We start from the raw sequence: 72089 nt of genomic DNA, 5'->3' as shown, positions 1-72089 counted from the left end.
GTTAACACACAAAGAGGAACAAGCACAGGATCTGAGGACAAAGCTCGAAGAAAAAGTCCTATGCATTTTGTTTGTTTGTTAAAGAGAGAGGCGCTGCTTCAAATTTAGTGTAAAACGTAAGGATGGGCTGGTTCCATGTGCCTTGCAGCACTCCGAAAAAAAAGGAAAACATCATCACAACGATGTGTATCTTGTGGGGCGACTGCGGTGGGTTTAGACAGAGAGCTCACTTTTTAAGAGTTTCATCTGTTTTGGAGATTCTACTGATTTGCGAGCTGGTTCTAAAAGGGAAAAGGGGAGGAGAAGTGGGGAAATTACTACTGTAACCACCTGCAAATATTTATGGCCAAAATACAATAACTGCAGAGTGAGCCAGGTTTTGTTCTTTTCTTTGTTCTTTCTTTTGTTCTTCCCTCAGTCCTTTCTCCTCCTCCCCCCCCTTCCTCCTTCCCTACAACTTTTGTCTTCATAGCCCCTTTAGGTATTTTCCTTCCAAATTAATTTTTCACTCCCATTTGTAAATACTAAATCTCCCTCCATCTGTTCCATTTTTTGCAATCTTTAAATACATTCCCTCCTTTCTAATTCCAATCCTTTTCCTTTTTTTTTTAAGCTCTCCTCAGCCTTCCTTCTGACCTTTTTCTTTCCCCATTCTTTCATGATTGCCTCCATTTCATGTGCCTGAGACAGACTTTCACTGGTTTTCTTTCCTTTCAGGAAAATTAAATGCATGTACAGTAGCTCTCTGATCTGGAGCTGGATCTTCTTAGCTTGTTAACAGGAGCACTTAATTGCAATGCAGATATGTTAGTCATGATGGTACGGTGTGGGAGGGGGCAGGAGATGGATGCCAGCAGCAGCTCATGCCTGAGAACAGAGGGTTACCTTATTTAGGAGAAGGGAGAGATGACTCATCCTAATGGATGCCATTTGGGTAAACGTACAACCATCAAGCCAGCTGTGGGCAAAACTCCTTATTGACCCCCTCAAGGTGTGTTCAAAGTCATAATGCATCAGTTTGCATTAGAAACATCCACACTTATTTGCACAAAAAACCCACAATACTTGTAATCTACTACCAAACTTGTCCTGGACAAGTTTCCAGCAGAGAGATGTTTACCAGAGGCCCCTATGCCAGGACAAGTACACATTAGACTATTAAGACGGTAGCTGAACTTTATCTCTTTTCAACTATTTTATTCTCCTTATGCCAGGCAGACCTCAGGGGACTAAGAAGAGGCGATCTTGCCATGCAATAACCAGTTGAATTTATAACACTTTTTCTATACTTCTCATTACTTCTAAGAACCAATTTTGCATGTGATTGTCCAACAGGCTTAACTGTGCACTTCCAGGAACGTGCCTCAGAAAGCATAAGCCATCAAAAAGAACCCTATGAAGGTGTGTCAGATAAATGCACCAATCAGAATGACACGACCCCTTCCAAACAGTCTAGCAATGACTGTGTCATCTCTTACAAAACATGATGGAAGATCCAAAAACTACTATCAACAAAGTTGCACGTGGTCTCACATTTGTGTCTTCCCCTCTCCTGCACAAGGCAACCACAGCCAAGCTTTGGAGAAGCGCTGTAGGCATGAAAGTCCAAGAGTGGCCTCAAAGAACTGTTCAGAGGTTTCTTTTTTCATTCCAGCTGCTCATGGGTTCCTGAAAGAGTATTTCCATCTTACATTATTTGCATAATGTTTTAGATTTCTTTAGGTGCAGTTCACCTGCCTTGGGGCATGACTTCACAAGCTCCTTCCCAATCCCGCTGTGGCTGGAGGATGTATCAATTAGCTGTTTAAGGATAAAAACCCCAGACCTTTGTTCAAACAGCTTCCACAGCCTAACTACACGTAGATCCTCAAGTAGCTGGACCATCATAGTCATATCATTCAACAGGACAAGGGGTAATGGTTTTAAACTGAAAGACGGGAGATTTAGATGAGATATTAGCAAGAAATTCTTTCCTATGAGGGTAGTGAGACACTCATTGCACAGAGAAGCTGTGGCTAGAGAAGCTGTGGCTGCCCCATCCCTGGAGGGGTTCAAGGCCAGGATGGATGGGGCTTTGAGCAATCTGGTGTGGTGGGAGGTGTCCTTGCCTGTGGCAGGGAGGTTGGAACTGGATGGTCTTTAAGGTGCCTTCCAACCCAAAGCATTCTATGAATCTATTATCATCAAATAGTATAGACAATCTATCACAAAAATGTTTGTATATGTAGATCTGATAACAATGAATATTTAATGATTGCAAGAATAACAAATATGCACATAGAGAAATAGACAATCTATCACAAAAATGTTTGTATACGTAGATCTGATAACAATGAGTATTTGATGATTGCAAGAATAACCAATATGCACATAGAGAAACACACACACACTTAAATGTATATTTATATGTATACCTAAAAATCTGAATTATACTAAGCAAAAAATTGTTGTAATAAAGCTAGGAATCCCCAAACTTTTTCGAAGTGCAACATATAATCCCTGGTAACAATCTGAAGGGGCCTCTGGCACAGAAAACTCAGGTATGTTTCTCCACGGACACAAAAGAAAAGGGAAAACAGAGAAAGGCTCAGGCACTTCAGCAGCAATATCCAGCAGTGATACCTGTTTTCTTTGAAACTTTCAGTAAGTCTTAAATTCTTAGTTCTCTCTCTCTGTTAAATGAGGAAGATAATACTCCCTCTCCATTCCTCACAGCTATGTTGTCAGCCAAGATTCATTCACACTTGCGTAATGTGGTGATGGAAGAAATATAAATGTTTAGATAAATACATACAGAAGAGACTGCCAGACACACATGTAAAATGTCATCCCCCCAAACAATCTGCATGGCTTGCTTTTGGAATTAATGAGTGGGGACAAGTGGGGTTGAATGGCTGTTTGAACCCAACCCGAATCACAGAGGTTGCTATTGGCAACCACTGTAACATATGTCTGCTATTAACCTTCCAAATGCCTACAAATCTGAAGAAAGTGTAACATTCGAAGTCCACGCTTGTCCATCAATTACCCAAAGTCCTAACATGAAAAGCAAGTTTTGATCTGATACTTTTCCATTTTTCACCAGATATTTTTTTCCTATTGATTCCAACTGTGAAAGATTCTGTAAAATTATGTATGCAGAATCAAAAAATAAGAAAAAGAAAAACCCATTTAAGAAAAAACTGAGCAAGAATATTTAAGTTCCTTGCCATATTTTGGGTTTTTCTATCACTCCATTAAAGGCAAATTTTCCACATCAACAAATGGCTTCTTCTTCAAAACATTCTCATGAAATGGGGAAGGTAAAAAATCAAATATCGGTGGCTTTCCTCAGATTACACAGTCTTTCTTCTAGCCTGATGGCAAATCAATTCATTGGGAAAAAAAATAAATCCGTTTAATAACATTCCTTTTAATCAGAGTTTCAGATTATCATACAGTCTTCAGGCAAATAATGAGACGTTCATTTTGTCTAGTTTATTGGAAGAATCACCGCCACAATCTTGTCTGTCTTTTACAACTTCCATTTTCAGTGCTGATACCGTAGTTTGCTTCCAATTATTTTAAGCCTGACAAGATTTCTAGCAAACACTATCAAAAGGCAAAAATGCAAGAAATGAAGAACTGTGGATGCTCTCGATGCAATTCCCAGGCAGCTCCATTGGATATACTTCAACTGAAAGGACCAGTGTGTGCTAAGTCACACCCACAGCAAATTCCAACATATAGTTCTAAGTACAAAATGATCCATTTCCCTAAGTACACATTTTTTAGCCTCTTTCCCATATAGGAAGTTTCATTCCTTTACATGTATTTTTTGGTCCACAATCCAAATGCCTTTTTGTCAAAGGCAGACTTCTTTCATAAATACAGAATAAATAGAGAGTTGAATTACAGAGTAAATGTATACAAGCATGCATGGCCACATGGATCCTCATGACGCATAACTTCATTAAAACATGAGGAAAAAAATCACCTATACACCCACAACGCGAACCCAATTTTTATGATGTCCCACTGCTTTCAAACGCTTCCTGTCTAAGGACCCTTGAAGAGCAATATATGTACATCCTTTTAAAAAATTAATTAAACAAATAGTTTCCTTCAAATTACTTGTATTTCTTTTAAAATGGCATCTGAATTGCAAATTCACATAATTATTTAATTTAAATTTAGCTTTCCATAAGTGACACCCTTACGTGTTCGGAAAGCCCTTACAAACCCCAAACATCACTCAGGGGAAGGGAGACAGAGAGGAGGAAGCAAGAGGTATAAACACATCTTAGGAACCGAACATTTCGTTGCACAGCAGAAAACTTGCTGAAGCCCCTGCTAAACCCAAGGTGTTTAATCCTTGTGTGGCTTGTTTTATATGGTGGTTCTTCAAACTACGTCCAACAAATCCACACAGAAAATTCTGCTACAAACTGCGCTAATACGCAATATCCCACGATCTTACCACCTGTTTTCTCCTTCTGTGCCATTTCTCTGACATCTGGAAAAGCAACATAAGGCTGATAATATTAGCGGAATCAGTCGCATAATTACGCAGTTATCACCCACGTTCAGGAAAACACATTTTGTTCCCATTCTAGGTCAAGTCATTATGAAAATTCATACCTATGACTACCAGAATAATTTGTGGAGTGTTGTTGGCCCTGACGTTCTGCTGTCGTGGTGCCTCAAAAAGGCAGGGAGTTTAAGCCTGTTAAACTTCACAATTCCATTCCAGCTCCTGGGTGCCACCGGCTGGGTCGGGAGAAGCAGAGAGGTGAGTGGTGAGTTTGTGTTTCAAGGCTGGTGAAGGAAGGGTTCCCGAAGCCGTTGTGTCTCCTTGGTGGGTCTTCAAATGACCTTTCAACAGTGGCTTGGCACAAAGTAAATGGTCAATAACAGCAGTTTGCTGTAGGGAAGGCTCCCACTTTGTCACCATGGTTTCCAGAGCTGAGAGCCCCTTAAAAGTAATTTTTCAGCAAATGGGACAAAATCGGGAATTGGATGTAAATATTCATTGTCCGGTATGTTAAATCTGCACGAGACATTCCACAGCTCTGCCTTACAGCCGAGACCAACGTGGATATCCTGCCTTGTACTTTAAGTTTAAATAAGCACCATGAAAATGCACATGTTTTTACACTATTAAATGGTATCTAGAATGTTATTGTACATTATTATAAACAAAATACAGGAATGTCACAGTTGACTAAATTTCTATCAATTATGAACTTAATTTTTACACACATTTAATACTTATCTCATTTCAGACTTTTCTATACTGAGAAATTTTCTTTTAAAGAAAAATGGTTTATACAGTTCACTTCCTGCCATAATCAAGGTCTTTCTAACCTGATATCTGAAGGTTATGCTTCAGTGAATAATTCAGTAGGTTAGTGAAACTGTGGCAGCAAAGAAAGTGCTAATCTTAGATGGAAGCTGTGAGGGATATTAAGAAACAATTGCAAAAAGTGACATATTTAATAGAGAAAGATTACTCTGTGCTACATCTATTTAATTTGAATTGAATAAATTTTGCCAGTATTTTATGAGATGCAGTCTGCAAATTATGTGAAACTTCATAGTGTCACTGAAGTCTAGAGGAAAGAATAAAGGGTTTTTTTCCCCCTCAAACATTTTATGAGTATTGTGATTTTTGAGGACTTCTCACTCTTTCAAAAGAAATTTCAAAGGAACTGAAGAATCATTCACTGCGGGACTTTATTAATTTGAATTAAGAAAGAAGAAAGGGTAGTAAAAGGTGATAGTACTGAAAGATAAATAACAAGAGGCAATAGAAGGATCTTGTGTAATGAGACTTCTTGAAATAACTGAATTCCTTCTGGACTGTGACTGAGTGAGGCCGGATATGTTCTCAATCTTTCAGGGAAAATTTAGTTGATCTGGCTGAGACAAGCCTGAAAGTATGAGTAAATGCAAGTGTGAAAAATGATAGGGGGCAGTTTTTGCCCTTAATCACCAAACAGATCCTTAATGCAAACCCAGTCCTGACAAAAATAATTTAAGTCTAGCTTCATATGATACCTTATAAGAGTAAGTGGAAGAGGAATATGATGCTACTACTAAAAATATTAACTTAATCCTATGTTATTGTAGAGATTGAGATTTTCTTTTTAAAAGAACACAGCAAAACTCAAACGTATATTTTTTTCATTTTATATTACTGATTTTGTTCTATAATCTACTGAAGTATTAAAAAATTATACAACTGGGGTATCCTCTTCTCATAAAAAAATAGAATAATTTGCAATATCTGGCAAAAGATAACCAAAGACTTAATTACATAGCAAACCTTTTAAGAAAAGCAGAAAATATAATAATTTCTATACTTCTGTACACCAAGAAACACATTAAGAAGATAAAAAGATTCAAAGCACTGTGGGAAAAAAAAAAAAAGAAGCTATGTATTTCTGCAGCTTATAAATGCAATTATATATTGGGCCTATATTTTACTAATTATGGTATAAAAATATCTAAGTGGAGACATTGACAAAAACTTTGGTTAAAATACTCCCTTTCCAGGGATTTTGAATTTTGTCCCTACACCACCACCATTACCCCACCCCAAGTTATTCTGGTGCTCAATGCAAATAACCTGAAAGCTTTAGATTTACTATGTTTGTTTGGGTTTGTTTTTAATTTGAGGATGGTAACTGGGGTATTTTTTTTAAGTTCTTAAGCTATTTTATTTTTCAATAAGTCATAGACAAACATTGAATAACTCTTGAATACTTTGGGAGAGTGCCAAACACAGAAACCAGCTATGCATTTTGAAGTTAAATTTTGCAAGCTGTTGGTCCTGGATGTGGATTGTTCCCTATTTTCTTCTTCTTCTCTAAGTGATCACATTATTCAAAACTGAAAGGAGACAATAACTCCATCCCCCGCACCCCGCTGCCCTTCAAGTGCAAGAATGGTAAAACCATTAGAAGTCCGTACTACGGGCAGAATTGTTCTCTCTGATCTGCATGGTGGATCCAATATTCCCAATGGGAATTCTGTGTTATGCGAATAAAGAGACAAATTTCACTAATATTATGAAACATAATAATTTTACTATGCATTCCCTGGTACCGTTAACGCTGTAATTTCTACTTCACCCATTCGTAATCCCCTTTGTCTGCTCCAAACAGACAGAAATGACAAAAACACAGATGTGCTGTGCACTTCAGAGAAAAAAACAATTCTCATGTATGCATGATTAACCTTATACTGCACAAATTCATACACGAGGAGGAATGGAAATAGGATATGGAGCATTTCACCTCTGCTATAGGTTACCGGATCAAGTCTGGTTCAGGTCAGCGGTAACCTAAAGATATTACAGCCTAATGGCTGGTTTGTGACCCACATGAAATGAGCTGGAATTATTTAAATTCATGGAAATACGCTTCTGTATCACCCAAAAAAAAAAAAAAAGCCCACAAAACCCACAGAGGACAAGCAGCCTCCCCGGTACCATTAGCAGCGAACTAACTACTAGACTGTAGTAGAGATCATACCATCTCCTCACTTCAAATGGTGGTCGTATGAGAGAGGCACGGCAAGAGAGCAGCTGAAGTGCAGGAAAGAGAGAGAGAAAGAGGCAGAGAGGGGATGCCGTGTTTGTCTACGCGCCGTCTGATATGTGTACAAAGAGAAGGCTTCAGTCTCCGGGCCTGTCAGTTCAGCACCTCTCACAAGTACAAAATGTCATGTACTACATACTGATGAAATAAAAGACAAAGGTGTCAAAGGAACGATTACACTATATTCCAGAGATGATCACAGGATCAACAGCTTCCCTTCTAGAGTGACACTATGTTAAGCTACGCCAGAGGATTTGGCCTGAACCTCTTCTTGCCTGCCCCAGTTTTATAGCACGGGTGGATACCACGATGGCCTCGCACGCTGTCAAGCGGAAGAGAAATTAAATACATATATATTTCCCTTCTAAGTTATCTTTTGGCTATTTTTCAGTAGACAATATGGCTGTATACATTCACATATATCAGGAAGTTTACTGTTTCTTCTGCTACCCAAAATAGAGGGTGTGTATTTACTCGCTGTATGGATGCAGTGGGTAGTCACAGTAGGCAGAAGAACACCTCACACCGAGAGGGCTGCTCACAGCTGAGAAAGCAAGGTGTGAAAATACCACTCTTTCAGCTTCGCCTTGCCCTGCATGTTGGGCTCACAATGCATTTCTTGCATCAACAGACTCTTCTGGAAGCACAGTTAATTATGGAGGAGCTCCACATCTCAGCTCCCAGGAATTGTGATGGCCTCAGAGATACCAGAAGGTATTATCCTCTGGTATGTTCTACCCACATGCATCAATACATTCTGAGAATTCTCTGAAAGACCCAACATTTGAAAGATGCTCTTAGAAGTGCTTCTGACTTGAAAAGTCAGAAATTACTTGAAATGACTTTCCAAAATGATATTTCAACTAAAAACCTCTGGTCTGATCACTGAACTTCAATAATCAGTACGGAAGAAAAAAAATCTGTTTACAACCATAACTGCTGCAGCCATAGTGTCCATTTGTTGAGTTAGGTTATCGCATACAGTCAAAATTAGATTAAATGGCTCTAAAAAATTTAGATACTTACTTTCCTCACAAATGTTTTCACTAGTTCACAAACCTGCAACAGCTTTGATTATTCAACGAACGTAGGCTAATTGCCTACAGGTCTCCCTGTATTACACCACTTACATAAATACAGTTACTAGTCTTCAAAGAGTAGCCAGTTAGCTTTTACAGGACCTAAAGTGAAATAATATGCAGCTTACTCTTTCCCAGACGCACCTTTTTCCTGGCAGGAGATTTCCCCAATCCATTCCAGAAGCACGGCTATAATGCACAGCTATAATGATGGTCGACCGCTGCGTGGAGCCTCCTGCTGCTGACCAGCACACGGTCCCAGGGGAACAGTGGCTTCCCACCCTCACAAGGGGCTCCTACTCTTAGGCTTCTGACTTAAGAAAGGTTCCCTAAAAGATTGTTCAATTTTAATGACATCATGTAATGTAAACCTTCTAACAACCGTTGTTTGGACAGATGCGATTACAAGGGCTTTGTAGCACAAATGGCAGCCTAAAAGAAAAAGGAAGAGGAAAAAAGATGAAGAAAAAGAAAAAGATGAAGAAAAAGAAAGAGAAAGAGAAAGAGAGAAAAGGAAAAAAAGAGAAAAATAAAGGAAGGAATGAAGGAAAGAAGACAGAGAAAAAAAGAAAGAGAGAGAACAAAAGAGAAAGTAAGTGAGCAGGAAAGCAAGAAAGCAAGCAAGAAAGAAAAAGTTATGTTACAGCTAATATTTTCCTACTGTGTCCGTCACTGTTACACACAGTAGGAACATCTTGTGCATCCTACTGTATTGCCTCACCATGAGATACACATCACTGATAACTTTTCACCCTTTATTATGATTGCATGAAGAACATCCCTACTGCTTTATCTAAAATTAATATTCCAATTGGACATGCACTGAGTGCACAGTACACAGTCACACCTGACACCTCTCACCTGCTCTACTCTAGTCCTTTCTGTAATTTACTTAGTCACACCATGAGAGCCTCAGTTTCACAGGCCTCTTCGTGACTGGTCATTTTTGTGGAGGCTCAGGTAGCTTTTCCGAAATTTTTTCCCATTTTCTGCAGTTCTTTCTGCCATTATCCTGCAGGCAAAAGGCTCTAAAACCCTCTTTCCTTTTCTTAAGCTTACAGGACTGCTCAAAGTAAAAGAAGAAAAGGACAGAGACAGGCACTCTCCTGTTGATAAAATGTCATTTCAGAAGTCCTTCTGTGCTTCCTACTTTAGTCTGACCTACAGCAGTTCAGCAACTTTGCCTGAAGTTTAAAAAAAAAAAAAAGTCTAGAAAGAAACATGGGAGTTGAACAGCATCACTCTGCATCCTTAGAGCTGATCAGCACAAAAAACTGCTGTTAAATTCCATCCCTTGTGGTTGTCATACGCAGAGAGATTCCATTACAGCTACAGCTCAGAAGAGAAATGCCTAAGTAGAAACACAACCCTTTGTTTCTAGACCAATGGTGCTCAGGTATATTGATATTCTGACCTATTAATTAAGAAATAAATGTTCAAGTTTTGCTGCTTGGACACGAATTTATGAGGAATCCCTTGCATGCACTAGCCATGCTGAGCAATGCTGGTGGGTGTGGGGAGGGGACACACTATTTGGCACTTCATCAGCCCAAAATCATTTTCTCCCAGTCTCCCTCCACACCCCTCTGTGTTCACAAGATGTAACAATGTCTGAGATAACTAAAATTTTGGCTTTTACAATGAAACTTAGACTTCAGCTACTTCAGAGTGAGACCATACTGTATTGCAGACTGGAGCTACCCACTGACACCCCCTCACCACACATGCCCACTCTCATTATTGTCACCTAAAAGGTGCTGCTGGGTCAACAACACTTCAGTTCTTGATGCTCAAGTGCAAAGAAGAGGCAATCCCTGGTACAGAAGAACTTCTAGTACCTGACCAGGATTCTTAAAACAGGTTACAGGATTTAAATACTTTTTCCAATTACTTGTCAAAAATCACCCAGACTCTTCTGCCAATGTCAGATTACCAGTCTGGTGCTGGATCCAGCATTCTGCTCTGGTGAGACCCCACCTGGAGCACTGTGTCCAGCTCTGGAGTCCTCATCACAGGAAAGACATGGACTTTTTGGAATGGGTCCAGAGGAAGCCACCAAGATGCTCCGAGCACTGGGCCCCTCTGCTGTGAGGACAGGCTGAGAGAGTTGGGGGGGTTCATTCTGGAGAAGAGACGGCTCCGGGGGGACCTTAGAGCCCCTTCCAGTCCCTCAGGGGGCTCCAGGAGAGATGGGGAGGGACTCTGGATCAGGGAGGGGAGCGATAGGATGAGGGGGACCAGTTTTCCACTTATAGAAGGAAGATTTATATGAGATATTAGGAAGAAATTCTTTGCTGTGAGGGTGGTGAGACACTGGCCCAGGTTGCCCAGAGAAGCTGTGGGTGCCCCATCCCTGGAGGGGTTTAAGGCCAGGCTGGATGGGGCTTTGAGCAACCAACTCTGGTGGGGGCGTCCCTGCCCAGGGCAGGGGGGGTGGGACAAGGTGGTCTTTAAGGTCCTTTCCAACCTAAACCATTCCACGATTCTATGATTCTATGAAAAGGGGAATAATCAGACTTACACAGAAGACTTTATTAGTCAGAAGCACAGTGCAATGTCTGGGGAACAGATTTCAGCGCTGCTTCCACTAACCAGGTACATCACTGCTTGCTGAACCCTGAGACACTTTTAGGGGCACATTGCAGCCAAGAAAACCAGAGGCAGCAAAGGTCTAGATGGTGCCAAGAGCTCTTGCATCTGAAGTAAGGTTTCGCCACAGCTGTGTCTAACAGGGAAGGGAAAGGACACGCTTGGCCAGTTCAGGTATCCCACCCTCCATAAACAGCTGAGGTCTAAAGGTGCATCTCTGGTGGTGATTTTGAGTGACAAAACACAGGCATTTCCCTTCAAATAATGGTAGCCCTGAATCTACAGCCAGTCAACCCTAAGGTCAAGCACACTGCCCTTAGGTGTGGCAGATGTCTTATCTTTTTTGGGTGTTTTTTTTTTTCCACCTTTCATTGTTTAGAGGTATCTGCCATTGGGGGTCTTGATCCTTTAAAAAGAGGACGCGATAACTAGATGCTAAAGACTGGTCCAAGCTTGTTGAGCTCCCACTTCAATCATCTGCCCAGGAGGAACACAAAGAGAAAAGGAGCTTTCTGAAAGCTCAGCACTGTCCTGTCTCAGTTTTGGGTACTGAGCCCTGGACCCATGGAGCTTCACACAGAAAACAAACCCTCAATCTCTGCTCGTCTCCAAATAACGTATCGGCACTGTGCACATACTGTGTGCTTTACCTTTTCATTCACCAAAACAACCACTGCGAAGACGTAGTTTTTTCTTCCTGCCTTTTATACACACACACACCCCCACAAAGGCAGGAATACACACACACGCACACATGTAAACAAATAGGCGCAGGTATACGGCCCCATAAAAATGCACAGTAAGGCTCACCATCAAACAGAAAATTTGCAAATGCACTAAATGTAACGCGCAGGCTAACGAGACATACAACAAAAGACTCCTGAACCTTTATCAAATACAAATTAACAGGAATACATTTGAATTGTTAAGGCGAACATTGCCTTTCAAATGGATTCATAACTATTTCCTCCTTAGCATAAAGGCGGGAAAAATATTGTTGCAGCTCCACCTAGTGGAAAAAGGAGGGAAAAAGGAAAATACAGGCACCTGGAACCCGTCCCTGGGGACCGCGACCCCCGGGGACCGCGTCGCCGGCAGCCGAAAACAGCTCCCTTTATTTAATACCGGCAGGGTCGGCCATCCGAAGCAAAGATAAAGCTGCCAGAATTATATGTGTTTCTAATCAAAAAGGAGCCTGAATTTTCCTACACCTTCAGGATTTTTTCCTACGACGTCTGCCAAATTAAAGGTAAGGGGATTTGCTGTGTACACACTTTACCGACGTATTAATTTGCGCTCCTGTAATGCATTTAATTGCTTCACAGTTCTTTCCAAATATTCATGTGTCAGCACTCTACAGGTAGTGAGACTTGAGGGAACCCAGGAGGTTGTTACTGAATCTCTCTGTGCCTCAGTTTCTTTACCTTTCCCTGACATTTCCCAAGTTGACAAAATGCGAGACTCATGATGTCACACACACCCATCACCTCTTCATGGCAGAGAACAGCAGAACTCTAGACAGGGGAAAACCAGCACAGAACAACCCCCCAGAACACTTTCAATGTGGATAGGTGTTATGCTCTATAGCTGTTTTCCTTCCTGAATGGCGGTGAATACAAAAGAATGTTCTCAGCTGAAACCCTTGATAATTTTAGTTTTCTTATTCACTTTTCAAATATTTTCATACTGTTTCTTCCACGAGCAGCCCGTGTTTTGGTGTGGCCCATTAAAAGCATCCATCTGTTTAAAACTCAAGGGCTCTGTTCAGGCCTGCTGTGGAAGCAACATCTTCTGCTTCTGTGTTTTCACCGAATCGCTCCGGTTTTCCTCCAACCTCACATTTTACAGGGCTCCAGAGCTGGCACTAAAGACCAGGGTTTGAGTAGCCCAGGCTCCAGCCCCCCCTGCCAATAACCCATAATCTGCCCCTGAGCCCTTTCCTCCTGCGAGAGGAGGCGATACAAGAGACCTGCAAACAGACGAGATATTAATGGACAACAGACCGCCGATGAGTAGGGCTACACGGCTTCTGCTGGAGTATAGCATATCCCTAGATTGGCTTTAATTTAAAGCAGCAGTATAAATAATCTCATCACACAAATAATTTCATTCATTCCAAAATACGTAGTATAAGCTCTGCGCAGCGAAGAGAATAATTGCAATTTTGTGCACATTCTTACAAAAAATGCTTGGTGCTGTATGGGGGAAAAATGAAAAGGAAAAAAAAAAAAACAAACCCTTACTGCATGTGGTTTAAATAGTGAAAATATTTAGTCAGATGTTGAAACTGAAGCTTGCAAGTATTCCTGTTGAAGCCAATGGGACAGTTCACAGAGCTTAATTCAGCACATGAATATATATTTGTGGAACTGTGGCTCCACATAAGCAACAGAGGGAAGGGATCCATCCACCAGAATGATTTACTTCAATATTTGTATCTGTTCTAGTTTGTTTCTCCTGAGAATGTAAATATTTTTTTCCCAAAGAAGAAACCTGAAAGGTGCATAATGATTTCACTAAATTCACGTTAACTATACAGGGTAAATTAAGCAGAAAACATAAAGGCCAAACACTGTACACAGTAATTAAGCTCAATATTACAGGGCTGTACTGTAATAATTACAGCCAGCATTGCATGCACACTCTGATAATTCACTTAAATTGCCTTCAGAACATGCCAAGAAAAACTCCTTTACCCAGACAGCAAAAAGATTAGACAAAAAAAAAAGACAGAAAGAAAAAAAAAGCAAATTTGTACTTTTCATTTTGAAAACTATCATTTTTCCTTTCCCTATCTTGTCTCTTCTGGAAAAAAAAGCCCTAAATATAAATAGAGCATTTGCTGTTGTCTTTCTACTAAAGCTTTTAAATTTAAGGAATAATAGATGCCTGTCTAGACAACCCTAAAATTGTTTTAGTTACTGATGTATGGATGACTGATAAATGTCATCTTTTCTGCCTGCAGTGCATTTTGCATCCAGTCTGGTGACATTTGTCTATAGCTGACCTGAGTCTGCATTTTTCATTTGCATTAAAGCATTTAAATTTTACAACTCTGGAGCTTCAGGATTCACTGTTTACCGGAAAATACAATACCATTCCCTCCTCCCCCTCCACCCCAAAGGAGAGATGCTTTCTTTGCTTGTCACATGGCCATTTTTAATTAAACCAGCAGGGAAGATTCTAATCAGACAAAGGCAATGGAATTTGCTTCATACCTTTCCAAGTGAAATAATTATTAATTCCCTAGTTTCACATTTCTCATACAGATAAAATGAAATATGTAGCATGGGCAGTGAAAGGAGGCTTCTATTTAAATATGGACAGGTTTTTTTGAAACAATGTAAAAAAAACCTTTAAGTATTTCATGGTAAATTACAAATACATAGAGATGTAGGAAATTAATAGTTTTACCACTTGCTTTTAAAATACGCTTTCTGCTATTCACATCTTCGGGCGTGTGATTGCAAGATGGGAGGGTTACCTCATACAGGGGCTTCCACCACAAAGCAGACTGCTGTATTTTTACACACTTCTACCAAGAAATGTTTGTTGCTGCCCTATTTGGTACTACAGATGGTTCCAATATTTTGCTGTGTGTGAACCACTTTCTCCCCGCCACCGTTGCTCAGACAAGGCAGGATTTTTGCAACACGTCACCTCAGAGGGCTAAATTCACTCTTTAGGTCTTCGGGACCCATAAGCAACCCAGCTTGTTTTGTAAAGACCACGCAAATCAGGGACTGCAGCAAGCGTTCGTTGTTCAGAGTTAGTGCAGGCTTTTAAGCTTTGAGCTTCTTAAAAAGTCAGCAAAAAAAAAAAAAAAAAATTCAGCAGAAATTACTGTTTTCTATTAACATTTTTTTGGTGACAAAACTAGAATCCTTTTCAATATAAGCATTCAAAAATCGTTTTTTCATTGCAGGTTTTTCCTAACAGTGTTAGGAAACAGCGTTGTTTTCCTAACAAATGTTACCAAGGTAAAAACCGGAGGGACTGCTCTGCTTTTTGTGTTGAACTCACAGAAGGGCCTGGGTGGAAGTAACGGAGACCTGCAGCACGCGTCCAACTTTACATACATGAATAGTGCCATTGAGGCCAGCGGGATTTGCATAGGGCACACACAAGTAGTCCACAATAGACTTTTTGTTCTACTAATAAAGCTACATCAGGGTATCTGCCCTGGGGCAAAACCCTTGGGCAAACATTTTGCCCCACTGCTGGGCACCAGCACAGCTCCTCACAGCTCTGGGGCAGTCTCACTCCTACATACCCCTCTCTTTGACAGAATTATGAAAAGGTTTCTCTTTCCTAACTATTTATTCTGTGCCTTCCCTACCTTTGGCAAAAGCCCATCAACATAAGACAGAAGAGGGGGGCTACTACAAGCCCCTGTGGTAGCCAAATCTCACCCTGCCTCATAGGAGACTTCCAGCAGCTCCCTTAGCTACCAAATTTTCTCTTGGCAGATTATTTTTTTTTTTTTGCTATACCTCATTTGCTCTCCGCTCTACAGAGCTGGCTTTAATATTTCCACCTCTGCAGCACAGAAAGACATCAACCATCAGGCACCCCCAGCAGTCACAGCTACAGCAGGGAGAAAGATTTTGGGCCATGGATTTCCCTACTGACCACTGCTGCTGAAGACACAGCTAGATCTCAGCAAACAGAGCGAGGTGGAAATGATTGCTGTACATTTTTAACAAGCATAGAAGGCACAATTTTAAAACGGGAGGTTTCCCCAGGTCTAATCAAATAGCACATGCACACACACCCTCCAAAAATGGGTTCTTTTGAAATAGCATCAAGAAAGCACGTGCTCTGAGCTCAGAGGCAGCTGCAGCCAAAGGAAAACAGAAAACTGTTAACCTCCACCTTGTATATAAATCAGAGCAACAGATGTAAAAGCAAGTGTACATTTGGAACCTACTGACCCAGAACACCAGCCCTGAACCGTCGTTTCCTCTCCGATACAATTCCATCCTGTGATTGTTGCTCCGAAGGCACGGAAGACAGAGTGGTTTTGTTCTTTGGCAAGATTCACCGGGAGAAACATTTCTGCCCTGTCTTCTAATGCACCTCCTTTCCTCGGGAGAGGTGAGGAAAGGTGTCGTCGTAGGACAACACATTCAGTGTTCAGGCCATCTAAGCCACGTGGTGTTCTTAAATGCAGGGATGGGGTATTGCCAGACCCTAAGGGAAAAAAATAAATCAGCCAATAACACAAAATCACTCCAGGATTGGCCTAAGCAGCCTCTCATCAACATTCAGCAGTAGTGTGATAGAAAAGAGGAGAAAAAAAACCACCCCACAGACACATAAGAAGGAGAGAAGATAAAAGGAGTCCTGAATGAAGAAAAAAATGTGTTCTTTCTTAAGTGATCTGTGGATTAGGAGGAGGAAAGGGGCTCTGACATGGCCTGCAGCTCTTTGTTTATAAGAACGTCCTTCCAGTGATCTGAACCAACATCAGATGGGAGCACGGAGCTGCTCTTCCTCTGTTTTCAGCGCTCTGCCTCCTACGCAAACTTAGGGAGACACTAAGTGCAAATCTGTGTGAAAAGGCTCGTTATCAAAGGCTAGGAACAGATTTTATGTCAGTGCTTCATGCGGAATCTTTAAATTCAATGCTAGGAAACGTGCCAGAGGGTTGCAGAGAGTGAAGCTCTTTTACAAGAGTCCACGTCCTAAACGTCAAGGTCCCAACCTTGTGGTTGAGCCTCTGTGAGCAGCCCTCTGCAGCCCATCCCAGCTTCAGGAATGCAGAAACCCATGAAAAGATGAACAGCACAGGAATAAAGGTTCAGATTTGGTTTCTAAAGCAGCAAGTTTACATTAATAAATTTTTGAAAAAATATTAAATATTTATAAATACATATATTATTTATTTTTATATACAAGTCCTTTACAAATACATACACATTCTAGTCAATTAAAAATTGGAAAAGCTCTTAAAAAACTTCCTGTATTTCCATTCATTAGGAAGGTCCTCTGAAAATCTTATTTCTTTTGTAAAGGACTAAGTAGGCAGTTTTTCTTTTGAGAGTCTGATCCTCTCTAGATTGCAAACTAAAGCTCTTTAATTTGCAAAAAAATTGAAAATTGTCTTCCTGCGACATAAAAATTCTGTGTCCATAGGAGCAGACACTTATCAGAAGGCTTAAATTTTAGGATCCAGCTTGTACATGATAGAGAAAATACTTTAAAAAACAGTCGCGTTAAAATGAAAGTGAAAGCACCTCTGCTGCTTTAAGGATCTGGATTTATACCACGGACACAGGCTGAAAATCACCCTTCTGAAACTGCTTGTGTTACGTCAGTACAAAACTGATCCGAATTTGACCATTCAAGCTTTTTCAAAAGAAATGAAAGAAAGGCGTGTCCTCCTACAGCGAGGGAGGTTATTCGCTTTCCTTGGGCTTGTTTGTTGTTGTTCTGGCTGCTGGTGGAGAAAATTATTAGGACTGTCCTCTATAAATCTCTCTCTTTATCATTTTTATTTGTTTATTCATCTATTTTTAAGCCATCCTTCCATCTCACTTGCCTTCGTAATAATGATAGGGTTTGCTTGACACCTACAGGGAGATTCTTCATGATTTTCTGCATACCATGCATCCATTTATGCATATAATGTGGCATTTAAATACAGAAGTAATGCCATGCTGTATTGGAGAAGATTGCATCCACCAAATATTTGCCTGGGAGAGACAGGAGGCTAGATAGATGGAATTTTGGAAATGACATTAAAGGAAGGACAGGTTGCAAATTGCTTGATCAATACAGGGAAGCAATGGAGAGAAGATCTGAAAAAGTCTGTATCCTATAGGGATAAGGAAGAATATGGGTCAGTGATGAGAATTCAATTGCCATAATAAAAGAGATGGAAATGAAAAAGCACAACTTTCATGCAGGGGCAATAATTGCCTTTGCATCCAATGGCTAGTGCTCAAAACAAAAAACAGAGCCATAAAAGCAGAAAAATAACATGAAAAATAATAATGAAGTGTTGGGTCCCGCTGTGTGTGACTGCTCTCTCTGTGCCCGTTCTGCCTCTGCAAATCTCTGCCTTGCCCAAACACATTGCTGGAGCTGGTCCACACACTTTTTATAACCCACTTCTAACAGCGCTAATATTTAGTAGATTTCTGCACTCAACTGTTGCTTATATTCAGGGATCTCCAAGGACTGTGGAAATGGAATGGATTAAATGTTCTCAGTTTGTGAAGGTGGAAACTGTGAGTCCTACAGAAGGCAGGATTTGCATCTGGTCCCATGGAGGCTTGGTGGCAGAGATGAGAAGCTGCTGTAGAAACCTCCTTAGCAGTGGACTATCTTCAAGCCCTCTCTCTGATGACCAGCCAAGTCCCTGTCACCAACTGTGAAGCCTGAAGGAGAGTTTTCTGCCCTAAGGGCCCTTCCCAGTGCTCCTTGGCTCTCATGCGTGAAGGGCTGCCCCTGCGAGAGTTTTCTGCCCTAAGGGCCCTTCCCAGGCGAGGAGGCACAGTGCTCCTTGGCTCTCATGGGTGTAGGGCTGCCCCTGTGAGCTGTGAGGTTTCACACAATCCCTGTCTACAACTAAGTGTCCTAACCCTTCACTGCCATTTGACCCCACTGTTGGCCATGTCCTGTAACACAGGATCTCACAAACATACAGCCAAAGCAGTGAAAACTTGGGAGTTCTGTCTAGAAACATGACTTTAGCACTAGATCTTTTTAAGTCTTAGCTTCAGACACTATTCTCCTTCACTGCCATTTGACCCCACTGTTGGCCGTGTCCTGTAACACAGCATCTCACAATCATACAGCCAAAGCAGTGAAAACGTGGAAGTTCTGGCTAGAAACATGACTTAGCACTAGATCTTTTTAAGTCCTAGCTTCAGACACTGTTCTGAAGGCAAATGGTCTCCCAGGGTGCATTAAAAAGAGTGTGGCCACTCTTTTTAATGAAGTGAAAACTTGGGAGTTCTGTCTAGAAACATGACTTTAGCACTAGATCTTTTTAAGTCTTAGCTTCAGACACTATTCTGAAGGCAAATGGTCTCCCGGGGTGCATTAAAAAGAGTGTGACCAGTAAGTCGAGGCAGGTAATCCTCCCCTTCTGCTCTGCCCTGGTGAGGCCACATCTAGTGTCTGGGTCCAGTTCTGGGCTACCCAGTTCAAGAGGACAGGGAACTGCTGAAAGTAGTCCAGTGGAGGTTACAAAGATGATCGAGGGACTGGAGCACCTCTCTGATGAGGAAAGTCTGATTCAGCCTGGGGCAGTTCAACCTGGAGAAGAGAAGACTGCAAGGGGACTTCATCAATGCTGGAGCATGTCCAGAAGAGGTGCCCTGGTGAGGCCACATCTGGAGTCCTGGGTCCAGTTCTGGGCTACCCAGTTCAAGAGGACAGGGAACTGCTGAAAGTAGTCCAGTGGAGGTTACAAAGATGATCGAGGGACTGGAGCACCTCTCTGATGAGGAAAGTCTGATTCAGCCTGGGGCAGTTCAACCTGGAGAAGAGAAGACTGCAAGGGGACTTCTGCTGGAGCATGTCCAGAAGAGAGCTACCAAGCTGGTGAGGGGTCTAGAGAACAAGTCATATGAGGAGAGGCCGAGGGGAGACCTCATTGCCCTCTATAACTACCTGAAAGGAGGGTGTGGAGAGGTGAGGGTTGGCCTCTTCTCCCAAGTGAATAATGGCAGGACCAGAGGAAATGGTCTGAGGTTGCGGCAGAGGCCCCTTCCAACCCCCACCACCATGTGATTCTGTAATTCTCTAATTCTGTGTGATTCTTTTCTCCCTGAGAAATCCCTGTGCATCCCCCATGCTCAGCTGCACGACTGTAACACATCTCTGTCTTCAACAGGGAATCTTTCCTGCCATCGTAGGAATCTGATGTATAAAACATGAGTCTTCCTTCTCAGCATGGGAGACTGTTGATACATACTCCATTACAATGCAGCGTGTTACAACCTTTTTCATGTTAATCATATCAAGTTCAGGTCTTCATAACTTCTTGACATATCTGTTTTGTGGGCTGAAATTACCTGAGTGGAGGTTCTTCCTAAAATTAAATTATTTAAGCTGTAAAAGTTTTCCAGCTATTTCCAAGCATTAGCAGAAAGATAAGTAAACAGGAAAAAAGTCCGGTAAATCTAAATGTTGAAGAAATTCAGAAACAAAATAGTTCTCAGTGAAAATTTAATTTTTAAGTAAGGAAAATTTTTAATTTTTAAGTAAGGGAGAGTATATGGATTTGTCCCCAAATTGCACATTTAAAAAAAAAATATTTTTGTTAGCCTTTTAAAATTGTATATTGGTCATATCGAGGAGGGGGAGAAATTAATTTTAAAAAAGCCTATAATGCCTAAAATGGTCTCACTAATGAATCTTTCATATTACCTTGTAACATATGACAGAGGATTCTTTACCATATAAAAGATGATAAAGGATGTTATACTCAATGAGATTCACCACTGCCGTGTGAGGCCATTACACACTTTTCCGTTAATATAAATCTCCTCCATTCTAAAGAATGCAGTTAAGGTCTTCCACGAGGTTTTAAGATGTAATTTTTACATGAAAGTAGTGACTTGGGAGTTCCCAATTTCAAAAATCTTGAAGAGATGAAAGAGGTTAAAGAAATTAAAGGTTTTAAAATTTGTTTGGAACTTTTGTGTAGGTCGATCACGGAAAAGGGATCGAAAAGTTGCTGTTTTGGGCTAATTCCTATGGCTTTGTTCTCAGTGGCTTTTTACCTCTTATTGTCAAATGCGCTTAATAATGAAAAGCAAAAGGCTTATAAAGTGCTGTCGAGATGAGTTGGAAAATATTTACAATTATATTGCACTGGTATAAGCAGCTAAATGAAGCTCAGTACTACAGGGGACCAGTCCCCTGTCTCTGTCTGCCGTAGCCCCTGGCAAGGTGTGCATTGCATAGAACTTCTGTTTATTTTGGATACACTGTAAAAAAAGACACAGGTGAAGTGGCTCCAGTCAGCCAGAAAATGTGACTGCCTGTTAAAACTATGCTTTCTTGCATTACTGCCACCACGCTCCTTTGTTTCCTATTTGAAACAAGTCAGTAGCATCTGCCTACGGTTTGCATTTGTACTTGGACTGGGTCTGCCTGCTAGTAGCACGTTCTGGTTTGTAGCAGTCCAGAAGACCTAAAAGCCTAATTACAGGTGCCTCCATAATCCCTCATGGACTCTTTTCATCACCACTACATGCTTAGGCCAGGCTGGATGGGGCTTGGAGCAACCTGGTCTGGTGGAAGGTGTCCCTGCCCATGGCAGAGGGGTTGAAACTGGATGATCTTGAAGGTCCCTTCCAACCCAAACCATTCTATGATTCTATGCTTAGTTCTGTTGTGTTGGGAAGCTTTATTTCTGATGGGTTTTCTGGGCTTGTTTCTCTCCCCTCAGTTCGACAGGATGGTCAAGGAGCTCTACTTTTGGCTCCCCAGGATATGGGAAAATCAAGTTCCTTGCTCCCAGCAAAGGAGGATATATTAGTGCTACGGCAGAAAAGTCAATGGGAAGCTTTACTCCAGCTCCACTAGGGTCTGGATCCCACATCTTAAGCATTTTGCATTTTACCTCTGTCTAGGTTCTTAAATACCCTTGACAGCATTGCATGGTAACTAGCAAAGCCCTCAAACAGCATTTAAAAGCAGTAAGATTTGATTATATTTTGTTCAGTGAGAACTATGCAGCCTTCTTACAACTCAAATACGAGTTAATGTCACTTCACGGAAAAAGAAGGAAACCAGACCATTCGAATTACAAGATTGTTGATGGATTAATTTGTGACAGAAGAAAGTGAAAGTGAGGTGGTGACAAGGGGATTAGTTAACAAGATGCAGTAAGAATGCTAGGAGAGCTGCTCTTGCTTTACAAATACACTCGACTTTTTGAAGATATTGCTAACATGACAGATAAAGGGAATGTTGCTGCATTATATATTTAAATTTTCCAAAGGCATTTGAAAAGATACTGCACAAATGGCTTATTTTGAAAATAAAAGCCCATGTGATGAAGAGGAAGCTGCAAAATGAATTAAAATGTAAGAAGAAAGGAGGGGGAGGAAAGGAATAATGAATATAATATTCTTAAAATGGAAGGTATTCTCATGAGAAGTATCACAGAGCTCTGCAGGCTTAAATCAGGGCACCTGCACCTTGTTATTTAATCTATGTAATGCTTTGCTTATTGACTCTTATTTGACTGAACTGATGAAAATACTTTATGGAAATACCGATGTAAAATATTTTACCTTATTTATACTGTATTTAAAGTATGAAGTTTATTCCTTGATATTCACAGAGATAGAAGAAGAGATTAGCAATAGCCTTATCATTACAAAACTCACATGTTATGGGCTTAATTGTTAGAGAAATCCTTTCCCCCTTCAGACAGGGAAACAACTTTTCTGCAGTACTTCTGTTATGGCTCATCTTATGTTGAACCACTGGAACCTCTAGAAAAGAAATGCCTAGTGGAGTATCTAACTCAGAGGTGTTTCTTCTTAATTAGTTTCTCATTTCAGCCTTTGTGAGTCAATGGCTCACTGTCTTCATGCACTATTATGTTATTATGTTATTAGATATCCATGCACAGAACTTACATGGTCCCATTAACCTTGTTCCTGCAAGTTTATAATTACACTCATAGGATGTGGCAAGCACCAATATCCCATCTTTGTGGACAAGAAAAAAGAGGGAAAAACTGAAAGGATTGGCTTCTTAAAATCAGCAAGATGCAGAATTCAAAATTTAAGCCACCACCTAATGGAATCCTCAGTTATTAACCCTCTGTGAGACACATGACCTAAACCTGCTTTGCCCTTTTGCAAAGGAAATGACAGAAAGACCATGGAGTAAAGTGAAGTCTCAGGCACTCACTCAGAGATCTGCAGTCAAGTTGTGCCTCTGCTGGAGATGGACCAAGAATTTTCAGCAGAGCTCTGCCTGTTTCCATGTGAGTAGCTTAATTTTAAATTACTTGGCTTTGCAGTGAAGTGTAAATTATCTTATTGGAGTTACTCTGTCCTTTATAAATGATTTAGTAAGGAAAAAGGGAGTGTCTCTCTAATCCAGCAATTTTCATCTTAGCGCGTGGAAGGTCTTATATTAGCTCACTGTCATGAAAAAAGCAGAACAGAGATCTGAATCCAGTTTTCCCCACACACAAGGGAAATGATCTTATCACCGATTCGCTCTTGTGTTGGATGGAGAAGTAAAAAATATTGTTTGAGAAACACCTATTTCAGATGCACGCTTCATTTACTCTCATTCTAAGCAATGCATCTGTTCACAGAATCACAGAATGGTAGGGGTTGGAAGGGACCTCTGGAGATCATCCACCCCAGAGCAGGGTCACCCAGAGCAGGTGGCACAGGAACATGTCCATGTGGGTGTGGAATGTCTCCAGAGATGGAAACTCCACTATCTCTCTGGGCAGCCTCTTCCAGGGCTTTGCCACCCTCACAGGAAATAAGTTTTTCTGCATGTTCAGACAGAACTTCCTATGTTCCAGTTCACGTCCGTTGCCCCTTGTCCTGTCCCCGGGCACCACTGAGAAGAGCCTGACCCCATCTTCTTCACACCAGCCCTTCAGATATTGCTCAGCATTGATGAGGTCCCCTCTCAGTCTTCTCTTCTCCAAGCTGAACAGCCCTAGGTCTCTCCACCTTTTCTCATCAGAGAGATGTTCTAGTCCCCTCATCATCTTCGTAGCCTTTTGCTGTACCTTCTCCAGCAGTTCCCTGTTCTTCTTGAACTGGGGAGCCCAGAACTGGACAAAGAACTCCAAATGCAGCCTCCCCAGGGCAGAGAAGAGGGGGAGGATGACCTCCCTCCACCTGCTGGCCACGCTCTTTTTAATGCACCCCAAATACAACACAAGTTGTAGTTTGATTCTTTCCTTGCCTCTCTCACCTTTCCAACTCAAGAAAGACTCAACGTGGCATGATTTCCATGAACCTGTTCTTCTGTGCACTGTGGATAAGTTCAGAGTAATGTAGCGTGGAATTTGTGTAGGTCTTCAGAAATCCACCAGGAGAAGACTGAAGCTTGTGGAAAGTCATAGCAAACCCTCAGTGGAAGAACTGGCAGGAAACTGTCCACACATAGGCTTTTCCATTAAAGCCTCATTAATGAAAGAATAAAACCAAAATTCAGGTGTTGATTGTGGGATTTTTTTCCCCATTCTGCTCTCCATTTGATGCTCTTGGCCATGGCATGCATTTTTAATTGCTTGTTATAGTCCACTGGTGTCTTAGGAAAGAGAACCCAAACATCAGGGCTGTCAAAACTCTTCTGTAACCAACTGCAAATGAGCACTGCAAGGCAGAAGGTGTATCAGTTTCGTCAGCTTTTATTTTGGAACGTGGGGAGTATTCTAGGTACAGAATGGCTTTGTTGTTAGTGAGAGTGTTAATTACTGAATACCAATAGAAATAGGATTGGCTAATTTTCACATCAGTGTAGATGCAAAATTGTTTATGCTGCTTATCGCTACAGGGAGGTGGTAGCTGTCAGATCCTATTGATTTCAGCTTAGATGTCTTAATTAGTCAATCCTATTGATTTCAATGAGGATGTCATGAAAAGTAATTACTCTACATTCAGCATAGTCATTTTTCGATTTTAACATCTCTTCTCTTTCAAAAAACAGACTTTTTAAGTTGCCGACGGCACTAATACCAAGGCAGCAGCCAGATTATTTGGTTTAAGAGTCAAACTAGACTCCTAAGACCACTTATCATCGTTTTGACAGTTTTTGAAACAGACCACCAGAGCTACACTCAAAACTGTCAAAAAAAGTTGTGTTTCAATACTGCTTCTTCCCCAAGGCCTGATTATGGTTTGGTATTCTTAACTTACTTATTGAATTTTCCCTCAAGTAGTCTTTGTGCCTGAAAATTGTTGAGCTGTTCCATCATATTAGCAAGAAGTGCTTGTTTTAGTATAGTACAGCAAGGACAACAAAGCTCAACCAGTGTTATGTCACTTCATTCATTTTTCACCTCTTTTCACTTATGTATTTCATCTCTGACAAGATCTTGTCTATGTCTTTGCATGATCAAAGTCAGGAAAGTTAGTTTTTGGTGTACTGAGTATGGATCAAAGAGTCTTTTTATCTAAAAAGCTTGCATTTGGTTAAAATCAATATACATATTTTATAAAATATTTCAGTTTAGTCTCAAGTGCTGTTTGGGTCATTCTTTAATTTAAAATTAATCACATTTTACAGACAGAAGAGCCCAAGTAAAAGTATTAATTCATTGAAAAATAGTAACCACACTCAAATGTGAGTTTATTATTCCAGTCTGTAAGAAAAGTTCTCCAGAAGTATACAGCAGAAAACATTCCTATTTAAATATTAGGTAAAGGAAGAAGTAATAGAACCACACTCAAATGTGAGTTTATTATTCCAATCTGTAAGATAAGTTCTCCAGAACTATGCAGCAGAAAACATTCCTATTTAATTAATAGGTAAAGGAAGAAGTAATAGAAACAAAAAAATCAAGCCAGCAACTCTTCATGAAAGATACCAAAGATTGCTAGGAAGCCTTTTTGATGTACAGAAGTATACACTTCTTGGTCACAAGGACACAGTGCTGCACATTGTGATCTTGAGTGCATGCCCTGCTTTCACAGAAAAATAATACCATTTTTCAAATAATTTATACAGAAGAATCATAGAATCATAGAATCATAGAATGGTTTGGGTTGGAAGGGAAAAAAAAAAAAAAATCAAGCCAGCAACTCTTCATGAAAGATACCAAAGATTGCTAGGAAGCCTTTTTATGTACAGAAGTATACACTTCTTGGTCACAAGGACACAGTGCTGCACATTGTGATCTTGAGTGCATGCCCTGCTTTCACAGAAAAATAATACCATTTTTCAAATAATTTACTGCTAAGAATCATAGAATCATAGAATCATAGAATGGTTTGGGTTGGAAGGGACCTCAAAGACCATCCAGTTCCAACCCCCTGCCCTGGGCAGGGACACCTCCCACCAGACCAGGTTGCTCCAAGCCCCATCCAGCCTGGCCTGGAACCCCTCCAGGGATGGGGCAGCCACAGCTTCTCTGGGCAACCTCTTCCAGGGTCTCACCACCCTCACAGCAAAGAATTTCTTCCTCATATCTCATCTAAATCTATACATAAGATGTAAAATAATACTGGCCCATGCAGGGACCAGTTTCTTCCTAGTCAGCAGGAAGCTGAAACAGTTGGAATAATTCTGTGTTCATTGTGTAATTGACAGAGAACCAAGAAGCTGAATCTGCTAAGAATTCCTAAAACAATGTACCGGTCTCTAAGTGCATATGAGAGTTGATCAATATAATATAAAAATACATACAAATATAATTCATATGTGTATGCACCATAATACGCATACTTTATTTAAATAAACTCACAAATATACACATTTAAAATAAATAAATGTCTAAAAATCTTGCAACAGAACCTTGTCTATCAAAAAATATAATTCTGAAGGCTCTGAACATCAATATACATCACAGTTCAATTCTTTCTAGTAATATGAAGTTGTTTTTATTTCTCTTTTAGATTGCTTTTGTCCCACTAATATGAATTGGAGCTGTGGGTTATTTTGTGTGCTGATGTGTATGAGGGTTATGTGTTAGAAATATGGCATCTCGATTTCTTATTCATCTCCTACACAAATCTTTGGCCTGTGGAGTTCTTATGAAACATTTGGGTTGTAACCTAAAAAATTAGGTTATTAATATCCATCTGACATCTTTTCATGAATAAGTCAAAATCAAAAGCAGCAAATTTAAAAATCTCACAATTTATCCTTGGTCAGAAAGATCCTGTGAAAAATGGGGACTGTCAAAAGTGAGCCTGAGCTAATGAGCAGAATCAGAGACAAAACACTGCAGGACTGGAGGCAGGGGCTGTATGCACCCAGCAGGCTCTGGGCTTCCCTAATTATTGCAATTGCCTGCAATTTTTAGGAATATATTAAAGTTTCAAGTAGGTAAGACAGTACCTTATGCTAGGATCAGTGGTACAGAGTCCAGTTGGAGGCCTGTAGATAGTGATTTTTAGGAATATATTAAAGTTTCAAGTAGGGAAGACTGTACCTTATTCTAGGATCAGTGGAGGCCTGTAGATAGTGATGTTCCTCAGGGGTCAGTACTGGGTCCAGTCCTTTTCAATACATTCATCAATGACCTGGATGAAGGGATGGAATGTACCCTCAGCACGTTTGCTGATGAGACAAAACTGGGAGGGGTGGCTGACACAGCAGATGGCTGTGCCACCATCCAGAGAGACCTGGACAGGCTGGAGAGCTGGGCAGAGAGGAACCTGAGGAAATTCAACACGGGCAAATGTAGGGTCTTGTACCTGGGGAGGAATAACCCCCTGCACCAGGACAGGTTGGGGGTGACCTGCTGAAGAGCAGCTCTGAGGAGAAAGACCTGGGAGTCCTGGTGGACAACAGGATGTCCATGATCCAGCAATGTGCCCTTGTGGCCAAGCAGGCCAATGGTCTCCTGGGGTGACTAGGAGGCGGAGGGAGGTCATCCTCCCCCTCTGCTCTGCCCTGGTGAGACCACATCTGGAGGACTGGGTCCAGTTCTGTGCTCCTCAGTCCAGAAGGACAGGAAACTGCCGCAGAGAGCCCAACGGAGGCTACAAAGATGATCAATGAGATGGAGCACCTCTCTGGTAAGGAAAGACTGAGACACCTGGGGCTGTTTAGCCTGGAGAAGACTTTCCTGCTCTGGGTGACCCTGCTGTAGCAGGGGGTTGGACTAAAAGATCTCCAGAGGTCCCTTTGAACCCCTCAATTCTGTGATTCTGTTAGGGTTTATGTAGGTGCTGGGCTCCAGCCCGGTCTGACAGCCTTTGGCCACCACGCTGCTGCAGCACCCCCAGACCTGGCTGTGGGACCCATAGCCACTGGCCAGGAATGCTGGTGACTAAGGAGCATGCCAAGACCTAGAGAGGAAATCACATGGAGATGAGGTGGGAGGTAAATAAGTTTAAAGAAAAAATATTCTGCTCTCATTTTCCTCTTTTTCCTCAGGGAAAACTTTTTTTCAGCTTTACTACCATAGGTTCCAAAGATAATAGTTACAGTTTTCTTTCTCTCCTCTGCTCCCATTTTCACATCACCAAGAAACACAAGCAGTGTTTTCTCGTCCTTTTAACTGTGCTGAAATTCACTTGTTCGTTCCTATTTATATCTTTTGTCTCCTACTGAGAGAAAGACTGTTTATTACCCCCACCCTTATAACTTTTAAGTTTCTTAATAGACTAAACAGGTTTTTTGGAAGACCAAATATATTTCTACTTTCCTTTTTTAGTATTTTGTTAGTGTGAACTCCAGTATATAAAGCTCTGATTCATCAGATCACTTAATCCCAGGTTTCCATCTTTTTGACACACACAATTAGGTGGGTGTTCTACTGAGTCAGTTCTTCAAGATGCGATTTTCTTTTATGAAAGTGATGTGGGTTATAATAAAACGAAGGGACCGTCGAAGTGGTTCAAAGTCGTGCATTTAATTTCTGTGATTTTTTTTTTCTTCACTGTGCCTGATAAGATTAATATACCTCTAAGTCTCAATATCATTTTATACAGTTTATTCAGGAGAAAGACATATATTGTCTCTTTGGTGGTTGTATAAGACCTAATAAAATAACAGATCTCTTAGTTATAGTTCAAGTATCTGCATGTCAGTAAGTTAAGCTGATTGACCTCAGTGTATCTATCTTTCAGCTTGTGTAATCCATATTTTTCCTTGATCACCTCTCTAAGGAGCACATATAGACAAGTGTTGTGCAGTCTTTTAGCATTTATGGCCAGGTGATCTCCTGAGTGTTAACCTCTGAAGAAGTCATGAGCAATCTGTGGCCTCTCCTGCTTCCCAAGGCATGTCTAGCTCCCATGAGCCCTGGAGCATCAGATGGACTTTTACATTAGGAGGGAAAAGGACAAGGATCTGGGGCACAGTCTCATGTTGGAACCCAGAGGCTCCCACTGAAGCTTGCATTGAAGGTGGCAGAAGGGATGAGGCCAAATGCAGTATCACACACATCTGGCCCTATTGAGCCGGTACTTGAAGATCTGGCTGGAAACAAAAATGTTTCCCAGGCATAGAGAAGTTGTCCAAGCCTGTAAGGAAAAATTTCTTCACGGAAGGGGTTATTGCACATGGGAACAGGCTGCCCAGGGAAGCAGTGGAGGCACCATCCCTGGAGGCATTTAAAAGATGGGTAGACATAGTGCTTAGAGACATGGTTTAGTGATGGGTTTTGTCAGTGTTGGGTTGATGGTTGGACTCGATGATCCCTTCCAACCTGGAAAATCCTATAATTCTCTGAAGATTTTGGAGATTGAAGTAAGTTAGTTATCGATACTGAGGTGGTATCAGTCAGTGTACCAGCTCTGGGGACAAACTGGCTCCAGATAACTCCCTCTCCTGATGCATTTGTATGGATGCAAGCAACAGAATCACAATGATGCTCTGCTTCTGCTGGGCAGTTCCTCTTCAGTTTTTTCATGGACAATTTTGCCTCATATTAACTACCCCGACTGCTCTTTGTATAGTAAATGAAGGAATTAAAAAAACAAACCAAACCAAATCAAAACCCTCATCCAACTCAAAGCTCAGCCCAAAATTTCTCAGTGTTCATGAAGTCTGGCCTTGAACAGGGTTTCACATCCAATCAGTCCTTTCTTCAGGGCTAAAAAATTGCTTTCCTTCCTGAAGAAAGAGTAAGAGAAGACGCCCAGCCATTATGGAAGTGCATTTCTAGTTTGTCCCTTGCAGTCTTCTGCCTTGTTCTTTCAATAAGTGTCCCCTTAGTTCCTCTGGACACTCGCTGGATGACACTGCGGCTGTCTCCCTGCAACCTGAGGTTCTACAGAAAGCTACTTTAGTTTAGTTGTACCCCACTTTATCACCAATGCAAACCTGTCCTCTGGGAAAAGATAAATAAGTACTGGAAAGAAAAGGATCTGTGCAAGACATCTTGTGGCACAGATGAATTCTTGTAAAGGTGCAGTGAGCAAATGTAAAGAAGTGTTTCAAGATGCATTAACTACTACAGACAAAAACAAATGGAAGGAAAGAAGGGATTCATTCAGTCAATATATACTTCTGAGAAACACAGGCCCACCAGTCAACTGAATATTTTTCAGAGTGATTCTGGCAGTAACCCTTTAAATCCATTCCTTTTCCTTTGTTGCTTCATCTTTAAAATACTCTCGGATTTGGTAAATAACTATGAAGAAGACCATATACTATAGCCTGCAATTTTTTTCCTATTACTAGCATGAGCTAGGGCTTTTGAACAAGTAATTCCCTGGAGACTGTTGTTCCCAGTTTGTCCTAAGTTGTTCTGGTTTCTGCCTGTTTCATTGGTGCCCTGAGGCATTTCATAGTTTTGTGGCTTGAAAAAAAAATCAGCTGCAATGCTAAATATACCTGATCACTCTCACATAGCAAATTCAATCAGCAGAATTCATTCTGCAACTGCTCCTTTATTTTTTTGGTGGTGGTGGTGGTGGGGGGTGAATTACACAACGAAAATTGTCAGGACATTGAAACAAGACTGTGTTTGTGATCAAATGATATTTCAGGTCGTAAGTAGTAGAAGCTCAATTAGTACATGAATCATTTAAAACCAAATTGAACACAGCAGTCGATAACATTCTTTTGGCAGTAATCTTGCACTTACAGAGGGATCTGTCTACTTAGCAAAGTAGCCTCAGGGCTACTCTAACCCGTGGCTGGGGGCTGGCCCTGCACACTACAGCCCCAGGACGAGGGGGGGGTTAAGGTAAGAGTTCCTCTTCCTGTGCATTCCCTCCCCACACTGGACCATTCACTTAGAATCATACAATGGTTTGTGTTGGAAGGGACCTTAAAGATCATGGAGTTCCAACCCCCTTCCCTGGGCAGGGACACCTCCCACCAGACCAGGTTGCTCCAAGCCCCATCCAGCCTGGCCTTGAACCCCTCCAGGGATGGGGCCGCCACAGCTTCTTTGGGCAACCTGTTCCAGGCTCTCACCACCCGCACAGCAAAGAATTTCTTCCTAAAATCTAATCTGCATCTCCCCTCTTTCAGTCTAAAACTGTTACCCCTCATCCTATCATACCTGTAGATCTGGCCCAGGTGTCAGCACTTTGTTCCTCAGCCCTTTTTTCACTATCCAGCTGCTTAAATCGAATGCCATGGGATCATGAAACTGAAACTGTTCATTTTAATATCATTGCAAAGGCTGCCATTTCTTTTTTCTCTTTCATTCCCCCCACAACTTTTGAACTGGCAGAACAAGTGCAACTGGGATGCTAAGAGCAAGCTGGGACCAATTGCAGCCACCAGACTTAGGCATCTACTTCCTACTTCTAAGCATTTAGGATGAAGCCCCCTCCCCACCTTAAGTCTCACAGATTTCACCACACCATTTCCAGATAAAATTATTGCTGCCTCCATGTATTGCATTCTATATCAGCTTGAATATAAATTCGTATAACAGTTACCATATTCAATTACATATAATCTTCAATTAAATTTAATTCTGGAGAAGGGAAGGCTCCAGGGAGACCTCATAGCAGCCTACCAAACCACGACAGAAGGGAGCCTACAGGAGAGCTGGAGAGGGACTCTTTGCCAGGAATTGTAGTGACGGGACAAGGGGTAATGGTTTTAAATTGGAAGAGGGGAGATTTAGATTAGATATATGTATACACAGCCAGAAACATCTTAGACTCAGTAGCTCTGAACTTGATTAAAAGTTCCCTCATGAAGATCCACAGCCTGGTCAAGAAAAGGGATGAAGGAGGAGGCAAGGACCTGTTCTGCCTTTGAGCTGCTCAGCAGTTAGCACACATGCAAATCTAGAGCACGGTGTCCAGTTCTGGGCTCCCCAGTTCAAGAAGGACAGGGAACTGCTGGAGAGGGGACAGCAAAGGGCTAGCAAGTTGATGAGGGGACTAGAACATCTGTCTGATGAGGAAAGGCTGAGGGACATGGCTCTGGTCTGGAGAAGACTGAGGGGGTTGGACTAGATGATCTCCAGAGTTCCCTTCCAACCCCATATCATTCTGTGATTCTGTGTTTCTGTGTGAATTCCCATGTAGAGATGGAGACTGTGAATGTTTCACTTTCCATCTCACTGCCCACTGGTCAAATTTTCAGTCTTGATTTAGGGGGGTCTGTCCTTACCCTGCCTGGGGACACACTTTAAATGCTAACCATGGCAGGCAGCAAGCTAAATGATGAGTTCCCTGTGTTACCCAGTAGTAAATGAAGACAAGAGGTTTCAGCTTGTTCCTCAGTGGGTATGTGCTCAGAGACTGAGTGTCTCCACTCAGGATGCATCCCTCCCCAGTGCTGGGTGCTAGAGACAGGTCAGCCCCTCGAGCTGGAGAGAGATTCTGTAGATACAAAATTGGGCCAGGGCTTCCACAAGGGAAGATATATCACTGCTACTATAAAGATCTCAGCTTACTCTTTTCAGTGATTTATATACTGCTAGTGTATAAACCTTTTTGTCCCTATATGAACTGTAAATGGTAGCCACATTTTTTTCAGATATGACAGTCTCATGCAGTAGGTTATTTTTTTCCATTAGAACACATGCCATTAAATCCATTATCCTTTCTAGTTTCTCTGTCAGCTCAATCTATCTCTTTGCTTTGCTACAGTTAATGCCACTATTAATTAATCTTATCCTTAATTCATACCTCGTATATTTTTTAAAGTAAATGTAGAGCTTGTAATGAGCTGGACTGACAGATTTTGAGATCAAAGGCACAGATCCTCAGAGATACACAGGCACTTAATTACTGTTTAGGTACCTAACTTCCACTGATTTCAGTAGCAGTCAGGTGACAAATTGTCTTTGAAGATTGGTGCCAAAGTTTAGATTCATGTATTAGCCATAGCACAAAGTTTCCCTCACTGGGTTCATTGTGGGGGGACTGTGTCCAAAGGTGATAGAACATAGTGCAGACTCTCACAGGCCATTTGGTCACAGACAATGCTGCATGGAGGTGAGTGCAATTCTACTGGCAAGCGTCCCTCTGTGACAGGACAAAAGTTTTTACCCAAATGATGGCTGAGGAGTCAGTTCTGCCAACACTTTCTATGCAGTTGGAAAGAACTACTTGCTCCCTTCAGTGTCCGGTGATGAAAACCAGAATTTTCTATCCATGACTAACGTTTTATTCAGAATGATGAGGAGATAGAGGAGCATTTGCAATATTTAAAGGACGCAGCTCGGCCTGCATCTTCTCTTCTGGCATCTTGTCTTGGATTGAGAGCAGCCCTGAGGAGAGGAACTTGGGGGTTCTGGTGGATGAGAAGCTCAACATGCCCCAGCAATGTGCACTGGCAGCCCAGAAAGCCAACGCCATCCCGGGCAGCATCAAAAGCAGCGTGGCCAAGAGGGTGAGGGGGGGGATTCTCCTCTCTGCTCCGCTCTGGGGATGCAATGTGTCCTGGACCACTATGTCCACCTCTGGAGTCCTCAGCACAGGAAGGACATGGGCCTGTTGAAATGAGGCCAGAGGAGGCCACGAAGATGCTCCAAGGGCTGGAGCCCCTCTGCTGTGAGGACAGGCTGAGAGAGTTGGGGGGGTTCAGCTTGGAGAAGAGAAGGCTCCGGGGAGACCTTAGAGCCCCTTCCAGTCCCTGAAGGGGCTCCAGGAGAGATGGGGATGGACTCCTGATCGGGGAGGGGAGCCACAGGACAAGGGTTAATGGTTTTAAACTGAAAGAGGGGAGATTTAGTTTAGATACTAGAAAGAAATTCTTTGTTGTGAGGGTGGTGAGACACTGGAACAGGTTGTGAACACAGGTAATAGGATCCCTGCTGCCTTTCCTCAAATTTGTGTACTTACACAACAAAGTTTGGTCAAACCCTGAGAAGGTAGGCTTGTTATGCTCTTTAGACAATATTTTTCTTCCAATAATACTGTGATGTTTGTGTTGTGTCATAATATTGCACTGTAATCACAGAATCAAAGAATTTTAGGGCTGGAAGGGACCTCTGGAGATCATCTAGTCCAACCCCCTGCCAGAGCAGGGTCACCCAGAGCAGGTTCCACAGGAACGTGTCCAGGTCACCTGGACCACTTGGCCTCATTAGCACCAAGGACAGGAGTCAGGTGGGACCGACTGAGCACTCTCAGTTCTATTCCTCATCATCCAAAATGAAAGAATATTAAAGGAGCTTGACACCCTACTTCAAAGGTCAACGAATAACTCTCAGTGTCTCCATATATAAAGCAAATGACAGTGGACAATGGGCCCCGCTTTGTCTCTGGTGCTGCTTGTGGTTTAAAGCAAAGTGACAGGAAATAATGAGGTTTAAATTCGTGAATTGGTTTGTGTGTACTGGGGATTAACCTGTAATACACACTGCACCCAAATTACAGAACTTCAGAGAAGAGCAGCTTTCAAGTGTTGCAGCACGCGCTCTGACTGCACCGGCGCCTCGTTTACAGAAATACTGGTATTCCTCATTAACTCTGCATTACCCTCCCACCGTCACGTCATAAATTTAGATTAAAATTTTAAACTAGCTTGCAATAAAATGGAGCAGTATTTAAAAATGAGCACTGCTGAAAAGTGATTTTAGTAAGGTGAGCGAGTGGTGGAGAAAGTGAAATGCATCAGCTAAGATCTGGTCCAAATGTTACGTTTTTCCCTCGTATTTCAGCATCAGTATTTATGAATGAAATAAAGTGCAAGGAGGCAAAGGATGACTCGTGTATTTATGCTTTTTAAACAAAAGAACGGGCTGAAATAACCGTGCTGCTTATATCCTTCCAAACACACTCCCCATAATGACCCAGATATAGATTGCAGAGAGAAGATGAGTGGCAGCCCGTAGACCTTTGTGTCACTGTGTGTCTCCCTGTGACATGAGGAACTACCATGCGGTTGCCAACACGTTCAGAGGTCATGAGCAGTAGGTAGTGAGTTCAGCAGTGGCGAGTAGCAGAAATGACAGGATCCTTCTAAATCTGCTGCTGGTTTTTTCTTGCCCTTTCCCGCTATTCTAGTGGGTGCTTTTTTCTTTTCGTTTTGCCCCCAGGAAACTCCGCCTGAGCTCGATGGGTTCAAGGACTCTCAGGCACAGGATTCAATATAAATTAAACTGTAAATAAATAAGGACTCTTACTCTGGGGAAGACGAGATTCAGGTGAGAGGGGACACAGACCAATGCAATTAATAGTTATTACACTAAAGGACCTTTATAAACAATATTATTAGGGCTGAAGACAGTAATTTGAGCAAATAGTTCCATTCACATGCTTTAGTTGAAGTAGATCCCATGAGTCTATTTAGTGTGGTGACGGAGGTGTATTCTCTGGGTCTGAGGGTTCCCACTTCTTTGGCCTTTTTTTTTGGCCTTTTAATGTCTTCATTCACCACCCCCACTCCTCCCCACCAGCCAGAACATGAAGATGACATCTGACATAGCATGGTCAATTCCAACCATTTAAAATCTGAAAATAGCACTCAAAATACCAGAAAGATTGACTTGTATAAAAAATCAATAAGCTGAATTATTTCCAAATCAAAATAATATTCCCTCTGATTTTACTGGCTGTAAGTTTCATTTTTTGAGGAGGATCTCTGTTAACCATGATGCCTTGAAGCTTGCTTTGACCATGACAAAAGAAAGATTCCCTTTCACATACTCACATACCTCCAGAAGCTGAGGCATTGCAAAAGGCAATAGTGCTGGAAAAAAGGCAATACTTCTGTGTTAGTTCTTTGGCTGATTGCCCTTCTGTGCTCATCAACCCTTCTTGAATTTATCCTCTCTAACTGGGTACCCTTGAGACTAACAACACTTTATTTTTTTAAGGGATTTTTTTCCCACTGTTACCCCTGTCTTCAAAGTGCAAATTTCTCCTTAAGCAGGTGTTTCCTTCTGTAAGTCAAAAGCCAAAAGCTCCCACCGTGCCTTCCAACCGACCGGGGAGAAGTAGATTCCTCTTCTGCCCTCCAGAAGAGCTCCATCCCTATTTTCATTTTCAAATTATTTGTTGGTTAATGAGCAGCACCTCGGGCTGTCAATCTCTGAACAGGCACAGTGTCACAGGGATGGAATATCTGCCTCTATGTATTTAATCACACGATACAATTTTAATCAACCTGGAAAAAGCCCTGCATTAAAATAGAGGACAGATCATGCTACAGTTAGATTGTGATTCTGCTGTTGAGATAAAAAATGGATATTAACGTTCAGGTTGCAAATAAAAGTGTACTTCACAGTACATAAATTAAATATATAAAGTTTCTTATTTTATAATACATCTGTCTGCATATTTTCGAGTATTGTTCCCTTTTATTACATTTCTGATCAAGACTAATGCTCATTAAAAAATCTAGTATGATAATGAAAAATTTTATATGGAAAATTCTTTTCCTCTCTTACAATTGCTATCTGCTCCAGTTTTTGGAAACCACAGCAAATTAGTCTTGGGCCATGGTAATCTTAATTATATCTTGGAATAGATGATGCTGGAAATATATTGAATAAACTCTTTTGGTGAGATTGCCTTTGCCTCTTAAAGCAAAATCTCTATGTTCATATGCTTGCATTATTTAAATTACAAAAGGCAGGCATCTGAAAAATGGGATGCTTTGTTGGGCAGTCATATTCATGAAAATTCATTCAGTTGTGAGGGGGGTCAAAAAAACAGGGGGGGGGAACTGCTTGCTGATCAAAATGTAACATAAGCTGCACCATTTCATTTAAACAGTAAAATGCATAGACACAAAAAAAAGTTTATATGACCTGAAAACTATGATTCTATGAATTTGGCATACTTTTAGCTAGATAGCAGTTGTAACCCAATCTATTCAGTTTTATTTCTAAGTGACAAGAAATAGGGGCTATTTTAATAGGTGACGCAAACAGTCTGTGGGTGATGTGAAGGTGGCAGGCGAGAATATCGGCAGCTCCAACGTGTTGGTTTTTTTCTTTCCAAAGTCTTATCAATTTGAAATGTTGCCTTTGTACACAACTGAGAATTTGGCCAGGTTTTTATCTCATGTAAGCTGGCCCGTGAGAAGTATGAAATAAAGCCTGATTTAGCAAATTGGATCAGCTGCCACCATAATCACTTTGCAAGGAGACGCTGACTGCTGGCATCGTCGCTTCAGCTGGGTGGTGATTCTGCCCCTCTGCTCCACTCTGGTGAGACCCCACCTGGAGCTCTGTGTCCAGTTCTGGAGTCCTCAGCACAGGAAGGACATGGACCTGTTGGAACGGGGCCAGAGGAGGCCACGAAGATGCTCTGAGGGTTGGAGCCCCTCTGCTGTGAGGACAGGCTGAGTTGGGTTGTTCAGCCTGGAGAAGAGAAGGCTCCAGGGAGACCTTAGAGCCCCTTCCAGTCCCTAAAGGGGCTCCAGGAGAGATGGGGAGGGACTCTGGATCAGGGAGGGGAGCCACAGGATGAGGGGCAATGGTTTTAAACTGAAAAAGGGGAGATTAGAATTTAGGAAGAAATTTTATCTTATATTCTAAGAATGTTAAATTTTCTGTCACAGAATGTTCCTGGAGCTCTGTAAATACCTTCACTCACATTCAGAATTCCATAGTTGGAAGGAATTTTGTACAGTGACTAGAACTGAAAGTTAATGCATCCATCTCTCTCTGTAAAATATACACTTCTGATTCACCTCTTGGAGCTGTTTGCAAAGTTGATTTATGGAAATTCTTAAAGAGTGTGCTAGCACGTCACGGCATCGAAGACGTAGGGGCTTTTACATGTTTTCTCCATTGTAGGCTGAAAAGAAAAAAATCTCTTCCCTTCTCTAAAATCATAAACTTCCATCTCCCAAGTGAGCGTTTAGAAGTAAATGGCAGAGAAATCCTTCATCTGGAGTAATCAGCCACAGACACGAGATCTTCAGAGGAACCTGAAGTTCTCCAGCATTCGTAAGTGGACTATTTTCCTCCTCCCACAGCAGCTTTGCCCTGCAGCTCTGCACTCCAGGGTAGAGCACGTGTCAGCAAAAGCAAACAGCCCCATTCATTGCCTTATTAGCACCGCCCCACCTCTCTTCAAAATCTACTCAATGGAGACATGCAACCTGGAGACATACAACTGGACACGCTTTCCAAGGCCAAGGAGAGACTGGTCATTTAAAAAAACATATATATCTTAAAGAGTCTTTCTAAAGTTTTTAAAATCTTTATCTACAAAATAAATAACAGCTCAGTTGCAGCTGAATTAGACTAAATAACAATGCACGAGACCAATGAAAGGGAATGATTTGTTAAGTTATCCTTGTCCAGAAAAAAAATAAAGAGGCTGTTGAACATATGCTTCATTTTAAACACAGATGGAATTAAGCATGTGCTTCAGCTCTTTTCTGAGTCAGACCTAAAAATTTAAACCCGTAGCTCTGTAATACTTTGCCCTGTTACAGTAGAATCAACTAAAATGTTGCCATCATATTCTTCCATATGATTTCAATATCCTGCTTAAATAGGGGGGTTGGATAAGGGTGACCTCCAGAGGTCCCTTCCACCCTCAGCCACTCCCTGATGCTGTGAATACTGTAGAGATGAAAGCATGTTTCAGGTTTATATTAATTCATAACATAAGCAATATCAAGCATTGTCATTGTTTATGTAAATAGTAAAAAAAAATTACCAAAAGGCAAATGTGTCATTTGGATCATTCATTTTTCTTTATTGAGCTTTGATGAAAAACAGTCCATTTGAAATATTTCCAGCAACTTATTTCAATTCCAAATGCTCAACACAAGAACTTGGTATCAGAGTTCAAACATATAAAGTTACATCTCATTATAATTTAATATTTAACAAAGCTAATCATTTCTGATTTTTCATAATTAAGTTTACAAAAATAATGTTACATTTATAAAATAAATCAGCTTTTCCCAATAAATTACAGTGGTGTTCTTATTCAAAAATGTAATATATCGTACAAAATAGATAACAACTTTCTTTTTTGTCAGATAAAATACTAAAGTATATTTTTCATCCAGTACATTTTGGCAGTGTGTGAGAACATTTTATTGTACACTTAGTATCTAAAGTACAGTGTAAAAACTAAGCCCATGAAGCTATTACACACATTGCTTTTATAAGGAAAGGGTGGCCAACATGGGGACAGCTTTTTATTTCCAGTTAAATGTTTTTAGTCAGGCCAGTACTGCTGTGTTTATGTAACTGAATTAATATGATCCAGTAAAGTCATGATCCAACTTGAGCCCAACATTCTTTGTATGACAACGACACAAAAGCGACCCACATCAGTCATTTTTTGGGCTCTTCAGTATCCCTTACACGTGTTTTAATTTTGTGTCTCCCCACAAAGCCTTGGTGGCCAACTGGTAAAAATAGCACCCTCCGGATTCCCCTAAAGTTAATGGCACAACTTCGGTACTTTATTCTGTCATAAAAACTCATACTAAAAGGGACTTGTAAAAAGAGCAATGCATTGATAAAAAATGAACAGTAACCAGCAAAAAAGGAAAACACTCTAAAAAGCCAAAGGTAAACATTAAGAGCTACTGTACGCAGACTTTACAAAAGCGACTACTTTAAAATAGCATAAAGAAACACAGCATCTACCCGGTGGTTTAGTGTATTCTCATCAAAGCCTTTTAAATGTTCAGGTCAGCTCAGCGTTGACTGTGTTGCATTTCCTGCCTGCAAAAACGTGTCTGAAGGATCGTATCGGTTTGTTTGAGCATCTTTTAAAAGACAGAGATTTAACCACACCATCCTGGGGTGCTGTGATTGATGCAGGTGTCAGCTTCAGGACAATCAACATCTCACCTTGCAGAATTTGACTCCAGTATATTTCCTCTTTGTAATAGTTCAGCAAACTGTAATATTTTATACTGCCTTTTTTTTTTCTCCTTTTTTGTCTTACATAACTTCCTGGAAGAAAGTCTACTTTAAAGTACTGATGGAAAATAACTGCTGTCTGGAATAAATAAAATGTGCAAAGTGGTGATTTTCTTATGATGTCAGTATTGTATGAACAACAACCACTTTATACATCATAATAGATTATTTTCACAAATTGTAACTGAGTGAGTATATGCCCAAGTGAGTATGTGTCACAAGGTCCCCTTTGTGCAAATCCACAGAGGGCCCGAATCCAGATGGGTTATTACAGACTCCAGACACTTATCTTTGTCAATGTTGGATCCCCCCAGACTGGAAGGGGAGGAAGAGGAGGAGAAAGGGGTTCGTCACAGTAAATCAATTCATCCCAAACTTCTGAAAAACCCTTAAAAATCCAGAGGATTAGTATTTGGTGTGCAGGCTTTCTTCTGGCTTGAAATACCACGGCTCAAACCAGGAACATCTGGAGCTGAACTCAGGCGTGTTTGCAGCAAGCCATACCTCTCCAGACACGGAGCTATTCCATAATTACAACTTCTCTGTAGGTGGAGTTTAGAGCGATTGCTGAAACGTGCATCCACCAGCCAGTTTGGCAAACAAACACAACAGCTACATTTACAGTAGGAAATCAAACAGTGCAAAGTCTACACTTCAGCCCTGAGGTCAAGTGCCATGGTCTGGCCATATCCCTGCTTAGAATCATGGAATGGTTTGTGTTGGAAGGGACCTTAAAGACCATCCAGTTCCAACCCCCTGCCCTGGGCAGGGACACCTCCCACCAGACCAGGTTGCTCCAAGCCCCATCCAGCCTGGCCTTGAACCCCTCCAGGGATGGGGCAGCCACAGCTTCTCTGGGCAACCTCTTCCAGTGTCCCACCACCCACACTCACCCTCTTCCAGTGTCTCACCACCCACACTGCAGGGAATTTCTTTCTAGTATCTAATCTAAATCTCCCCTCTTTCAGTTTAAAACTGTTACCCCTTGTCCGATGGCTCCCCTCCCTGATCCAGAGTCCCTCCCCATCTCTCCTGAAGCCCCTTTAGGGACTGGAAGGGGTTATAATGGCCTCCCAGAGGCTGTTATAGTCCCTCTGACCCTAAAGAGCAGTGGCTGTATCCAAAACACCTGGGACAAATGTTCCTAGACTGACCTCATTCCCAAAGAATGCCCAGAAACTGTTGGGGAAGAGTATTAGTCCTGACCAAAATGTATATCCTTGCTCTAACTATCTGCAATATCAACAGTAGCATCCATGCCTTGGAACTGCAATTGACTGATAAAGATGCTACTGTGTATTTTAAAAAATTTAAAGATTTATAATTTAAGATTTTAAAAAGTCCTCAGACATATTTGCCCATGGCAGGTCCCCTGATTCACACGAAGAGGTAAGCAGGGAGGATTAAACTCCTTGTGGAAATTTTACTTGAAAGGGATGGTTCTTTCAAATAAAGTTGTTTTTTGTTTTTGTTTAAAATGTTCCTAGACTGACCTCATTCCCAAAGCATGCCCAGAAATTGTTGGGGAAGAGTATTAGTTAGTCCTGACCAAAAAGTATATCCTTGCTCTAACTATTAGCAATATCAACAGTAGCATCCATGCCTTGGAACTGCAATTGACTGATAAAGATGCTACTGTGTATTTTAAAAAATTTAAAGATTTATAATTTAAGATTTTAAAAAGTCCTCAGACATATTTGCCCATGGCAGGTCCCCTGATTCACACGAAGAGGTAAGCAGGGAGGATTAAACTCCTTGTGGAAATTTTACTTGAAAGGGATGGTTCTTTCAAATAAAGTTGTTTTTTGTTTTTGTTTATTTTAAATGGGTTGGGTCCATTAAGTTTTTTCTTCTTTTTATTTAATGCTTGTGCTTTATTTGGGAGCCTGCTGCCTTACTATTAATGGAATCTTGGCTTTTGCCTGATTAACCCGCCTTTTGTCTACAATTCACAGCTAAACAAGCACTAACCCGTACCGTCACAATGAAAAAAAATTATATACACATCTAAAACAATAATATTAAGACAAAATAAATGGGTTGGGTCCATTAAGTTTTTTCTTCTTTTTATTTAATGCTTGTGCTTTATTTGGGAGCCTGCTGCCTTACTATTAATGGAATCTTGGCTTTTGCCTGATTAACCCGCCTTTTGTCTACAATTCACAGCTAAACAAGCACTAACCCGTACCGTCACAATGAAAAAAAATTATATACACATCTAAAACAATAATATTAAGACAAAAACTAAACCAGGAAAAAAAAAAAAAAAAAAGAATCTGTGCAGTTAAAAGATCTAAAAATAATATCAACCTATATACAAATTTGTCCGGCTGCGGTGTCCACAGCTACAGCTGTACACGGCAGTCAGAGCAGTGAGCATCACTTCCCAAATCATAAGGTGTTTTAAGAAACACCCCCAGTAGTGGCTGCTGAGGAAATATTTTCCTTTATCATCCTGAGATTTTAAATGTGCAAGTGTCCTACCAATTTGTCTAGTGCATATAAAGGAAGATGGGAAGGAAGGGGGGAAGAAGGGAGGGAAGGAAGGAAGGAAGGGAAGGAAGGGAAGAAGGGTAAGACAGAGACAGAAACATTATCACAATGGTTTTTGTTTCAAAATAGTTTGCTGTGCGATGACTGAAGCCTGATTTGTAGGCATTTTGTATTCTTGCCCAGAGCCTTGAGGAGGTGAAGGTAATGGAGTTTCTGGAGTTGCTGAAAAAAAGAATATAGAAAGAATTACGTATTTTTACATTCTGGCCTACTCTGCATACACATCTACATACTACTGCATTGAAAGGAAGGCCTGTTATATTTGTCATGCTAAGGAAAGAGGATATTTTAATTATTGGAATTTTTAGTTCATTAAAAATTGTGCATGTGAAAACAATGCTATATCAGAATGGTGCTGAATTTTTAAAAATAGATTAAATTCAGGTCAAAGTCTCTTACTTAACACTGTTTATATGCATACGTTTTTAATGCACAATTATTTTAATTTGAGAATGCTGATGAAATAGCTCTATGAGCACTGACAGGCCACCATTCTAATTAATATTCTTAAATGTAACAGTGAAATGTTATGACAGAAGGCTAACTCGCAATTACTTACAAATCTGTTCTGTATGTACAGGAGCCGACATTGAACTTATGAGGATAGTTTGGCCAGTTAATGGATCCTGGGCTAAGTGAGGGTGCACGGGGTGATGCAGATGACTGGCGTCATTAGAAGTACCTGCAGAAATAACAGGAGCGTACATCAATTCAAAAAAAGCATGTTGTTGCCAGCGACTTATACTTCAATAATTACATTTCCACTGAGCAAATATTTTGATTGGCAATTTGAATAATTTCCTCTGGGTATTCATTAAACAATTTAACCAGACTTAAACCATATTAAGCACTGTGTTTATTTTAAGTGTTTTGACTGCATTAACAGTGGATTTCATGAAATATTTGTAAGGATTCTTCCATCTGTAGTATGATAAATTCAACATAATACCACATGGTAAATTTAACAAGTTGTTAGCTTACCTCCCAGTAACATTTCCTGAAGCAAACTGTCAATTTTGACAATTCCAAATAGTTTAACCAATTGTATTTGCTCAATCATTTGCCAAGTGATGCTCTGGAGTGTAGGCAGTAGAAGCAGAAGTTCTCCAAATCTTCCTCGGGAGTCGTACTGACGGTCATTAATATAATCCTCTAAACTGATTTGGACTTGGAACCGCATGTTCTTAATCTTCATTGGATTACTCAGGCCTTTTGCATCTTAGAAAAGGATGAAAACTTAAAGTCAAGGCAGATTATGATTTGGGAGGAGCACCTTACTATTTTTCATTTTATTCCTTTCCACCCAGCTAGACAACAAGGGCAGGTGCTACAACAACAAAAATCACTTTCGATAGAATCACATGTAAAACGATTCTGAGAGATATTTTTTAAAAGTTACCTGGATCGAAAAACACAATCGCTTTCAAGCAGGCGTACTCATTGTCGTCTATTTGAATTTCCTGGAAGGGTCGAACTAATTCATCTAGAATCCGATTTGCTACTCGACTGATCTCTACTTCAGTGCTGTTGCGATGAATAATGTAGTTGTTGCCTTAGAGAGAAAGAACACCAACATGTGGGTGGATATAAAGACTTGGACGTAACATCCTTGTCCTTTCAAAAGGACATCTCATTTTGCTTAATAAAATTCATATTTTTTAAAGTAATAACTCTCCTTTGTATCATATAAAACTGTTCTTTGCAAACAGAGTATATGTGCAAAATATAGCTGTCACCCAGTAAATAATCTGTGACATCTTTCAACACGTCCAGTTACTGAGGTCTATATTTGAATGCACAGGTATGGAGCAAGTAGGCCTTTATCTTTTTCTTCTTCTTCCCCCATTGAAATAGTATATCCCAATCTGAATGACCAGGATTTGTCAATGGACAAAGATGCCTTCCTCCAGAGGAGACACCAGGAATGCTTCTTTTTCTAACAGGGGCCCCTGTTACTCCTAATAAAATTTAGAAGCATCATAAAATTTTCAGTAAAGAACTAATTTTCCCTCCTCTTTTAATTTTACATTTCCATTTTGGAGCTGTTTCCATCATGCCATCATAATTCACATTCTGTCCAGAAATCACCACAGAGTTTCCAAAAGCCACCGAGCAGTTTTTGAAAGAAAAACTGATGATTTTATCACAAGAGATCCATGACAAAATGACTCATCAGCTTTATAGATATCTACCTCCAAGTATCAGAAATAAGCCTTGGAGCCTCAAATTGTTTCTTCTTTTGGTATATATGCTGATGTTGGTGGTACTGACTATAATTTTTGTTCTTATAATTTTATCTTTATTTTCATTATTACCTACTAATCCCAATAAAACTGCCAATATTTCCTTTTTATTTCTGTTAATTTTGTCAGTAAAACTGTATCTAGAGAAAGAATTAAGTTAAGAAAGTAATTTGTGTAGTTTTTAACTTGAATGGAATCCTGGTGAGAGTCGTATCTCCAGAACAAGCCTTTCTTGTCCTTTTAATATAAGTAAAAATATATTAAGGCTGATTTAGAGCCATTAAAAAGGCAGGACTAAGGAGGAAGAAAACTAGAGGAAAACCTCCTTGTACAACGCCACCAGTGAAGAAACTAGTTTGAGTCCATATTCCACTATTTTTTTTCACATCAAAAGTCCTGGACAAGAAGACCTACAAGACCTACAAGATCTTCCACACGGCCATCCAGTTTTGTAGCCTGTAGGATCTTCTCTGACTATGTCTGAAGGGCTCTTGAGAAAGCTCCAGATACATGATTTTCATGAAGACTGAAATTAGTAAATGGGCCACAGGTCGGCTGCTCCTCTCTTACACAAAGTTTTTTTTGGTGTTTTTGTTGTTGTTGTTGCTTTTTATGGGACAAAGGTGCAGAAAGGATTCTAATGCAAAGAGACAATTGGCCAGGGACTCTTTTAAGTTGTGTCTTTTTGCTATCCAATAAACCTTGAGCTGTAGAAACTCACAGGAAATGGTCCACCAGCTTTTGCTGGAACAGGGCACATGACAATATGTCATTAATAGCAATTTAGCATCCACAGAAGGCATTGCTTCGATTGTGCCAGAAGAGTTGTCCCACTCAAGTGATTACATGGTTGCTAATGTACTAGAACATCATCATTATTAATTAAAGCAAAACCAATATTTACCTAAAAGTAAAATGTCCTTATAGGCCATGGACCGTTTTGCTGCTCCAAGCAACAAGTGTTCCCCGGCGTGTGCTCTTAGCAGGGCAACCTCAAGGAAAAAGACATCAGAATCCTTAGAAGATAAAGCAGTAAGTTCCAAAAAAGGGCAAAATAAATGAGGAGGCATATTACCATGAGTGCATTCAGCTATAGGTACATGTTTAAGACTAAGATTCTAATGCAAAATGTAGAAACTTTAACACTGCACTAACAGCCCACTATAATTAAATTGTCATTCTCTCTCACTTTGAGATTTTAAACACCGTCTCTGCAAAATACTTCTCAGTAAATACGATACTTGCATTTATTTCCTAGTGCCTATTCCCTTAACAAAGTTTCCTCTGGAATTTTAAGTTGATACTAAAGACTCCCGTGGGCTGGAACGAACAATAAATTCAGCACTATCACTGTTTCAGTTTTGTCACCTTGAACCAAAACTTTATGTGGCACTTAATGGAGCTGTTTCCCCAACAAAGCCAAGTACGCTAAAATATCCACTACTGCCAACAAAGAAGAAACCTGACTCATACCAGGAAGGCACTTCAAAATGTGGTCATTAGTTTACTCTTTGTCACCTATTTGCTTTCCTTTTTTTTTTTTTTAAGGTCTGCTTGAAACTTCAGCGCTGGCCTCTACTTCCTCAAGGAACTCCTGTCTTGGCAAGTCATTCTTTTCGTAGGGATCCAAGCCAATATTATGACTGATGTGAAGGCACACAGCACCCAGGAATACTTGACGTGTTCAGACTTTTCAGGTTCTCAGCAGAGTTAACACACCTGCTCTGGCCTCATCTACGGTTTGTGCACCAGGCTGGTTCCCAGGTCAGGAATCATGTGTTCAAACCCAGATGGTTTATTTTATAACTAAATGCACAGCGTCCCTTAGAAAGAGGCTATTACAAATGCAAAAGTGGCATTTGTTTGCACAGCGTCCCTTAGAAAGAGGCTATTACTAATGCAAAAGTGGCATTTTTTTTACAGAATCACAGAATAGGGGTTGGAAGGGACCTCTGGAGATCAACCCCCTGCCAGAGCAGGGTCACGCAGAGCAGGTCCCACAGGAACGTGTGCAGGCAGGTTTGAATGTCTCCAGAGAAGGAGACCCCACCACCTCTCTGGGCAGCCTCTGCCAGGCTGCTTTTTTTCCCCCACACTCATGACATACAATATAATTTTAGTACATTTTATTACATGAAAAATTGTTTCCTGTGGATTAATATCAGTATGTTTGGCATTTGTTTGAGATTCTAATGGCTTTAATTTTTTGCAAGTAGAGAAGATCTGCCTCAAATTAAACAACGTCTGTCCAGGTCTCTGTCCAAAACCATATTATAATGAAAGGTAGAGAAGATCTGCCTCAAATTAAACAACGTACTGTTCGAAACCATATTATAATGAAAGTTTGCAAGTAGAGAAGATCTGCCTCAAATTAAACAACGTCTGTCCAGGTCTCTGTCCAAAACCATATTATAATGAAAGGGGAACATGAAATAAATAATTTGTAACGACAGAAAAAAAGCATGGCTTTTTTTCACAAGATTTTTTTCATTTTTCCATGCAGCTTGGTATCTCTGCTTCCAAAAGAATACAGAAAGCCTGAAACAGTGAAATATATACTAGTTTTCTGTTCCTTTTTGTTACTGTGCTAGAGCCTTACCAATTTCTTCTGGCTTTTTTGTGACGCTGCTATTTCAAAACCTTAAAAAATTTTAAGAGGGTGGATCTAGCCTAACTCTATGTGATCAAATAAAAAAAAAGAGTGGTTAATCGTAACATTTAAATATCACAGAAATAACAGGACATTCATTAAAGTTCTCTCTTTGGTCTCCTCTTATACCTGGTCATCCAGTGGTAATTCACAGAATCCCGGAATATATTTAGCCCATTCCACCAGGACCAAAAGTTGTTGCTTCATGGATTCACAGACATCACTAATACCAGCAATTTTCTTAACATTTATGTCAGTGCTAGCACCAGGACTGGAGATTGAGATCTGGCCATAGTGAGAGAAAAAAATAACAATGTTACATTTCATCTAATTGCATTTTCACTGGTTAACAGCATATTTAAGAAAAAAATGGCAGCAGTAATCATGCATACTCTTGAGAAATTCCTTGATCAAATGGACCATTAGTCTGTGTGTAAATTATAAAATTTTATTTCTCATTATTACCAGTGTGTATTAATTATAGTATGTTAAAAATTACACTATTCACATCATGATACAGCATCTTCTCATTCCAAAATACTAATTTAAAATCTACCAGAGCCCTTTTTATGGCGGTTGGAGGAAGTGGGTTTATTCCTTTAAAATGGTTGACATTCACTTCATTTCAGAAAAAAAAAAAAAAACAAAAAAAAAACCAAAAACCAAACCAAGGAGCTCATAGGGGCATGCAGTAACATTATGGGGAAAGAAAGGGAGATATAAAGGGGTAGCATGTTCTTCTAGTGAAAAGACAAGTATCATTAACTTTAGAAGGTAAAACAGGGGGGTTTTAGTGCCTGGAGGAGAATGGTTTGTAATGATGAAGCAGCAGCATAGGCAGAGGCCTGAGACATTTCAGAGCAAATGTAAAGGATATGAGTGTGCATTAGACCACCTGCAGTGAACAGTGTTCTGTGAAATAAGGACAGAGCAATATCTTTCTGGGCCTGAAGCTGGGGCACTTCCACATAATCACTGAGCCAAATCTTGAAATTCTTAATGACTTTTCAAGGAAAGGAACAAAACCAGGCTTGCTCTTAAGCCAGGCAGGAAAGGCAACTTAAGATAGAACCAAGTCTGGGAAAAGAAGGTCAGTTTATAGCTGTTATCATTCCAGGGAGGAAAAAAGAAAAAATAAGAAGAAAAAGAAAAAGAAGAAGAAAGAAAAAGAAGAAAGATAAAGAAGAAAGAAAAAGAAGAAAGAAAAAGAAGAAGAAGAAAGAAGAAGAAGAAAAAGAAAAAGAAAAAGAAAAAGAAAATAAAAAGAAAAAGAAAACGAGGAAAAATAAGAAAAAAAGGAAAAATATGAAAAAGAAAAAGAAAAAGAAAAAAAAAGAGGAGAAATAAGAAAAAAAGGAAAAATAAGAAATTTCTTATACTGAGCTGAAACCTCTCCTGGTGCAACTTGTACCCATTGACATTGAACATGACTTGAACACTGTACGTTGGCTTGAACATGACAATATAAGACTAGATCCCTATTGTCCAGAGAACCATCAGAGACAGGTGCCTTGACTCCTATGAGAGTCCAGCAGGTCCCTTTCATATTTACATAATCCTGGAAGCCTCTCCTGGCTTTGTGGGACAAAAATTGTCCTTGTACAATTGCCCCCTGTAAGGGATCTTCCAGGACAAAATACTTCATTTTCCCTATTTTAATATGAAAATTTTAAAAGGGATGGATGCCACCTCCTTCCTCATTTCACAGCTGAAGGATTTGGCCAATGTTTTGTGACACTACTACCTCCTCCAACTCTCTCCTCAGGACTGGACTCATCTTACAGACTCACTCAATTGAGGGAAAAACAGGCCAAGAGTGTATCATCATATATGCTTGGCATAGTGGGAGCAGTTATCTCCTACTACAACAAAACAGTCATTACATGTATCTTTTTGGGGGGACTTCTGCCACAGCCTTCTCAGGTGCTGCTTCAACCAATTCTTTTGTTACAGAGGGGGTTCTTGGGCATTTCTTCTTTCTATGATATGGAACAATTTCTTTGTCAGAAACTTCAGAATCACCCTTGAACCTCTTCTGTTTTTTCTGTACATATTTCCATTTTTGACCTTTCTTGGATGAAAAGACCTGGCTTTCCTCAGTCGTTGATTTATTATTGTACGTTTCCAGCCCAATGTCATCATCTTTGTCCTTAGTCTTTTCCGTACTTTATACTTCTTGCTATCATCATGCATTCTGTCAGAAGGAACTCTTTCTTCATCATGGCGATGACCAAGATTTGCCTGAACCCTGGACCAGGAGTGTTGTGAAGCATCTGGTTGCTCTCTTTAAACTCTGGTTCTTCAGAACACTGGGAACTTTCCTTTCTGTCTGATTTTTCTGTCTGCTCTTCTTTCCAGGATTTCTGTGGCTTTACAACCTGGCTCAAAAATCTGTACTTCTCAGTTTTATCATCTCCACTGTTGTGGAGATGACTCATCATATATGCTTGGCATAGTGGGAGCAGTCATCTCTTACTACAACAAAACAGTCATTACATGTATCTTTTTGGGGGGACTTCTGCCACAGCCTTCTCAGGTGCTGCTTCAACCAATTCTTTTGTTACAGAGGGGGTTCTTGGGCATTTCTTCTTTCTATGATATGGAACAATTTCTTTGTCAGAAACTTCAGAATCACCCTTGAACCTCTTCTGTTTTTTCTCTACATATTTCCATTTTTGACCTTTCTTGGATGAAAAGACCTGGCTTTCCTCAGTCGTTGATTTATTATTGTACGTTTCCAGCCCAATGTCATCATCTTTGTCCTTAGTCTTTTCCGTACTTTATACTTCTTGCTATCATCATGCATTCTGTCAGAAGGAACTCTTTCTTCATCATGGCGATGACCAAGATTTGCCTGAACCCTGGACCAGGAGTGTTGTGAAGCATCTGGTTGCTCTCTTTAAACTCTGGTTCTTCAGAACACTGGGAACTTTCCTTTCTGTCTGATTTTTCTGTCTGCTCTTCTTTCCAGGATTTCTGTGGCTTTACAACCTGGCTCAAAAATCTGTACTTCTCAGTTTTATCATCTCCACTGTTGTAATCGTCACTGTCAGGAGAGTCACTCCTGATAGTGTTGCTCACAGCAACGTTTGGGTGACCAATGAGGACTTGGACTGCTTTAATTTCTGTGATGCTTCTTGGATTTTCTTTCCTTGGGGATATCTCTTGAACTTCTTTCTTCTCTGATATCTTTCTCTTATTCCTGTGGTCTTCCCTTCCTTTTTCTTTATCATCCCAGTCTCTCTGGCATTCTTTTTTCTTTATCCCTGCCTCGACCTCTCTCCCTTTCTCATTCCCACTCTTGATCTCTTCTGTGGTGGTTGGACTTGATGATCTTAAAGGTCCTTTCCCAATTAAATGATTTTATGATTCTATGATGCCAGATAATAAGTAGAATAATTTATGTGTATACTCAAGGTGATGTTTTAGGCCAGGAATCTACAGCCTGAAAAGAACTTTGTGGCAGGAAAGGCTGAGGATGTGATGCTGTTTTAGACAGCTCTTATTCCTGAATTGCATGTAACAGTTGGAAATGATTAAGGGAGTAACACAAAAAAAGCACAATAAGCAAGTTCAAAGAACTACTAAAGAGGTTAAAAATAGGTATATTTTTCATACTGTATAGGTATGAAAGGTAGGAAGGTCCATTATGTGAATCTAGTCTGCCCAGACATGCAATATGTACCAAAGACTATCACCCAGTAATTCCTGCATCAATTCTTTACAGACAGTTCCACCCTAAGAGAGATGCTGATAAAGGATGAGATTACAACACATTTTGGGATGTATAAATCAGTCAGCATGAAATCATAAAGGTGGCAGTTAAATTCTAAGTAAGTTAGTAAGAGGTGCAAGAATGCAGAATCAATGACCGTGATTTATCTGAGGTGCAGAAAAGGACTGGAGACTGTTCCGTTCAGCAATTGATTGGATAGGGGGGAAAAAAATAAAAAAAGAAAATGAAGTTCAGATGAGACAAAGAAAATTTAAAAGCGAGATGTGAATAGGCTATAGTTGGAACAATTCTGTTTGCCTTATTTATAATGTCTAAGGATATTAAAAATGGGATTTTCAAAAGAATGTAAGGAAATGAGTGTCCACACCCCTTTGAAAGTAATGGGTTTGGACAATTTTTTCCCTAATGTTTCATGGGAAAGCCAGCCTCAAGGATAGATAGATGCCACCATCTGTCTGAGACAGCAACTGATTTAAAAGCAGTAAGAATCATAAAGCTTTATTAAGAAAGGCGCCTAGGACATATTGTCGTGGACAAGGTAGGATATTTTTTTATTGACTTTGCTTTAAGAATGTATTCTATTACTGATTCTTCCATTGGATAGAGGAAGCTGGGTGCATTCTGGAAGTAGAAAAAACTAATCTCAATAATTATATTCAATACAATAAGAAATTGAAAAGTATTTAACTTTAGAAAAAATGGTCTTAAAACCTTCAAATAATTTTGTGGTAGAGCCCAGTACCTGGCGGGAGAGTGTCTCAGCTTGTGACAACGTGCTAATCGAGGGAATGTTGCAGCCATCATAAGTGGTTCTTCTCGTACTTATCCTGTCCCGTTCATTTTGTACAGCTGGAAAATAATAATCTCATTTATTGACTTGCAGACATTGCCACACAGTGTCATTTCAGAGGCTTACTAGATAACTAGGAAGAATCAAAAGGTATGACATTTGAAAAAGACCTTATGCTTTTAGCTCTGAGTGATGAGGAAGGATGACAATACATGTTTATCATCTTTATCTGTGCAATGTTTACCTGTAAAAACTACCAATAAGTAATTGTAGATAGATACTGAATTATCAGCACTTTTGTGACTGGCTTTATTACAGTGAAACCTCTCTCTTCCTTTGAATTTGAACACACGCTGTCATTTTAACCAATTTAATAAGGGATGATAGTGGTAGGACTCAACACCTCCAGGCTGCTGAGGAGGTCAGGAGGCACAGCACCACCGATGGCAAAGCATCTCAGCCAGAGAAGTGTCAAAGCCCTTCTGCTGCTCTCCTGCACGACACCCTGAAACAGGGATCAGTCCTCAACTTAATCCACCAGTTAAAACCTAAATCTCATCCTCCTCCCCAGCGACACTGAGTTGCTAGCCTGTTTATAGAAAATTAACTGAGTAAAAAAATAAATAAGTTTAAAAACACCAAAAAAGTTTTAGGCCTGTAAATTTTGTTTCATGGGGTCCAACAAAGGGAGAGTTGAAAGACCTTTGGAAGCAACAAAGCTTATTTTTGAATTGAAGGAAGAAGAAAAAACAAAACTATCAATCAGATTCTTCTAAAACCTAAATCATGTCCAAGGTTAGGCCAAGGAGAAAAAAAAAAAAAAAAAAAAAATTGAAGGAAGAAGAAAAAACAAAACTATCAATCAGATTCTTCTAAAACCTAGACCATGTCCAAGGTTAGGCCAAGAAAAAAAAAAAAAAAAAAAAGAATTGTGCTGATCAAAATCTTTTTATTGCCCAAGGAATCTCATCATCTTTAAGAGCAGCAGCTTTATTTCCAAAGATATGTTTGCTGCTTTGTGGGAAACAATCTGCATTACAGAATTTAGGAGCAGTACCAGAGGCTTCAATAAAAAAAATAAAATATTCTATGCTCTGAATAGTTTTCATGGTTTATCTGAACAATGCACATAGTTTATTCCAGAGGTGCACTACCTTTTTGCCAAGGACACTTACTGATGGGCCTTTTATTAAGGTCACAGTAAGAAATGCTGTGCAGTGGTAAACACAAAGTGCTAAATGTTCGTGTAGACGGGAAACAAAAAATATGACCTTTTTAAAAAGAATGGAGAAAAAAACATTCACTGAATCTCAGCAGTTTAAGCGCTATGCAGAGAATTAAAATAAGGACAGCGCTGATTAGTATTAGAAAAATAGTTTGCTATTCTGACAATCCCTAGTGACAGTCACTGGTGGAGCACTTTGAGAATCACAGGGAAATTCTTCAACTTTCTCCTGTCTATGCATAATTTTGGATTATTAGAGTGGATTGTCTGTCCTCCTTTTTGTCAGTTCAGGCTAAAACTGCCTTCACCAGAGGAAGGGGGACTATTTGCTCACAGGACTTGTGCAGCTTTTACTGGCTTTTCTCCACCCTGAAGAAAAGAAAGCAATTTGCTAGAAACTAGCTAAGAAACGATAATATAGACTATGCTACGCTTGTGCTACGAGACATCCCCTGACAGTGCGGAGAGGTATATAGCACCACACAAGCACTGAAATGTACAATTCAGTGTTTTGAATTATTTTAGCACTGGGAAACCTTGAATAAACATGGCTTGGACACTATGGAAAAATGAAAGTTTTATAGGGAGCAGGACCAGAGGAGGCAGAGAGGCATAAATTAGGTTAAAAGTTTTTGTGCAGGATCTATCTTCACTTCATAAACACAAGGCAGCAGTGTGTCTCACGGTGATTTCAGTGGGGCCATGCATCAGGCTGCGTTAGTGTCCTGAGCGCAGTTTTTATTTCTCTGGTTTGGGCTCCCCAGAAAAGAAAGACCCTGGAAAACTGGGCAGTGTCCAGTGGAAGGCTATGGAGTGGCAACCCACGTTTTTGTGCAGGATCTATCTTCACTTCATAAACACAAGGCAGCAGTGTGTCTCACGGTGATTTCAGTGGGGCCATGCATCAGGCTGCGTTAGCGTCCTGAGGGCAGTGTTTATTTCTCTGGTTTGGGCTCCCCCAGTACAAGAAAGACCCTGGAAAACTGGGCAGTGTCCAGTGGAAGGCTATGGAGTGGTAACCCACAGGATCACAGAATCACAGAATTATATGGGGTTGGAAGGGACCTCTGGAGATCACCCAGTCCAACCCCCTGCCAGAGCAGGGTCACCCAGAGCAGGTCCCACAGGAACGTGTCCAGGTGGGTTTGAATGTCTCCAGAGATGGAGACTCCACCACCTCTCTGGGCAGCCTCTGCCAGGGCTCTGCCACCCTCACAGGAAAGAAGTTCCTCCTCATGTTGAGATGGAACTTCCTCTGTTCCAGTTTGTGCCCGTTGCCCCTTGTCCTGTCACTGGGCACCACTGAGAAGAGTCTGGCCCCATCCTCTTGACACCCGCCCTTTAGATATTGCCCAGCATTGATGAGGTTTCCCCCTCAGTCTTCTCTTCTCCAAGCTGAACAGCCCCAGGTCCCTCAGCCTTTCCTCATCAGAGAGGTGCTCCAATCCCTTGATCATCTTGGTAGCCTCCACTGGACTCTTTTCAGCAGTTCCCTGTCCTGCACAGTTCACCCGCACAAGGTGAAACAGAGGAATCTGTTTATGTGGAAAAGAGAGGAACAAGGTGGAGGTAGGGGTCTAATTTCTGTAATTTTACAGAAAATGGAGCCAGATTCTTCTCAGATGCACAGTGAAAGGACAAGAGGCAACGGACACCACCTGAACTCCAGAAAGACTTATTCTGATTTAATATAAGGAAAAAACCTCTTCCCAATGAGGGCGGCCAAGCACTGGAAGAAGTTGCTGAGAGAGGTTGTGGAATCTCCCCTCTCGGGGACTCCATAAATCTGGCTGGAGAGGGTCCCAAGCAACCTGACTGAACCTAGAAGTCAGCCTTGCTTTAAGTGGGGGCCTGGGCTAGATGACTTCCAGATGTCCCTAATGAGCTAGGCAATTCTTGAATTCAAGGTTTTGAAAGTCTGTGAAGCTTTGCTTTTTTTGCAAAACTTTTAGGGCTGCTATGGACACACAGGTCTTCCCTTTTCCTCACCCTTCTCTTCACGTCAGATTGCTAAGATAAATACAATATGTTACTCAATTTAATGGCTCAAATTCCAAAAGGCTAATTTCGTGTTGAAGGAGAGCCGCAAGAATTAGCAAACCTATTTCACACATATGCAGTGTAACGCTGTTTAAAATATCCCCATCCAGCTGCAAGTAGAAAATCCATCTTACCTCATACTAAAACTTGATCACTAGCAAAGCAATGCTTTAGTATAGATATATAAGAACATAAAGAAACAGCTTCCATTATCTTAGGGCAGATACACCATGCTCCAAACAAAACAGGTACCAAAGTTTGTGATGAACCATTTTTGAGTGCTTATTTAAATCAGATCAAGGGCATCTCTTTGACACCACATCCTAATTGCTAGTAAAGGAACAGCCCCAGGAACCTGATACAAAAATCTTATGATATTTCCACTGCCTTTTCTTCCCTATTTATCTTCTCTCATTGTCAACTGGTCCTTCCACTTTCACAGGAGCATCACTGTGACTCCTGCATTTCTCCATGTCTGGCAGTGAGATGCACAACTAACAATCTTCCCATATTATACCCTAATGACATTGGAATTTTTTTTCAGCTAATGTGGACACTCCACCAACTGCCACCACTACTGTTCTCACCATGACTTTTTCACTCAACTTCACACTCCTTCCTCTAGATTAAATGCTTCAAACATTTAAATTTAAGGGAAGAATCAGTAAATAGGCACTGTCATTACTTAGGTAGGATAGAAACAAAATCCCATAGATTTCATCACTCAAATTTGGTAAAAATAAATATCATAAACTGAACTTTTCCAGGATATGCCTCAACATTCTGAGCAATGTGGTCTAGTAGGAGGTGTCCCTGCTCAGGGCAGGGGGATTGAAACTTGATGATCTTTAGGGTGCCTTCCAACCTGAACCATTCCATGATTCTATGATTTAGAAATCAATGAATTTTGGTGCCAGGATTCATGGATTAAACAGTTGAAAAATTAATTTAAACCCACAGATTTGCTAATGCTCAAAGTGTTAGAACTGCTTATCCACCTGAAAATTAGATTTCACCTGAATATAAAAGCATTTCTCCATCACGAAGGCACTATAGCAGACTTTCCATTGAATTATTCTGCTGCAGGCTTCTTAGTATTTTTATGACATTTTAAAACTAATTCAGATTATTTCTCTCTGTATATCAAATAATAAATTACTCAATTACCTTCTTTTTTCATTCCTGCACGAAAACACTTTTTTAAGCGACAATATCTGCATTGATTCCTTTTGTCCTTGTCAACAATACACTGTCGGTTGAATCTATCAGAGACAAGACAAGGTAAATGTATAAAGCATTAAAAGAGCAGCACCTTGATGACAAAAAAAGAAAACCAACTAATCTGACCTGTCAGAATAATGTCTATGAACACAGACTTACTTATTCTGTTTGGTTTGGGATATTTTTTGATTATTTTTTATTAATCAGTCTAGAGAGGTGTTTCATACTGCTCAGTGTGCAGGTATACATGTGTGTGTAGAGATACATGGATTGGAACAGGCAAGTGGGGAAAATGTTGGAGTTATGTGCATCATTTACATCTCAGTTTGCTTGTGAGATGTCTCCGTAACTGACTGCATCAATGGGGGAAAAAAATAAAAAAAGAGAAAAGCTACAAATAGAAAAAGGAAAGGATGTGTGCTGGCAGCCCAGAAAGCCCCCCCCATCCTGGGCTGCATCCCCAGCAGCGTGGCCAGCAGGGCCAGGGGGGGATTCTGCCCCTCTGCTCCGCTCTGGGGAGACCCCACCTGGAGCTCTGTGTCCAGCTCTGGAGTCCTCAGCACAGGAAGGAGAGGGACCTGTTGGAGAAGGTCCAGAGGAAGCCACAAAGCTGCTCTGAGGGCTGGAGCCCCTCTGCTGTGAGGACAGGCTGAGAGAGTTGGGGGTGTTCAGCCTGGAGAAGAGAAGGCTCCGGGGAGACCTTAGAGCCCCTTCCAGTCCCTCAAGGAGCTCCAGGAGAGATGGGGAGGGACTCTTGATCATGGAGGGGAGCCATGGGATGAGGGGGAATGGTTTTAAACTGGAAGAGGGGAGATTTAGACCAGATCTTAGGAAGAAATTCTTTCTTGTGAAGGTGGTGAGACACTGTCCCAGGTAGCCCCAAGAAGCTGTGGCTGCCCCATCGCTGGAGGGGTTCAAGGCCAGGCTGGATGGGGCTTGGAGCAACCTGGTCTGGTGGGAGGTGTCCCTGCCCAGGGCAGGGGGTTGGAACTGGATGGTCTTTTATGTCCCTTCCAACCCAAACCATTCTATGATTCTACAATCAAGGAAAATGCCAGGTGTCACTGGCACGGAGGAGCCCTCAGCTGGGAAATCAGTGCCCTTGGCTGGCAAAGGTTACGAAAGGTTACGAAATACCAATGAACAAGCCACATGTTGTGTCATTACTGATGACAATCTAAACAGGAAACGGGAGGGAAATTTTCTAACAACGCAATGAAATAAAGACAGGAGGAAACACACAGATCACGACGCTCCAACGTGGCTCACCCAAGCTCTCGTCCACACCTACATGTGGACCTAAGGGGAATGTACACGAGGTATCTCCTCCTCTCTCTGTTGGGCTTCTGCCATTTTGTTGTGCACGTGTTTGTTAGATAAATAGATCTCTGATTTGCAGAGCTCTTAGAATCACTTATATCAGCTTTTGTTACACCACTTAAAGGAGCTTTATCACTGTGATATGTCTATGAGGGACAGAGTTCCTTATAAGAGTATTAGACAGCCAATGAAGAGTGTAGCAAATATTTCCAGCAACAAGCATTTCGTACAAAAAGTTTTCTCTGATTTGTCTGAACTCACAGAAATTTCCATATATTCTATGTGTGGCTTAAAACTGACATTTTATGGACTCGTGCACACACAGGGCAATTCACCAAACATGGGGCTTAAAACTGACATTTTATGGACTCGTGCGCGCACAGGGCAATTCACCAAACATGGTGCACGGACCTGCAGGGTGATAATTTGGGCAGCCAGATATCCAGAAATTAGCAGATTGCCTTTCAGGCTGATGGGGGAGGGAGCAGAGTCACTCAAAAGGGCAGTGTGGGAAGATTTGTAGATGTGCTTGTACAGTCTATAAAACAAGACCCATAAATCTTAGGCTTTCTATTCAGAAATGGCCTTCTTAGGAAAAAAAAAATAATGAAAGGAATTCTTAGAGAACAGTTAAGAACTACCGTTTTCACATTGCTAGTGAAAATCTGAGAATTTTTCCTTTTTTTTTTTAGAAGATGACCTATCTAATTACAAATAAAAGAGTGAAACAGCTTTTGAGTGATATACTGATAAGAACAATATCCACAGAAATCTGGAATGTAGAATGCATAGTGTCGAGTAGTCTTGAATAAAAGACATTTTTCCCAAATCATGAGAATATACCATGAATCACATGCTCACCAAAAGCGCTGCTTAGAATTCCTTAAGAAAAAGCTAAAAACACCCCTACATAATCAATTAATTTAGTGCCTCTTGGGGCTTGGAGCAACCTGGTCTGGTGGGAGGTGTCCCTGCCCAGGGCAGGGGGTTGGAACTGGATGATCTTTAAGGTCCCTTCCAACCCAAACCATTCTGTGATCTTATGACTCTTGATGAACTTTTAAAATACCTGCAGGTGTAGACGTGGTTTTTCCGTATGCTGCGCCTGAAGAATCCCTTGCACCCGTCGCAGCTGGAAGCCCCGTAGTGTTTCCCAGTGGCTCGGTCTCCACAGATGGCACAGAGACTACTGACCCCCCCGTCGGCAGCGTTCATGTTGACCCCTTCTCCGGAACCGTCTGTGGAGAGGCAAAAACAACACAGCTAGTTACAGACAAGACTTTCAATCATCCCACCATGAACAACTTGTGCTTAGATAGGGTTTTTTTCTGACCTTTTCTAATTGCCACTTACTAGGTTTTTTTCTGACCTTTTCTAATTGCCACTCACTATTTATATCACAGAATCACAGAATCACAGAATCTTAGTGGTTGGAAGGGACCTCTGAGATCATCGAGTCCAACCACAAAAAAAAAAACAAACAAAAAAACCCCAAACAAATACAAAACACACCACACCAAACGCCCACCAAAAACACCGCACCCACCAACTAAACCCCACACTCAACACCTCACCATAAACCAATAACCTTGGGCACTAGAGCATGCCCTGAAGAGCCATGTCTATACGTTTCTTAAATACCTCCAGGGATGGTGACTCCACCACCTCCCTGGGCAGGCTGTTCCAGTGCCTGACCACTCTCTCAGTAAAGTAATTCTTTCTAATATCTAATCTAAATCTCCCCTGCCCCAACTTCAGACCATTTCCTCTGGTCTTGTCGTTCGTCCTTTGGGAGAAGAGGCCAACACCCACCTCTCTACAATCTCCTTTCAGGTAGTTGTAGAGGGCAATGAGGTCTCCCCTCAGCCTCCTCTTCTCCAAACTGAACATGCCCATTAGCGTGGCACATCTAATTACATCTGGTTCTTATTCAGATGAATGCTCTCAAAGTTATGGAGAGGTGAGCAGGATTTATGAAGTTCGCAACACGAAATAATTTTACTCCAAACTGTTTCTGACTAAAAGGGGTCAGAAATTAAAGTGTAACTCTGCATGCATAATTCTGTACACACGCCTACTAACATGAAGAGGAACTTTGGCACAAAGCAGTGCTGCCCAGTAAAGCCTGCAAAGATCTCATGTGTCAGTTCTCACAGGAGCTGGCAACGATCATACAAAGATGCAACTGCATGTGTGAACAGAAAAAAAAAAAAAAAAGACAATTTTTGCATAATACTTAATGAAAAAAAGCACTGTGTTGTTTCCTTGAACAAATTTTCCAAAGGAGCATTGGTGAACACTTTACTTGCACAAGAGAATATTAGCTACGTGATTAACAATTAGTCACTGAATATAGTAAACCATAGGGAAGAAATTCACCTGAAATCAGAACGGCCATATTTATTCTTCTCTGAGTCACAATGTTTAACAAATGTGTTCAAATAAATCATTGCAAAATATCTTTTTTTTTTTTTCCTGTTATGCTTCTGATTTTTATGAAAGAAAATCTGTTTGCAGTGTGCCCAAAACAGCCACAGTTGTTCAGTCAGGGAGAGGAAAGAGTGCCATGTTAATTAGTTATTCAAACATGCATTAGAAAGTCAAGTACGTGAGTTCATGAAGAGTGGACAGGGCAAGAAGTAACACTGTTAATACACATGGGAATTATGAAATGAAAACAAAATCTTAAAGGTAAGAATTCAGTTCTGTAAAAATTTTATTTTAAAACTAGGTGTCATGACTGGAAAATTATTTTTTAAAATGAGTTATGGAATTACTTTAGCTAGAAAATTTAAAAAACCTTTGTTTTGGAGTTTTGCAATTTTTCATCATAGTAATCAAAAATACAATATTTAAATTTAGTAATGAAATATTTCATAGCAATGCAAGTTGGGTATATACAGAAGGATATACTTATTTTCCTTAGTATGCCTTGTCTGGGAAATCAACCTGATTTTGCAAAATTTCTTGATTTCAACAGAACTGTGCAATCTGCCTGAATGCAGCTTGTTAAACTTCTCTGGATGTTTCTAATTAATTTAGACAGTTAGAAAATACAAATAGGAAAGTTCAGAAGAGGCAGGTTTCAGTTCCAGACTAGCACTGTAGCTACAAGACGATGCTTTTATAAATTCCACAAGAAAATACTTCAGCTAAACCTAAAGCAAGCTCTAAATGGAAAAGTGTTACACCTAATAACTAATAATTATCAAACTAATCACTGACAGTGAATAATTTAACCAGCTCTGTCACCAACACATAATGCCACCCAGCATAACCTCCTTAATCTTCTTCCCTGTTTCATGTAACATTAACAGACCTGAGAGGGTGTTATTCAGCAAAAAAAAAACAACCAACCAACCAATGAAATGGCCCATATTATAGCAAAAAGCAGAGAAATCATGTAAAAGTTGCATAATCATTGTCAGGAGCTTCCAATTCACTTAAGGCTTAATGGTTTGGGTTTTTTTCCTAAATCAACAACCAAATCTACCTTTCTGTTTACTGAGCTTGCCGTAAAGTAGCATCAGAAATCCAGATAAAACTTCAAGCCCAACAATAAAAACCAGCCTGGGTTGGATATGGCAGGGACATGCGGAAATGCAGGTGCTAAGTGTTTTTCCTGGAAATCACTAAATATTTGTTCTGCCTTTTAAAAATACACACTACGATAGATCTATGAATTATACTTCATGATACAATAAAACAATTTTTTTAAAGCATATTAAAAGATTTGGAAAGCCATCTTAGAGTAGTTTAATTTGCCTGATATTTTTCTTCATTTTAACAGACTGACTTTTCCCTTTTTTTTTGGTCAAGACGGCAGAGTGAAATGTTTGCTTCCTATTTCAAGCATAACATTCATACAATTTCTCAAAAATTTGTTGATTAAAAATTTCACCTAAAGTGTTACAGTAGACAAATACAAGTAGTTTTTCTCAGCTAAACATTAACATCTAGAAAATCAACACAATTTTTTTAAAAAATCACATATATACATGTATCCAGAAAGGCTTGATTAACATTTCAATAAATATAATATTAGTCCCACAATTAGAGATTAGGCATCAAGAAACAATAGCTGATTTTTTTTTTCACAAGCCTCCGTTATAATTCTTTCCTGTCCTTCTGAATCCTATATACGAAATATAGTTTTGTGTCCAAACTGTCAATGCCAGTTACTCAGTTGTCTTACAGTAAATAAAACAACTGCTGAACACAGAATTTTCTTCCTTTGATTAACTGACTGGTGACAGTACAGTTCAGTTACTTTATTGCAAATAACTTCTCTTTTATTTTCCTTAATGTTAAAGAATTATAATGTTATTAACTTAGAGTTAGTGATGAAGTGTAAAAGAAGAGATTTGTAGTACGAAAACAACCCCCAACTGCTCCATGAATAAACCATTGAGCTAACACCTTCCAGCATTACTAAACCTTGCTTTTTCTGTCCCCTGGCTGGATTTTGCAGCACGGAGCAGAACTCACCGGCGCCGTTATACAGAATCTGCATCGTTTCGAACTCCAGTGCCGTATACGAGGGGTCTAAAACTTCGCTGTAGTTTGCCATTTCCAGGTCTAGGATCGGTTCCGAGAGCCTCATCATTGAGTGCAAAACCAGGGAAAAAGCTGCTCAAATGCCCAACCTTCCCATTCTGCTTCACAGTGATTGATAATCCAAAGTTAACTATAACTGTGTGTCACTTACGTGCTCCAATGGGAGGAGCTGGAAAACTGCTTCTGCTTGCTATATTCTACCTGGGGGATTGGTCTTTTTTTTTTTTTTTCTTTTATGATACAGTGCAACCCTTCTGATAATCTTGGAATGCTTAATGGAATGACCTTATCAGAGGTTATATTGGTTTCTGTTCTTAAGTGAACCCAAGGACGTGCAGGAAGCTTCCTATCTCCTATGACCTGCTACTCGTTTTGTTTTCAATGTATAAACATTGTATAAATGGTCCCAAAATCACAGAATCACAGAATGGTGGGGGTTGGAAGGGACCTCTGGAGATCATCCAGTCCAACCCCCTGCCAGAGCAGGTCCACCCAGAGCAGGTTGCACAGGAACATGTCCAGGTGGGTTTGGAATAGTCTCCAGAGAAGGAGACTCCACCACCTCTCTGGGCAGCCTCTTCCAGGGCTCTCCTACCCTCACAGGAAAGAAGTTTTTCCTCACTTTCAGATGGAACTTCCCATGTTCCAGTTTGTATCTGTTGCCCCTTGGTCCTGTCCCCAGGCACCACTGAGAAGAGCCTGATACCATCCTCTTGACACCTGCCCTTAACAACCTACTCCGGTTGTTCGATGTAGAGAGGCTGTAGGTCCATATGTCATTTTGCTCTCCCTCTTCAGAACAATAAAGAACTTTGACATGATTATGGACTAACCTCATACCCAAAACATCCATCATCACATTTTTAAGGGCAGCTGCAAAACTTCTTGTTTTGACAACTGTCAGGGGGCTTTAACAGCAGCAAAGTAGGTCCACTGCTCATCAGTGGGTACACGTGGCACGTACAGACCCAGTTAAAAACCCTCCTGTAAAGCTGCTTGAATCTGTGCAAAAGAGAGAGCTAAATTTCCCTTTCTAACCAGGTGCTTCCGATAGCGGAATTTCAAATGTTATTACATCTCAATAAAGTCTTTACAGAAAACTACCCTTTACACTGCTGAACAACAGATTAATTAGTTAAAGTTTACATAGGTAGGAAAACTGCCCAGTTTACATTTAATTAACAAGAGCCATTATCTGTATAGACAGCACTGAAATGCTTGCTTGAATGGAAGGAGTGCCTCCAGTTGCTGTTCAGTAAAAGGAGATGCAAAATGGCACCATAAAAAACAATACCTTGATTTTAAAAAGAAGAAAAAAAGAAAAAAAAGGAAGGAATGAAAATTTACAGGAAAAGACCTAGAAAAAGAAGCCTTTCAAAATTCATCCTTCTACTTTTCAAGTCCCCAGAGTTACCTGAGAGGCACAAATGATCTTGTCTCCTTGTGGACACAGAGATGCAGTCTCAGGCCAGTCCTCCTGACTCCAGTGGAATATATTAATGTCCACATAATTATGACAACAGGATTCTTGTACCAGAGACAGAGCAATCCCAAAACCAAAGAGCATTTACCATCATAGTACTGCTTGCACCAATTCTCTGCAGATTTGGGAGGGTCTCAGATTTTCAACTCACCACTATTCCTTTTCCTTTAAACCACTCATCCATTATTATATTCCATGAGATATCAAAAAAAACCTGCAAAGTTACTACTTTAAAAAGGGCAAACATTATTTTCTGCCTTCATATGAATAGCACATTTATTAATGCCCAGTGTAGACACAAATAATTCCTATATACTACAGAAGATAAATAAAATATGGGAATTTTATAATATATGACAAATATTAGAATATTTCATGCCTACAATCACGGAAGATATTCTCAGAAAGTGTCATTTCACAGTACTGGAAGTTTACAAAGTTTCACTGTCTTTAACCATAGCTAATAATTTTAAATTTCTCTTAAAGAAGCCTATTAAATTAAGAGTGATGAAAAGCTATTTGTTGACAGCTCATATTTGTTTAGGAAATCACAATAGTGTCATCATGAGATGGAGTAATTTTAGGCTACACAATGGTTCAATTTGAAGTTTCAGCAGCAGCAGAATTTGTTGTATTTGTGTAGTATTTGCTACAAAACTGGTTACTAGTTACACGAGAAATGTGTAACTAGTAATTTGTGTAGTATTTGCTACAAAACTGGTTATTAGTTACACGACAAATGATTCATTGCATTAAATATGCTACTTAAAATAATATACAAAAGTGTATATGTTAACCAGAACTATCTTTTTTCCTTAGTGCATAGGTTTTAATAAGATTTTCTATAAATAATCTCTGGCTTTTTCATCCCAAAATAGTACGTTGCACAAACACAAACATATCTAAGACTAGCTGAGTTGTATTTCAAAACTCCAGTCCCAAAAACATTCTGGTAAATGTTTTTGAGGGAATTTAAAAGAAAAGGATGAACGGAAGATGGAAGATATCATGTATGATATGATCAAACCCTGCTATTCCCACCGCTGTTAGCAGAACTTCTTCAGAGCTGCCAAAACGGGTCCCTCAGTGACTACTAAAGAGAGGGAATGAATTGACCCTTCATACTTCTGTCATATAAAAACTCATTTCAATTGATTTTTTAATATGGAAAAATGTGCACTACCGGAAAGACATTCTTTTTACTATTTTTTCCTCTGTTTTGCTATGGAAACTTCTTACAGCCAAATCTTGCATTTGTAAAAATGTGCTTTCTGGGGGATTTTCGGCATCATGAAGTAAACAATAAACAATTAATGTATACTAAATGACTACTGTAAAATATTAATATACTTTCTGCCTCAGGGGGCTCAGAATGCAGTCCTACAATCAGAGCAGTTGAGGGAAGAAGCTGATGATTAACAGCTTTTGATCCTACATCGGTCCAAACTTTATTATGTTGAGCAGTATCCAGACCCCCAGACAGAGGTTTTGTTTCATATTGGTCATGTACACCGTTCCCCAAATTCTGAATGACTTTGCAGCCTGTTGTCTGAGATGTTCTTTCAAATTCCAACTCAAGTCATCCACTACTGACAGCAAAGAAATATTAGCCTTAGGTAAGCAGAAGTTTTAAAATTGTACAATTAGTCAAACTGTGAACCACTCCTCGGAGATAAATGACACTGTAAACTTCAGTGAGAAATGAGTTTTCAAAATAAATTTTTTCAGTAATTGTGAAGGAAGAGAAAGTTACACAATGATGGCTTTGCTCATGTGGTTTTGTTGGGTTTTTTCTTTAAATCTGATGACCTTACAGTCACATCCAGAAAGCATTCCTATCTTATCTTTAAGACTATTAACTCTGTTAATTGTTCAGCTCTCCATATTAAATGCAATCATTCTTTCTGATTGTGGTATAAAATAGAATACAAGCCTATAAAATCAAGGTTATTTCTGTAAAAGCCTTCCTGAAAATAAAAACAAATCTCAAACTACTATCACCACTGAAAACAGTTTTACTTTCCTTTCTTTTTTTTTTTAATAAGTAGCAATATGTCCTTTAGTAAGAAATGTAGACCTCCAGAAGAAAGTCTTAATTTAAAGGTTTGGGATTTTTTTCTTGTTTCCCATGTGTTCTGAGTAAAGAACTCAACTTCACAGTATTTCTGTTGAGTTGTGGCAGACATCTCAGAAGGCATTCTGGTTTTGTCAATAAACTGGCATATTTACCCAGTGAGGAATCTCCTCTTTGGCTTACAAAGACACACGCCCATGTAATACCAGAGACTGAGTGTCCCTCTCCTGTAACACACCCTCCACACCAGGGACAACACCGGCACGCACCATCACATCATCTCTGCTGCCACCCACCCCCATGTATTTCATAAATGGTCCATGAGTAATGACTGGGAAATGCTTACTTCTATTCCAAAACATGTAAAATTATGATGTGTTTGACATGAAGAGATTTGTCGTGCTGTAGTATTACTTAGAATCATAGAATTGCCTGGGTTGGAAGGGACCTTTCAGATCATCAGGTCCCAACTCAACCCAACATCAACCCAACACTGACAAAAACCATCACTAATCCATGTCTCTAACGACCATGTCTACCTGTCTTTTAAATCCTTCCAGGGATGGTGACTCCATCACTTCCGTGGGCAGCCCCATTCCAATGTGCAATAACCCTTTCCATGTAAAAACTGTTCCTAATCTCCAATCTGAACCTCCCCTGGTGCAACTTGAGGCCGTTTCCTCTTGTCCCATGGCCTGTTCCTTGGGAGAAGAGACCGACCCCCCCTGGCTACACCCTCCTTTCAGGGAGTTGGAGAGAGCGAGAAGGTCTCCCCTCAGCCTCCTTTTCTCCAGGTGGGACCTCAACTTTATTTGACGAGATTGGTGGCTTTTTATTCTTTTAAATAAAAATGTTAGGGTTGGATCAGATCTAAAAATTAGTGATAAAAACTAAATGTCTATCACCTAACTTCTTAGACTTCCTGAAAATGAATAACTTTTTGTGCTTAAGCCCTAAATACCACGATGGAAACATGGCTACAGTCCCCTACAACTCTAAAACATTACAGCAAGTCTCTTAACATGGTCATCCCCTCATCCTCCCTCAGCAAAAAAAAGCTCAAAGCCAAACAAAGACAAAGTTGCCTCAGAGCTGGTTAATATTAAAGGGTTTTTCAGAACAGTTTGTGAATCATGAGCGTAAATGCATAGCACAACAACTGTTTCCAGTAAGGGCTGGTTAATATTAAAGGGTTTTTCAGAACAATTTGTGAATTGTGAGAGTAAATGCACAGCACAACTCTTTCCAGTAAGATGATCAAAGGCACCATCTCATACACACTTCTCAAACCCAGTGTCAACTCCCAGCTTTACTGAGCACATCGATGGCGCTTAGATGCTTCTGTGCCTTTTTATTTTGCATCTTTTTTTTGACTTTGTCCTAAAAATATAGCGGTTCAATAAAACACTCGAAAAGTTGTTAAAGCAACCCGAATTGAATAACAGGTTTTCGTGGTGCACTTATTAGGCAAGGTGGCAAGATTAGCTGCAACAAATCCTGCCAGGTGAAACAGAAGTACAAATCTTTGTGGGAAATCTCTGCTAAGCCTCTTTCCATTACACACGTTTTTAGATACTTAGACCACTCCAGGCATTCTATAAAAACTGAGATTCTCGTATATATTGAATCTGCCTCTTTTTCCATTTGAATTGGTGATTCATTATGTTGAGCTCCACTGTACCATACAGCAAAAATACACGGCTTTCTTTTATAAGTTATGATAAGGGTTGTTTTTTTCTTTTTTTTTCATTTTGGCGTAACAGGGAAAAGACCATTATTGCAAGGTCTGAATTGTCTTTATATTTACGCTTTTGGCTTCATAAAGTATCTGTCTTTTGTAACATCCAGCTACAACTCCAACTGCCACAAGTAGGAATAAATGCAGAGAATAATGAACAGGCCTGGCTTCTGACTTGTCAAACACTATGGACCCACCCCATTTAGCACATTTTTCAAGGTGGAAATAATCCCAAAATAGTTATGAAGATAACTATCCATGAGCAATCTACATCAGAGTTTCAAAGCTGAGTAAGAGACTTAATACTCCAAATTCTATGAAGTGAAATTTACAATTTTAATCTCACATCCACGTGGGTCTTTGCCCTGTCTGTAACTTGAGGGGAAATATCAAAGGAGTATGAAAGCTCTAAAATATTTTTGAGCCTGAAGAATAGTTGCTGCAGGATAATTTTGATGATAATTTACACTGGCTGAAGGTGTAACTTTCAGATCCTCTCTCCCTATTCCAAATATCATTCTCTGTGGCTTATTCTAAAAGGATAAATGATTTATTCACTTTATATGCCGCATTGTCATTGAGGGGATACGCCAACAGTAATACAATGGTGTCATATGCAAAGGGAAGATGTTACATCCACTACTTAAGGTCAAGGTAAGCAAAACTACCTGGTTTATCTGATTATCTGATCTTATTTATCCCTTACACATGTGCACTGTGTGTGTAGAGGCTGAGGGGCAACCTCGTTGCTCTGCACAGCTTCCTGAGGAGTGGAAGTGGAAAGGGAGGTGCTGAACTCTTCTCCCTGGTCCCCAGTGACTGGATGCATGGGAATGGCTCAAAGCTGCACCAGGGGAGGTTTAGACTGGACATTAGGAAGAATTTCTTTACCAAGAGGGTGCTCAATCACTGAAACAAGCTTCCTAGAGAGGTGGTCGGTGTCCCAAGCCTGCCAATGTTTGAGAGGACATTTGCACAAGGTTCTTAACAGAACGCTTTGCCTTTTCATCAGCAGAATAGTTGCTGCAGGATAATTTTGATGATAATTTACACTGGCTGAAGGTGTAACTTTCAGATCCTCTCTCCCTATTCCAAATATCATTCTCTGTGGCTTATTCTAAAAGGATAAATGATTTATTCACTTTATATGCCGCATTGTCATTGAGGGGATACGCCAACAGTAATACAATGGTGTCATATGCAAAGGGAAGATGTTACATCCACTACTTAAGGTCAAGGTAAGCAAAACTACCTGGTTTATCTGATTATCTGATCTTATTTATCCCTTACACATGTGCACTGTGTGTGTAGAGGCTGAGGGGCAACCTCGTTGCTCTGCACAGCTTCCTGAGGAGTGGAAGTGGAAAGGGAGGTGCTGAACTCTTCTCCCTGGTCCCCAGTGACTGGATGCATGGGAATGGCTCAAAGCTGCACCAGGGGAGGTTTAGACTGGACATTAGGAAGAATTTCTTTACCAAGAGGGTGCTCAATCACTGAAACAAGCTTCCTAGAGAGGTGGTCGGTGTCCCAAGCCTGCCAATGTTTGAGAGGACATTTGCACAAGGTTCAGCCTGACTTGGTCAGGCAGGTGGACAAGATGATTGCTGTAGGTCCTTTCCAACTGGAATAGTCCAGCCTGGTCTGGTCTATTCAGTCAGAACACGCTATGCCAGGTACAGGAGTTGGGAGGTGAAGACTGAGGACACAGAGTAGTCATATCCCTTTGTCTAGCTGTTCCAGGAGGCTGCCCACAGTAGTCTGCAATGTCCATAGATACCAAATGTTATGCAGATTTAAAATCTTGGTTTATATATGCATATGTATGTGTATAAGTATGTGTATATGTATAGATGTACACACAGGAACTCATTTGCAGTGTTTTTGTGACAGCTGGATTCGCCTCCTGAATTATCATTGATTTTCCCTACATAAATGGATTTGACAGGGGAAGCTCTCCCTCCTACAAGCTGGATCCCAGTAATTCTTGACATTGTATTGTCCATGTGCAGACTCTTCTCTCCGTGAGCTTGTAGTAAATCTGTCTTTTTGCAACTTCAATCCATTCCTGTGCTTGCTTTGTGTCCAGATTAACAGTAAATTTGCTAACCCTATCTGGGGTTAGCAGGCACTATTAGAAAATTGTGCATTTTCATGGGGAGAAAGGATAAAAAATAGGATAATTTTGCTTTTTACATAGCAACAGATAAGGTTTACTGGTAGGTATGTGAATTACTGGTAGGTAGACTTTAGTATTTAATATTTCTATTTTAACTTAACATTCTTTAGTTAAGTTTATTCTTGTAAGCTCACAATAGCCATGAGGTGTTGTCAGTTTAGAGGGCTTAGAGGATTTTTGCAGCACAGAGTTTTGCGGTGAGATTTGCTGAGTTACAGTTAAATGACTGCAGTCACATGTTAATTATTTGCTTAAATCAGGTAACTTATTATTTTCTGATATACACAGGAAAATTAATCAGAGACTTGTCCTGGAGAGTAGAATGAAATGAGAAGAAAAGAGGAAAGAGTTCAGGTGTAAGATGAAACCAAGCCATCGTGATGTTGATAAGCAGGGCTAAATACTCCTGTTCAGTCATCCCCAGGTGATTAGTAATTTCTTAATAAGCCTCATTGGCAGGTTTTCATGCAAACTTGCTCATAAATGATGTTTTATATAACCAGTTAGATAAATTTTACTTACAATTTATCCACATTTATCTTGAGAAATACCATATAATGAGGGTTTTTTTTTCAGATAAACACCCTTGCCTTTGTCATACACAATAAAAGAGTTCAAAGAAAGGTTAACCAGTACCAAGACACGGCTTGTTTGGCCTTTTTTTTCAGCCTGCCTAGAATCTTTATTTTCTGTGTGATTAATTAATCACAGCAAGTCTTCTAATTTCTATATTCTATCCCCTGCTGAATGAGTTATACATTCTACATAATGTTTCAAAGCTTAGTACCCTTCTGCCCATGCTAGTGACTATGTAACTCTTGGTCCTACGTAAAAAGCTAATTAAATAACTGAATAGTCAGACAAGTCCCATTATTTTCAGTTACTCTGTCTAAAATTAAATTTCTTTAACTAGAGTCTAAACTGACTCATCACATTCTTGCAGAAAGAACGTTGTGTCAACACACTTGACTTAACTCTTCCAAGACACCAGCGTGGTTCTGCTTCTCTGGACAACTTGTCTCAGTTCCCTTGTTGCAAAAATCAGTTAATGAGAAGTTTAGAGAGTGTTTAAACTGTGAGTTTAAACTGAAAGTATGAAAAAAGGGAGAGAAAATTTAAAATACTAGCCAATTAAAGGAACAATACAAAAGTATAAAGGCATATAGTCTGTTTCAATGATATTTTGGATCAGCTTTTTAAAGTATCAGAATAACTTGCTTTTATGCATCAAATACGTATGAAGATTTTTAGAACAACTCATTTCATGGGGAGGCACACACGTAAAATACCCTGATTTTCAAAAGGATGATTTTTCCTGTGAGAACAATAATATATGAAGGGATTGAGCACCACTGAAAATATAGCTCATAAAGTATACCAAAACCAACAATCCAAAACTTCTAAAAATCCTAAATGGGCCAAGGAAACCATTGCACTAGGCCATAAACCAGGAAATTTCCCATTAAAATCATATACATTATTTTCCTTAAGAGAACAAAGTAATTCTTGTTTTCAGCAAACATGAAATAACAGTATCTTCTTGAGAACACAAACGACAGGGCTGTCCTAAGAACTGGGGAGGCCATGAACACTCAATATCTTTAAGGGAACAGGCACCTGTGTTGCAAGTGCAGTAAATTCAGAGCCCAGTGCACATAAAACACAATCCCCTGGAGAAGAAGCTGATGTCTGTTCTTTGCTGCACACACACAGACCTGCTCTGCAATCGGCCAGTGGTTATCTCTTAATTTTAACACATGCTAGGTGTGTTCCCAGGTAGGAATAAAACATTAACTACCGTGACTTCCAAGAAATACAGATATATCTGCTCCCAACAGAATTTTTTTTTTAACAATGATTTTAATAACCTCAATATCAGTAAAAGTCCCTTTTAAAAGCTGATGATAAATATTAGAAAAACCAGGTGGGCTGCTTCTCTGAGCAATAAAGCCAGAACACTGACCAAGCTGGGCAGGAAAAAAATCACTGGTGTGGAAATTATGAAAGAAGCTGTCCTGAGAAGTTGTGGTTGGTCTCTATCTTAAGAGCAGATTAGAAGTAACTTTGAGAAATGGTCATAGGTGCCATTACGAGAGAAAAAACCAAAAATGCAAATCAAGATAGAATCTGAGAAT

At 40.3% G+C, this 72089-nt stretch overlaps 1 protein-coding gene across 1 annotated transcript; it reads right to left on the bottom strand.

The window, feature by feature from the left end:
• Positions 1 to 42180: 42180 nt before the first annotated feature.
• On the bottom strand, positions 42181 to 62541 carry HNF4G (hepatocyte nuclear factor 4, gamma). The gene is made up of 10 exons (XM_014951907.1): positions 62415 to 62541; positions 58996 to 59164; positions 56553 to 56647; positions 52073 to 52179; positions 47724 to 47879; positions 45849 to 45936; positions 44101 to 44253; positions 43683 to 43919; positions 43261 to 43383; positions 42181 to 42863 (listed from the first exon to the last, which is right to left on the bottom strand). Exons 1-10 carry the CDS (start codon positions 62530 to 62532, stop codon positions 42745 to 42747), a joined length of 1365 nt encoding a protein of 454 aa, XP_014807393.1. The 5' UTR covers positions 62533 to 62541; the 3' UTR covers positions 42181 to 42744.
• Between the last annotated feature and the right edge of the window lie 9548 nt (positions 62542 to 72089).

The sequence above is a fragment of the Calidris pugnax genome, unplaced genomic scaffold, assembly GCF_001431845.1.
Source record: "Calidris pugnax isolate Ruff unplaced genomic scaffold, ASM143184v1 scaffold61, whole genome shotgun sequence".
NCBI classification, from domain to species: Eukaryota; Metazoa; Chordata; class Aves; order Charadriiformes; family Scolopacidae; genus Calidris; species Calidris pugnax.
The sequence above is the reverse complement of the archived record's forward strand: the minus strand, read 5'-3'. Positions and strand labels throughout refer to the sequence as shown.

Bases quoted from the DNA above. Each gene is read 5' to 3' on its own strand.
- HNF4G (XM_014951907.1), bottom strand. From the start codon at position 62,532: ATGATGAGGCTCTCGGAACCGATCCTAGACCTGGAAATGGCAAACTAC. The intron at 47,880-52,072 runs GTACTGGGCTCT...CACTATGGCCAG, and splicing joins CTGAGACACTCTCCCGCCAG to ATCTCAATCTCCAGTCCTGG. The intron at 45,937-47,723 runs GTATAAGAGGAG...TTTTTCCTTGAG, and splicing joins AATTACCACTGGATGACCAG to GTTGCCCTGCTAAGAGCACA.